The sequence below is a fragment of the Lolium perenne genome, chromosome 1, assembly GCF_019359855.2.
Source record: "Lolium perenne isolate Kyuss_39 chromosome 1, Kyuss_2.0, whole genome shotgun sequence".
Taxonomy (NCBI): domain Eukaryota; kingdom Viridiplantae; phylum Streptophyta; class Magnoliopsida; order Poales; family Poaceae; genus Lolium; species Lolium perenne.
This window is the reverse complement of record NC_067244.2, coordinates 50,783,756-50,855,068: the sequence shown is the minus strand read 5'-3', so window position 1 is coordinate 50,855,068 and position 71,313 is coordinate 50,783,756. Positions and strand designations below refer to the sequence as shown.

At 45.9% G+C, this 71,313-nt stretch overlaps 2 protein-coding genes and 3 long non-coding RNA genes across 33 annotated transcripts; 3 read left to right on the top strand and 2 right to left on the bottom strand.

Moving 5' to 3' along the window:
• Positions 1-17,622: 17,622 nt before the first annotated feature.
• Positions 17,623-18,606, bottom strand: LOC139832144 (uncharacterized). The gene has a single exon (XM_071821708.1). It carries the CDS (start codon positions 18,604-18,606, stop codon positions 17,623-17,625), a length of 984 nt encoding a protein of 327 aa, XP_071677809.1.
• A 14,948-nt stretch (positions 18,607-33,554) lies between these two features.
• LOC139838454 (uncharacterized) lies at positions 33,555-36,315 on the top strand. Of its 3 annotated transcripts, none has more exons than XR_011755163.1 (6): positions 33,584-33,726; positions 34,192-34,251; positions 34,360-34,421; positions 35,098-35,212; positions 35,552-35,799; positions 36,260-36,315. It is a non-coding gene; the product is annotated as an uncharacterized lncRNA (long non-coding RNA). The 3 variants fall into 3 exon arrangements; XR_011755151.1 differs by having other exon boundaries at positions 36,241-36,311; XR_011755173.1 differs by lacking the exon at positions 36,260-36,315 and having other exon boundaries at positions 33,555-33,726; positions 35,552-36,162.
• A 464-nt stretch (positions 36,316-36,779) lies between these two features.
• LOC127291735 (uncharacterized) lies at positions 36,780-43,672 on the top strand. 8 transcript variants are annotated; one of them, XR_011754303.1, is made up of 12 exons: positions 36,780-37,143; positions 37,608-37,667; positions 37,776-37,837; positions 38,513-38,627; positions 38,966-39,213; positions 39,672-39,817; positions 39,994-40,142; positions 40,431-40,535; positions 40,701-40,750; positions 41,363-41,437; positions 41,541-41,624; positions 43,456-43,672. It is a non-coding gene; the product is annotated as an uncharacterized lncRNA (long non-coding RNA). The 8 variants fall into 8 exon arrangements; XR_011754322.1 differs by adding an exon at positions 43,130-43,204 and having other exon boundaries at positions 39,672-40,142; XR_011754315.1 differs by having other exon boundaries at positions 36,780-37,123; positions 39,672-40,142.
• Positions 43,673-43,848: 176 nt separating this feature from the next.
• LOC127349418 (uncharacterized) lies at positions 43,849-51,772 on the top strand. Of its 19 annotated transcripts, XR_011754286.1 has the most exons (8): positions 43,856-44,612; positions 44,695-44,939; positions 45,029-46,037; positions 46,593-46,655; positions 47,133-47,217; positions 47,520-48,885; positions 49,144-49,223; positions 49,313-51,772. It is a non-coding gene; the product is annotated as an uncharacterized lncRNA (long non-coding RNA). The 19 variants fall into 19 exon arrangements; XR_011754281.1 differs by having other exon boundaries at positions 43,849-44,612; positions 44,704-44,794; positions 44,872-44,939; positions 47,520-51,772; XR_011754282.1 differs by having other exon boundaries at positions 43,850-44,607; positions 44,704-44,794; positions 44,872-44,939; positions 47,520-51,772.
• Positions 51,773-57,784: 6,012 nt separating this feature from the next.
• Positions 57,785-62,714, bottom strand: LOC127349397 (uncharacterized). Of its 2 annotated transcripts, none has more exons than XM_051375140.2 (15): positions 62,341-62,714; positions 62,171-62,238; positions 61,228-61,668; positions 61,015-61,081; positions 60,857-60,916; positions 60,638-60,698; positions 60,449-60,542; positions 60,273-60,356; positions 60,087-60,176; positions 59,900-59,927; positions 58,824-59,294; positions 58,678-58,739; positions 58,490-58,599; positions 58,315-58,402; positions 57,785-58,226 (listed from the first exon to the last, which is right to left on the bottom strand). In XM_051375140.2, the coding sequence occupies exons 1-15, from the start codon at positions 62,639-62,641 to the stop codon at positions 57,975-57,977; spliced, it is 2,277 nt and encodes a 758-aa protein (XP_051231100.1). In that variant the 5' UTR covers positions 62,642-62,714; the 3' UTR covers positions 57,785-57,974. The 2 variants fall into 2 exon arrangements, with proteins under 2 accessions (XP_051231100.1, XP_051231118.1); XM_051375158.2 differs by having other exon boundaries at positions 61,228-61,476.
• Positions 62,715-71,313: the final 8,599 nt, after the last annotated feature.

Sequence of the window (71,313 nt, the reverse complement as noted above, 5' to 3'; positions counted from 1 at the left end):
GGCAAGAGAAATCTACCCGTTATACACAAAACTCGTCAAAACCGGAACTTCCGGTCATTTGGGGCGGAACTTCCGCCCCCCGGAAGTTCCGGCCAACTTCCGGGTGAAGTAGGGCGCCCGCGGAATGCTCCCGGTATGTTTTCTGCGTGCAGATTCGTCATTTCCGGAAGTTCACCGGAAGTAGGGCGGAAGTTCCGGCCACCGGAACTTCCGGCCAACTTCCGGCCAAAAAACGGCTTCACGGAAACTTGAATAACTTTTGCATCCGGATTTCGATTTTGATGATCTTGGGCTCGTTTCGAAGCTAGTAACAAGCTCTACAAGATCATGCAGGGAACCATCATAGTCCAGTAAGGTAGGATAGAAATAAATGATGAAAGGTTTGACCTATCTAAAAAAGACATGTCGGTAAAACCTCCAACCTCGAAAATGCAACAACTTGAGTTAGGAAACTCGGATTTGGGTGAAACCAATTTTGTTGTAAAGAAGATGACAAGAGCTACCCCAAAAAGAGTGAAAAGCTTAAGAACAAGTGGGGTAGGTTTTTCTATGTATTTTAGAGTGAAACCTCTCAATGCGAGAAACCGAGAAAAACTCCAATATCAAAAACGCAACAAGTGATTCATGCGGAATCCGTTTTCGATGAACTAGAGCTTGTCATGAGAATAAGCACAAGCTCTAAAACACCATATGGATAAGATACAAATAACAACCAAGAAAGATGATGCAAGGATGCAAAGGTTTGAGCTCTCCGAAGGATACGATCGAGTTACTCACTCGAGAGCCCTCTTGATAGTACGGCAACTAAACTATAAACCGGTCTCCAACTACACTATGAGACCGGTGAGAAAGAAACCCTATCAAGAGCAAACCTTATACTTGCGCATTCCACTTGAACTCGATGATGACGATCTTGACCGCAACAAGATGGAACGCCTTTCTTGCTTGTGCTTGCTTGACGAAGTCTTTTAGATTGCTCCCCCATAAACCACCAAGGGAGAGCTTCTTCTTCGGCGCAACTTCACATATCCATGATCACCATATGGATGGCAAGAGTCAATCAAAGGATCTCTTCAAGATGGCTCATCTCGAACTTGCACTTCATTTCTTCATACTTCATCATGTTGATGTATTGAAGTAACTTGAGGGCTCACTTCATCTTCATCTTCAAGACATACTTGACACTTGATATCCTTCATCAAATTCTTCTTATTGCAACCTTGAAGCCAACATATGGTTCAAGAATTGCCTATGGACAACTCTTACAAATATAACTCAATGCAAACATTAGTCCATAGGGATTGTCATTAATTACCAAAACCACACATGGGGGCTCCATGCACTTTCAATCTCCCCCATTTTGGTAATTGATGACAATCTCTTTGAGAGGGTTTATATAAGGAATTGAAGTAGCAAGCAATTTGAATATATAGAGCAAAGTCCCCCATAATATATGCGTGTGTGAATGATCTTGACTTTCATTGCATATATTGGCATTCAAAGCCCAGTGGAGTTTCCTCTAACTACTCAACTATGCAAAGCAACAAGATGCAATGCAATAAAGGCACATGCTTAAGCATAAAGCAAAGACATAACCAAATTCCCTTAAACCCTCCAAACTTCTCCCCCATTGGCACCAATTGCCGAAATGGGTGAAAAATTTAGAAGGTCAATATAGTGAGAGTTCCTCCATAGCGTGTGCATTTCTCATAATTTGAGTGGAATCAAATGCACGTATCCAGTGACGAATATTCGGAAGGAATCACACTATAGATAGGATCAAAGATTGCAAAAAGATAACAAAGTCTAAAAGCAACAACAAATGAAGCAAGAAACCAAATGAACCACAAAGAAGATACCAAAAGAAAGATATATATTATGATAAGATCAAGAAGATTACTCTAAATAATATGAGGAAGCTCCCCAAGGTTTGTGCACAAAACTAGACAATTTGCATTGGAGTATTAAGTGCACAAACAATGGAATCATCACTCCCATAATATCATTCAAAAAAAAAGACAAAAGATACCAAGTGAATCAAACTCTAATGATCACCAAAAGATAGTGCTCTAAATCAAATGAGGAAGCTCCCCAAGGTATATGAATAAATTAAAATGTTGTATTTGAATACAATATGCATAACATGGAATCCTCACTCCCTCGTTACCATTTAAAACACAAACATTTACAAAAGATCATAGATAGAAAAATAAGTTTAACACTTGCAACAAACAAATAGTTTAGCAACAAGTAAGAGGCACCATAATAAAAAGGCTCAACCAAGAGGATATGTGAAATGCATGATAAAGCATATTATAAGACTATACAAGGATGAGAAAAAAGCATCATCATAGTCTTTAATGAATTATATGCTTAGCATGACCAATCAACATGCAATAAATAAATAAGATATCAAAAGGAGATGTATCATATCTTATGTGTATAAGTTTCTCTAAGTGGGCAATATCACAAAGATATTTATCCACAAAGAAACATGCACACACAAAATAGATACGCAAGAAATATAGTATGATATCCAAGATGAAGTCATGCAATATACCAATAAGAATTTTTTCTTAATAGCATGGCCAAAGGCTCAATTTTATCTTATTGTACATTCATGAACTTCAACCACAAACAACTAAAATACATCACAAATATCAACAAGGGATAGAAGGTAGTTGGGATGCATTTGAGAAAGGCAACAAGTATCACAAACGAGGATACCAAAAGAAGTAACTAAATTTGCACTTTCATCTATATTGAACATGTGAGAGCCTTGAGGAATTGATATGCAATAAAATTGCTAGATAGGCATAGTTGGGATGGATGAATCATGAGCATGATTTAAAATACTTCCCAACAAATGCACTCATCTCAAATTACTCACATTCACAATAAAGAGGTTTCATTAAGACTTTTGCAAGAAGCACAACATTTGCAAATCAAGAGATTCATGCCAAGATGCAACCACATGGTTGGATGCTAGAAAAATATGCATGAGAAGATACTTGTTACCGAGATAACATTGGTGTGGATGTAGTAGATATGTGTCCGTTGACCATCCTAGCTTGCCTCAAGTTACCATTGAGTCACCACTTATTCCCAAGAGTGAGACAAGCATACAATGTATATCCATTGTACCTAACACAAAGGTAAGTACAAAAAGGTCCCCAAACTAATTGGGTCCGAAGTAGTTAGACACACTACAACATATAGGACAAACTCCACAATTCTATGTGCACATAGATATGAAATTGAATTTCATGCACATCTTAGCCAAATTAGGATTTGATGGAGTTTACCCTATATATTGGATCAAAGAAAGTGACACATGTCATAAGATATACATATATTAAATATGCATGCACAATACTTTCAAGAGCCAAATGGAGATACAATTTGGACAAAATACCAAATAAATCAAGAGACAATGGTTGCCCAAATTGTATCAAAGAATCAAATCAACACAAGATTGACTCCAAAGACTTATCTCATTATAAGAAGCTAATTAAGCCTAAACACAAAGGAATGAGATAACCAACTCCCAAGAGAGCAAGGTTCCAACAAATAAACCAAACCCTCGACACTTTTTATGATGGCACAAAGTACCAAAAAAAATTATGTCTCCCAAAACCAAATTTTGATAATGCTCAAGAGATATCAAGCATTCTAACAAATATAGGAGAGCTCCCCCAAGATTAGTGCATTATCTAGGATTTTGCATATGAATACAAAATGCACAAAACTAGGATCATCACGCTACCTATATCTACAAAAATGCTAAGAAAGTTTGAATAGACAAATTAGATTCATAAGATGCAAGGAAGACACATGGGAGTCAAAGCACAACAAATTTATGGCAATAAATAAGGCAATTTAAACACAAGAGCCAATGTAGATATGATCAATAAATATCTACCTCATAATTGATTACCAATTGTCCTAGGACAAGAGGTATTGGGAAATATTTCCCGGTGGTAGTTTGTAAGTAAACATAAGATCATATTTACAACGAACAAAGCATATGGTAAAAGATAAGAGTTAACCATCATGCAAAGAAAGTTTCTTGATAGCTTCATTTAGTCATACCAACATGCAAGGCAATTAATAGTATTCATACCAACATGCAAAGCAATTAATAGTATTCATACCAACATGCAAAGCAATTAATAGTATGACTTGCAGCACATGGTTTTCCAAAAATGTATTGAGGGACACGTTGTGAAAAACCATGCCAAGAAAAACTTTCACAAAAAAGATCCACAAAGATTAGCAATGAAGCCATTTAAGCAAATTGGAGCTTGTTTGAGCAAACATGCCACATAGGAGAGAGATAATTTACGGTATCAATTCTATGTGACACAACCTCAAATGTTCACATTTTCTAGGCTTGTAATATGCACAAAGCTTATTACTCCCCCATAATGTGATAAGGAATTTATTTTCACAAGAGGCAAATAAGATCCAACTAGAGATATTAATGGACATTAGAATTTGAATTTCTCATGAATATGACATACCACATAGAGACTAGATAATCTTGCAATATCAATTCTAAGTGATATTCCTCATGTACACACATTGTTAGGATCATGAAATTCCCAAAGGAATATCACTCCCCCAAAATGGGATAGTCCATTAATCGCTCATAAGAGCCATATAAGATACAACAAGATGCAAAGTGGCTCCAACACAAACACAAATACATGGTGTGCAACCCAACATGCATAGACTTGATTTCTCAAGAAAAGCAAGTAGGAAGCACAACATATACAAACACATGTTAGGAACAAGAACTAACACATGCAAAGGGGCGAGTAACTTTCAATATAAATGAGTTGAGAACATGTTACCGCAAGGAGGAACACTGGATATATGATTGTAGCAAGATAATCAAAAGACTTGGCTTGATATAATATAAATGATGAAGATCCCTTAATTCTTCATGATGTAGCCAAGTCTCCAATGCCCTCCAATAAGCACCTATTGATCAAGTTTTGGATTGTTGGTCCCCAACTAAGTTGGGTCCTAAGAGGTTAGTCACAATAGGCTTGGCAACCCAAATGGTTCTTTTCTTGACACCACTTTGAGCACCAACATATTTGGCAAACACATTGCCACCCTCATCCTTACGAAGAGAATAAACATCATCAATGGTGATAGAGTTGGATGAGGTACCAATAGTGCAAAAGGAGGAGATGTGGCCCTTCTCACGGCATATGTAGCAAGTTCTTTTCTTCTCCTTCTTCTCACTATATTTCTCCACAATGGGAGCATTGGCTTGATTCTTCTTGGGAAGTGGCATTTCTTCAACTTGAGGTTGAATATGAGTTTGAGCTTGAGGCCGCTTCCCTTTTTGCTTCTTCTTCAAAGGGCAAGATCTAACATGATGCCCTTCAACTTTGCACTTGAAGCAAACAATCTTGGCCGGGTCTTTGACTTGTACTTGGCCCTTCTTCTTATTGTTGTTCTTGGACTTGTTCTTGTTGTGGGAGTTGAATCCAAGTCCACTCTTGTCATTGGGGGATTGTTGCACACTCAACATCTTGTCAAGTTTGCATTTCCCTTCATGACTCTTTACCAAGTCGTTCTTCAAAGAAGAGACTTGGGCCTTGAGCTCTTTTATTTCCTCTACATGGTTAGTAACAACACAAGTACTAGAGGAAGTAGAACCTTCATTGTTAGAGCAACAAGGCAAGGAAGATAATTCATCACAAGATTTAGCAATATTATGAGTGGATGAATTACTAGGACTAGCACATGGCAATATAACATTTTGAGTAGTAGTGCTAGTACCCACATGAGGCTCATAAGGTGTTGACTTAGATATTATAGCCTCATGAGATAACTTTAGCCTATCATGAGAGGCTAGAAGATCCTCATAGGAGCTAGAAAGCTTTCCATGATTTTCTTCCAATTTCCCATAATTGCTAGTTAGCAATTTAAGTTGAGCCCTTAGCTCAACATTCTCCTTCAAGATAGATGCTTCACAAGAAGTAGAGTTAGTAGCACAAGCATCATTATTAATAGAAATGGGAGAAGGCAAGTTGTCATGCTCTTTTAGATAAGAAGCTTTAAGTTGCTCATGCGACTCGGTGAGTTTGGTGAGCGCACTCTCAATAGCCCATGAGCCCTTTTTGAGTTGCTCAAAATCCTCAAGGAGTTTAGCATTAACAAACACAAGCTTATCATTTTTTAGCTTTAGTTCATTTGCCACCTCAAGAGCTCTATCATGGTTTTCCTTTTCTCTAGACAATTCTAGAGCAAAGGTTTCCTCAAGAGCTTCCTTGGTGGTTTGTTCTTCTTCAAGTTCATCCTTTAGAGATGCCACATCATCGGCATACTCTCGTTCAAGAGCACCCATTTTATCAATGGTGTTCTCATGCATCCAAATAAGTTTTTGGCTCTCAATAGCGGTAGTCAAGGTTTCAAAGAAGTGAGAGATAGCAATTTTATCTTTGCAAAGAACCTTGAATACACTCTTACCCTTATCGCGTAGAGAGACAACCCAATCATCTTCTTCATATTCATCCTCATCCTTATCCCCACGAGAAATATTAGGTTCCATGGTAGGAGGTACCGTGGAACCCTTGGCCATAAGGCATATATGAGAACCGTGAGATAAAGATGAGGAGTTACTTGAGGCTCCTTTCAAGATCTTGTCTTGACCAATAGAATCTTTGGTTTCCTCTACATTGTTAGCCACACAACAACTAAAGGAAATAGAAGCATTTTTATCATGGCCACAAGACAAATCTAGCATATCATCATGAGATTTATTCAAGCAACTTACACATGATATGCAAGGACTATCAACACAAGCATGTAAATCATTTCTAGAGATAGATGTGTTTAAGTCCGAAGATGAAGCATTGCAATGAGATAGAGATGAGGAATCATCAATAGTAAGCTCAATATCAACATTGCAATTTTCATCACCACTCACCATATCATTACCTTGTGTCTTGACACACTTTGGTGAAGTGGGTGAAGATGAGAACTCATCACGGCCGGAAGTGGAAGCAATACAATCATCCTTAATAATATTGGACACATCATATTTGTCTTGAAGCTTTGTCCATAATTCATGAGAGTTCCCAAAAGGCATGATTGATGAAGTAACTACATTGCTCACAACAATGGAAAACACATAAGAAGCAAGAGCATCGAGGCAAGAGTTTTTCTCCTCCTCAAGAGATAAATTTTGAGGATCCTTAGGAGAAGAAAAACCCATGCCAAGAAATCGCTCCATGTCCGGGGACATACCCCGTAAGATTTTAAGCACATAAATTTTCCATAGATCATAATTTGTGCCATCAAATATAAACAAGTTATTGTGCGCTACTCCCCTAACCGACATCTTTACTCTCAAGGCGGTGAAGCCTAAGAATGAGAGACCTTGCTCTGATACCAATTGAAAGGACACGGATGTCGCCTAGAGGGGGGGTGAATAGGCGGTTTAAAACTTTTACGAGATGGGCTTAACAAATGCGGAATAAAACTAGCGTTTACTTTGTCAAGCCCAAAGCCTATATACTATGGTTCACCTATGCGCACCAACAACTTATGCTAAGCAATACAAGCAACTTATGTGATAGCAAGATATATAACTTCAAGCACGATGGCTATCACAAAGTAAAGTGCAAGTAAGGAGCTCGGGTATAGAGATAACCGAGGCACGCGGGAGACGACGATGTAGCCCGAAGTTCACACTCTTGCGAGTGCTACTCTCCGTTGGAGCGGTGTGGAGGACAAGTCACTCCAAAAGCACGAGGGCCACCGTATTCTCCTCGAGAATTCCCACCAAGAGGGATGTCCTCGAACCACTATGTAACCTTAGGGAGGTTACCGAACCCGCACAAAGCTTGGGGCTATCTCCACAACTTAATTGGAGGCTCCCAACAAATTGCCACAAAGGCCTTGCCCTTGAAGAATCTCCACAACTTAATTGGAGTCCCCAAGAACACCACTAAGATGCCACAAAGGCCTTGCCCTTGAAGATTCTCCACAACTTAATTGGAGTCCCCAAGAACACCACAAAGATGCCACAAAGGCCTAGATCGAATCCGTCTAGGGTTCCAAGAACCCAAGAGTAACAACTTTCTTGCTTTCACCTCCACGAATCACCGTGGAGAACTCAAACCGATGCACCAAATGCAATGGCAAGAACACCACAAAGATGCTCAAGTCCTTCTCTCTCAAATTCCAACAAAGCTACAAAAGCTATTGGGGGAATAAGAGAGGAAGAACAAATAGGAGGAGGAACACCAAATTTCTCCAAGATCTAGATCTAGTGGATTCCCCTCACAAAGAGAGGGATTTGATTGGTGAAGATGTAGATCTAGATCTCCTCTATCTTTCTCTCAAATAGATGCAAGATTCATGGGAGGGAGAGGGAGATAGCAAGCTCAAAGAAGGTCAACAATGGAGGCAAAAACGAGCTCAAAACGGTTGGGAAACTTTGGGGAAGAAGAACCCTTAAATAGGGCAAGAGAAATCTGCCCGTTATGCACAAAACTCGTCAAAACCGGAACTTCCGGTCATTTGGGGCGGAACTTCCGCCCCCCGGAAGTTCCGGCCAACTTCCGGGTGAAGTAGGGCGCCCGCGGAATGCTCCCGGTATGTTTTCTGCGTGCAGATTCGTCATTTCCGGAAGTTCACTGGAAGTAGGGCGGAAGTTCCGGCCACCGGAACTTCCGGCCAACTTCCGGCCAAAAAACGGCTTCACGGAAACTTGAATAACTTTTGCATCCGGATTCCGATTTTGATGATCTTGGGCTCATTTCGAAGCTAGTAACAAGCTCTACAAGATCATGCAGGGAACCATCATAGTCCAGTAAGGTAGGATAGAAATAAATGATGAAAGGTTTGACCTATCTAAAAAAGACATGTCGGTAAAACCTCCAACCTCGAAAATGCAACAACTTGAGTTAGGAAACTCGGATTTGGGTGAAACCAATTTTGTTGTAAAGAAGATGACAAGAGCTACCCCAAAAAGAGTGAAAAGCTTAAGAACAAGTGGGGTAGGTTTTTCTATGTATTTTAGAGTGAAACCTCTCAATGCGAGAAACCGAGAAAAACTCCAATATCAAAAACGCAACAAGTGATTCATGCGGAATCCGTTTTCGATGAACTAGAGCTTGTCATGAGAATAAGCACAAGCTCTAAAACACCATATGGATAAGATACAAATAACAACCAAGAAAGATCATGCAATGATGCAAAGGTTTGAGCTCTCCGAAGGATACGATCCAGTTACTCACTCGAGAGCCCTCTTGATAGTACGGCAACTAAACTATAAACCGGTCTCCAACTACACTATGAGACCGGTGAGAAAGAAACCCTATCAAGAGCAAACCTTATACTTGCGCATTCCACTTGAACTCGATGATGACGATCTTGACCGCAACAAGATGGAACGCCTTTCTTGCTTGTGCTTGCTTGACGAAGTCTTTTAGATTGCTCCCCCATAAACCACCAAGGGAGAGCTTCTTCTTCGGCGCAACTTCACATATCCATGATCACCATATGGATGGCAAGAGTCAATCAAAGGATCTCTTCAAGATGGCTCATCTTGAACTTGCACTTCATTTCTTCATACTTCATCATGTTGATGTCTTGAAGTAACTTGAGGGCTCACTTCATCTTCATCTTCAAGACATACTTGACACTTGATATCCTTCATCAAATTCTTCTTATTGCAACCTTGAAGCCAACATATGGTTCAAGAATTGCCTATAGACAACTCTTACAAATATAACTCAATGCAAACATTAGTCCATAGGGATTGTCATTAATTACCAAAACCACACATGGGGGCTCCATGCACTTTCAGGGGGCGTACTATTTATAGAGGGCGTTTAGGCGGGAAATCTCCGCGCTGCGCGTCGTGGCGGGAAAATATCCCGCACGGCGTCGTGGCGCAGAAAATGTCCCGCGCGGCGTCGTGGCGGGAAAATGTCCAGCGCGGTGTCGTGGCGGGAACATATCCCGCGCGGCGTCGTGGCGGAAACCCGCGCAACGTCATGGTGGGAACTCGATCCCGCGCGAAACAGAGAAAAAAGGCGGGAAGAAAGCAAAAATTTCAGCCGAAATTCGACCCTTTTGCACCGGTTCCAGCCACGAACCGGTGCAAAAGGGTCGCAGTATTAGGGTTAAATAAACATGAACCCAATCTATGTATGCATGTAACTGCACTATCTGCTTTCAGCACTATATTATCGATCCTTAGTTAAGAACTATATATGTATTGATCATGTATTGAGCATTATTCTTAATTACTTGTAAGTCTTTGCAGAAACTTGTAAGTCTTTGCAGAAACTTGCTTCGTTGTGTTTATAGCATTAGAATAACTTGTAAGTATTTGCAGAAACTATGGAAAGAGACCTAGAACAAGAATACCTCGTCGAGGAGATTATCCGTGATGATGACGATATCACCTCTATTTACCTAAACCAATCCGGCGAGGGAGACGAGCGAACCCGAGGAGACGGCTCCGATGAGGAAGATGAGCAAGACCACCATGGAGACGGCTCCGGTGAGGGAGAAGGTGACGACTGCGAGGGAGAAGCTCACGGCGCCGAGGTGTATATATATTAATTAACCAAGCCTACAGATTTGTGCATATACATATATTAACGTTGTTTCTTCTTTTAGACCTCCCGATCAACACACTCTACTGGCAGAACTAAACGAGGCGCGGCCAGAAAGATGGAAGAGCATGAAAGGTGCACCATCACGGAAATAGCTATAGACGGCGAACCAATTTCTCCCAAGCATCACGCAAAAAAGTTTGTAAGTCAATGCGGAGTTATTGTTAGGGACACCATCCCGATCACCACTCAAGAATGGAAGAAACCTGCAAAGGCGGACGAAGGAGTTACCTACGTCGATACGAGATCCAAAAATCTGATGTTTAGGAAACTCCTGGTAAATTTCACATTTCCGGAGCCAGCTAGCTCTAATAGTGAGAATGACAGGCCAGACCCTGAGGATCCCGAGCTGAATAGCATACAACGAAGAGTCAAGAAGTGGGCTCTTAAGAAGATGGCAATGCAGTCCAACGACTACAAGAAGAAATTGGACAACTTCTTTGTCAAGAAAAAGAAGACTCCATATTTCAACGGCCCCTATGAGAAGATAAAAGACCACTGGGAGGCATTTGTGAAGTACAAGACATCGGAAAGGGCAAAGACAAGGTCAGACACCAATAAGAAAAATGCTGCTAATAAGATGTACTTCCATACCATGGGGCGAGGAGGCTACAAGGCTGGCAGACCTAAGTGGGAGAAATGGGAGAATGACCTAATTGCAAAGGGGATCGAGCCAGAGGTACGGAAATGGAACCAGCGGTCAAGGGATTGGTTTTACGCGCATGGGGGCACGTTGGATGCACAAGGGAACTGTATATATACACGAAGACATCAGGAAAACCCACTTCCTATCGAAGCCTTTAGAACTGTTGCAAAGGAAGTTGAAGAGGGGAAGTTCCGTCCCGAAAGAGAGAAGGACCAGCTCACACGCGCCCTTGGGAATCCTGAGCACCCAGGACGAACACGAACCATACTAGGTGGCAAGCCGTGGTGTATTGGGTTTCCTGCAGAAACGAAGAAATATCCCGATAGAAGCCATCAGAGGAAAAAAGATGTGGTTCAAGATCGCGTTGCTAAGCTAGGGGAGCAAGTGAGGATGATAATGTCAGGTGAAGTAACCCAACCTCAAGCTAATCGGCAGATAGAAGTTGCATTCGATGCTACCGGCCAGGGATCTCAGCGGAAAAGCAGCGTGGCTTCCACGGAGCTGCCAGGTGATGATGCAGATGTGGATCCACAGATGGCTCCTCCCTCCCATGTGGATCCGCAGATGGCTCCTCCCTCCCCGCCTGTGGATCCGCAGATGGCTCCTCTCTACCCTGGGGATTATATCACAGAGTCGACACCTTGTGAGCTACATTTCAAAACGATGGGTTACTTAACGCTCAAGGCGGCGATCGGCTATGTCTTACCGCCAGTACCTGATCAAAGATACCACTTCAAACCGGTTCCACCTGGCTACGCTGTTGCCAGGGTGGATCAAGTTATGGATGGGTATGGGCCGCTGAGGCTTGACCACCCTGCCGGTGAAGGGGATTTGCTAGAGCTGGGAGAAGCCAAGAACACTACAGTTCTATGGCGAAAGGAATTCATTGTGATTCCGGGTTGGAAGGCGCCGCGTGAGCCTTCTCCGCCGCCGCGTGAGCCTTCTCCGCCTACCACTCAGTCTAAGAGCAAAAGGCGGACCGCTACGGCATTGAGTCATAACCGATCACCGAAACGCAAACAAGAGCCCCTCCCAAGAGTGCCTAAGGTTCCTCCCAAGAGACCTTATGACTATACAGATAAGGAAACTGAGAAGATCGCAAAGGAACAACACATGAAATCCATGTTTGGCAAGAAAAAGCCCCAGCCTGAGCCCGAGCCAGCTATATCCAAGGAAAAGAAGTTGAAACTGTTGAAGAGCCTTCATCAACCTGAGCCAAGTCTTTCATCGAACTATGACCGGTCTATTCGCAAGTCAAATGTGGTAGCAAGAGAGCGGTGGCAAAAAAGTAAGGAAGAAGGGAAACCAGTTCCCCAGCTTGGAGCCCAGAAAAACTCGTGCCCCCCGCTCCAAGTGTATCCCGATGTCCTGCAGTGCCTTGATCCGCAGATGGTAAAACTATACAAAGATGAGGCAGATGCGGTCGGTATGAGTATTCCTGAGTACTTAAGCCGCATTGAAATCATGTTCACGGACCCTGTCCAATTAGCAACCTCTTGTCAGAGCTACGGAGTTGCCTCATCTATCAACACAAATACGAAGACTACATAATTGGTACTTGGATGCATGTAAGAACGGTCAGAACTGGATCATGGTGGCAATCAAAGATGAGCACTACGGGCGAACTGACGTGATGAACATCGAATTTTGTGAATTATTTCAGTTATTCAATCAAGACGCCCTCCACAAATCTCTGCTGAGTGTCTACTGTCTGTAAGTATTATTTATGTAATTAAGTCTCTACCTCGGCTCGTCCATTGCATGCATATAACTATCTATATTATATTATGCAGAATGAAGATCCACGAATGCCGCAAAGGGCAAATTTATGATCTAGGGTTCGTTGACCCATATACCGTGAATGGGTATACTGTCGACAGATCTCCCAAGGACACAAAGAATAACTTGGTATATGCCTTAAGGAAAAACTCATACAAAAGGGCAATACTATTTCCTTACAACTTCGCGTGAGTTTTACTGTCTTCACACATTAAATCTTTTTCGCTTAATCCATGTGTTAAGTGTAATTGATGAGTTATGCATATGTGTCCGCAGGTTTCACTATATCCTGCTAGTCATTGAACCCGACACCGGGGTAGTAGAAGTCATGGACTCGAAGGGTAAACCCCTTGAGGCGTGGGGAGACATGGCTGATATCCTCCACAAGGCTTGGAAACGGTTCGCCAACAAGTCTCCGGGTTTACAGAATAAAGAGCTTCGAATAAAACATGTACCGGTTAGTACTTCTGTGGCTAGGCCGCGCATCTGTTTAATTCTAGTTTCAATACCATTATTATCATTCTTGATTATATATTATTTTGATTGAACTTTGTTCTCGTAAAGTGCTTGACGCAAGAGGACGGGAATAATTTATACGGGTTCTACTTTTGCGAGTTCATCCGCCAGAATACCCACCATGTGACCAAAATTTTGGAACAACTTGATGTACGTAAACAACATTCATGACTTTATTTTATCAACTTGTGTTTCTTTCACATACACACATATATATATACTGATCACCGTACCTTCTTCAAATTATTAGATCCAACGGTTGCGGGACGGTCTTCTAGCAACCGAGCGTGTACGAGCAATTCAAGAAGAACTGGCGGGGTTCTTACTTGAGCAAGTCATAGCTCCAGACGGAGAACACTATGTGCCCGCCATCCAATATAACTTGAAATTATTTTCAAAGTTGATGTAGACATATATATATATATATGCATGAACGTGTGTCACTTTGATCGATATATGTAATATAATAGTTTCCTATATATATGTGTGTGCATTATAACGTGTTTGGAATGGAGGCAGAATCTGCCGCGGCAGCGTTTTAGTGCAAAAGGTCACCCACAGGACGCTCCACAGACGGCCACGTGGTGCCCCCTTTAGCACCGCTTCGTAACTGAACCGGTGCAAAAGGGGAGGGCCTTTTGCACCGGATGGTTTGCACCGGTTGGCCATCCGGTGCATATGGCACTTTTGAACCGGTGCAAAAGATCAGTTTTCTACTAGTGGAGCGGTGTGATTAGTTCCGTGTGCGAATCTGAATTGACTCCGACTTGGACACACCCTCTACGAGACGCATATCCAATCAATCAGCTTTTGTTAGGACACAATCTCAAAAACAAAACAAAAAAGTTTTTGTTAGGACACGGCTAGATGTGGCGACTGATATAACCGGAGAACCATGATCTAGCAAGACCATGCGCCTCCGTGTTCGAAGTTCTTTGCTCGAGGATAAATGGAAATTCCAGCAAAGCCCGTTGTTGTGGATTTTAATCTCATTTAGCACACTGCTGAACTTCCCCTTTCCCAGACTCCAGACTGCTGAACTTCCCGACGCTCCCACGAAAACATCGTTCGACGAACTGTCTGTACTGCAGTGCTGGTTTTCTTCACTTTTTTTTTAAACTGAAGGCCTTAGCCCTGCTTTAAATTAATAAAGCGTCAACACACCATACAAAGTCAGGATACATAACGAGCAACCGCTCCCACACCGTACACCACGACACACAGGTCCCCAGACCTAACAAGAGCTACAGTTCAAAGGATGTAGAATAGCACCAAATAAGATACAGTTCATCACAACATGAAGCACCATCCCCCTGGTACAAAGTAGATAAAGGGAGCTCGGCGACATCAGGAGCCCGCCTGCACCACCAGATCCGCATGCATCCGCCTAAGAGAGTCCATCGCCGCATCCACGAGGCCTCTATCCTTCCACTTCACCAGCATCCTCCATTGCTGCATGTAGATGATCATTTTGAACAAGGCGTCAGCTGGTTTGCTAATGATAACGCCTTCCATAGTTAGCTTATTACGAATATTCCATAAGGTCCAAGCTAACGCCGCAAAGGAGAACCAAACTACTCGTCTATACGCCCCGGTCAAGCCGTGAGAGATAGCAAGGAAATCGCCTGCCCCTGCAGGGTTCCAGGAGCAATGCAGGAGCTCCCTAACTCCCGCCCATAAGAAGCGAGCCAATGGACACTTGAAGAAGATATGATCGCAGTCCTCAGGCTCACCACAAAGGGAACAAAGTCCATTAGACGGACCTCTCCGTTTGGCCACCTGCATAGAGCAAGGCAGTTTACCCCAAAGGAGTTGCCACAAGAATACCCTTATCCTCGGAGGCACCCTCGTCCGCCAGACTTCTCTAAAGTGCGTGACCGCCGCTCCCTGCGACAGCCGGCAGTATAGGGACTTAGCAGAGAAGTCACCAGAAGCCTCCAAGCGCCAGGAGACCACGTCGTCATCGGCGCTGGCCTGGGTAGCGTCTAGCTCCCTAGTGAGATTGTCCCATTCAACCGTCTCGGCAAGGGAAAAAGGGCGCCTAAACCGCAAGCGCCAACCCGGGCCGTCCCTGGCCCCCAGCACCGTAATGAACGGTGAGTCACAGCAGCTGAACAGCACCGGATACCTATCTCTGAGAGGAGCGGTGCCCAGCCACCAATCCAGCCAGAAGAACGTCCGTTTCCCATTGCGGACGCAATGTTTGGCGCCAAGCTTAAAATACCACTTGACTCTCTGGATGGAGTTCCAGAATTGCGAGCCCTTGGTAGGTACCAACGGCGAGAAGAGGTCATGCTCCCCGAGGTACTTGGCTCTGATGAGATCCGCCCAAATCCCATCCGCATTGTGGTAGAGCTTCCAAACCCATTTGAGCATAAGCGCAATGTTCATATGCTTAGTGTTGAGGATACCCAAACCCCCAGCCGCCTTAGGTCGGCACACCGTTGCCCAATCAACCATGTGATACTTGCGCTTATCCCCCACCCCTTCCCAAAAGAAGCGGGAGCGAACCTTGTCAAAAGCCGCATGCGTCGAGTCAAAGAGCATGAACAAGCTCATTGCAAACAACGGGAGGCTAGACAAGCAAGAATTCGTCAGCTCCAGGCGCCCTGCCGAAGCCAAGAAAATTCCCTGCCAAGGGTCAACCCGTTTGGCTACTTTCGACGTCAGGAAATCCCAGTCCGAGGCACGAAGCGTTTTGTTACTCAAAGGCAGACCCAGGTATTTGATGGGGAATTTCCCCAAGCGGCAGTTAAGGAGCCGAGCCACCCGCTCATGCTCCTGGGGTGTGGTCCCAACCACAACAACCTCACTTTTAGCAAGATTGATCTTAAGTCCAGACATCAGCTCAAAACTAAGCAAAACAAGCTTAAGATTGGCAATACCCTCATCTGACGGCTCAATCATCACCATAGTGTCATCCGCATACTGCAGGTGAGTGACTCCCCCAGGAATCAAGTGCCGCACCAGGCCCACAATGTGACCAGCCTCCTTAGCCCGCGACAGCATGGCTGCCAAGGCATCAACCATGAAGTCAAAGAGGATGGGCGACAGCGGGTCTCCCTGCCTGACCCCACGCGCGTTCCGGAAGAAAGGTCCGATTTCCCCATTGACGTTCACCGCCGTTTGGCCACCCGAGATCAGCTGCATCAAGCGGTGAACCATAGTGGCAGAGAACCCTTTCCGACCAAGAACTTCGCGCAGAAAATCCCAATCGACGCGGTCATAAGCCTTCTCAAAATCAAGCTTGAGGAAGAGGCCCCCTAGCCTTTTAACCCGCAGTTCGTGAGCAATCTCATGCAGGGCCAACACTCCCTCTTGAAGGGCCCTGCCCCTGATAAAAGCAGTCTATGAGCGGTCAATCGTCCTATGTGCTAACGGCGCGAGGCGAGACGCATAAGCCTTAGAGACAAACTTAAAAATAACATTGATAAGGGCGATCGGTCGGAATTGCTTAACGGAGTCAGCCCCTTTAACTTTGGGAATCAAGGAAAGGATCCCAAAATTCAGCCGAGAGATATCCACCCTCCCTAGGGCAAAATCATTCAGAATCTGGAAAACCAGTGGTCGCAGGGTTCCCCAAAACCGCAAAAAGAAGGCCACAGGCAAGCCATCCGGTCCAGAAGCCGAATCCACCTTCATATCATGAAGGACAGCATCCAGCTCCTCAATGGTAAATGATCTCTCCAACTCCCAGTTTTCAGCAACGGAGATACGTTTGGAGGCAGGCCAGAGGTCTTGAGCAAGGGTGAAAGCCCTAGCCTCGCCGGCTGTGCCCATCAACTGGCGGTAGTAGTCGTACACGTGTCCCATGATAGCCTTCTGATCCGAAAGCTCGCCCTGTTCCGAGATCAGGCGAGGAATTCCGCACCTTCGACGCCGCCCATTGGCTATGGCATGGAAATACGCCGTACACGCGTCCCCTTTGAGCAGCCATTGAATGCGGCTCCGCTGGCGCCAATATTCCTCCTCTAAGGAGTCAAGCATAACCACTTGGTCCTCCAGGTGATAGCGGAAGGCCCATCCTTACTCGTCCAGCCCGGAAGAGTCAGCCAGCACATCCAGTGCCGCAACCTGAGCCAAAAGCCCAGCCTTACGGTCCCGCTTCTCCTTCCCGAGGTTGGCCCCCCAACCCTTGAGGAACTGACGCGACAACCTGGCCACACACATCCAAAGTTCAATCGAACCCCTATGAGGACCAAAGTCAGACAAAAAGGATTCCAGTTTACCCTTAACTAGATCCAGGAAACCCGGGACCCCAAACCACCAAGTCTGGAACATGAACCTAGCTGGCCCACAACGCTCATCCTCTCCACTATTAAGAAGAAGAGGGGTGTGGTCCGAGCCAATGCGGGTGATCTCCGTCAAGGAGCAGAGTGGGAACCAAGCCTCCCAGGCCGGGGACACAAAAACTCTGTCCAGCACACATCTCACCAGCGACAACTGCTTGTTCGTCCAGGTGTACCGCGCCCCAACCCTTGCCACCTCCCTAAGTGACAAGTTTGCAATGACGTCATTAAACCTATGGACCCTGGGCCAGTTAATATTGGTGTTATTCTTATCCCCAGCCCGGCGAATAAGATTAAAGTCCCCGCCCAAAACCACCGGGTCCTGGTAAGAGCTAACTTCCCTTGTCAGCTCTTCCAAGAACTCGTCGGTACGCCGGTGGTCTGCTGGACCGTAAACCAGCACAAACCACCACTTCCTGTTAGACCTCCGCTGAAGGACATGAGCGCTGAGGTAGAAGGTACCCTTCCTCCACACCCCAACTTCAAAGGTCTCGTCCCTGAAACCTAGCATCAGGCCTCCCGAGTGCCCTGTCGCAGGCAGCCAATTCCAGTTAAATTGGCCACCGACCTCTAACCTGCGTAACTCGGAGGCCGAGAACTCCTGCCTAATCGTCTCTTGGAGACCCACAATATCAACTTTCTCCGACCGCAGATAATCAAGCATTTGGGTGCGTCTCCCAGTCGCCCCAAAGCCCCGGATATTATAAATGAGACCACGCATCGCTACCCGGCGCGCGTACCCCGTCCCTTACGGGTTGACAGCATTGGCCGCTTTGCGTACGCACGCTTGGGCTTGCTTCGGGTCGAAGGACCAACCCCCTCCGGGTCCGCCGTCGCCATAGGTCCCTCCTCCGGCGATAAAGCTTGCACCTCGGCCTCCCTAGCCGCGGCAAGTTGCTCGTCCCTCTCCTTCTTGAGGGCCGCAGCCGCAATGGAAGCCTGGGCGAGCTCCCTTGCTCGCACCAAGTCCAAAATCTCACACGGTGAGCCCCTGCTCGGGTTGAAGAGGATGCAGCTATCCACAAGCACATTCGAAAGCCTAGAATCAGGGAGAGAATCAAGGGAAGTGGAGCGAGGCGTACCTGAGTCGAGGTTCTTGTCTGCAGCCAGCCTCTTGGCCTTCTCCAGCACCGAGAGGTTGGCCGACGCCTTGTTGTGCCTGGAGCTCTTCCTCACGGACATCATGTTGTCCTTCCCCTTCTTCTTGTGCGCCCTCGAATACGTTGCCGCCGGCATCGTCTTCTCCCCCACCGCAGACACCGCCGACACCACCGACACCACCTCACCATCCTCAGGGAGCACCACCCCCGGCAGCGGCGGGGACAGCTGCCCCCCAGCTCCACCATGGGACCGCTCCGGCGTGGCGATGACGGGACCCCCAGCACCCGGAAGCTCTCCCTGAGCCTCCGCCATGGGAACTACCATTCCCTGGACTGTCCCCGTGTCCGCACCCCCCTCCAAGGCGGGGTCGCAGACCTGCGACTCAGTTGACCCCTCTGCCGCCTTAGGAGGGGAGGCCGCCGGCACCATGAGAGAGCGAGGCTGGCGAAAGGAGGCCAACATACCGCCAACCGCCAGGTTTGACCCATACTCGAAGATGGAGCGCAGCCTCGACTCCGCGACGCCAAGCTGAGGGGCGCTGTGGTGCCCCCCAGCACCCGTCCCCCCTCCAGGCGCCTCCGCCGCCCGCTCCTTACCCTTGGCCGCCTCCGGCGACTTCACGGCCGCCGCGTGCTTCGTCTTGTCCTTGTCCTTCTTCCCCAGGTCGTTCCATTCCTCCTCAGATGGGGACAGGTCATCATAGTCCTCATCATCCTGATCATCGTCCCTTGGAGGCGACGGAGCCGGCCCCGACCCAGAGGTGCCGCCGCCCCTCCCACCAAGCTCAGCCTTCACTATGATGTCGTACCCTTCCCCATTCACCACCAGCTGGACAGTCCCTTTGATCCGATCCGGGTAGCGGCACTGGAAACGCATACGAATCGGCTCCGTATGGCATTTGCGCAGCGACAGCTCATCCACCTCCAAAGGACGGCCAATCAGCACCATCGCGGCCATCAAGCGATCCACCTCCAAGAGGTCATCCGGGACGCCAGATAGCTGAACCCACACCGACGGCAGGCACAAGGCAGGTTTGGGGCTAAGGACCGCCTCCCGAATCTCCACCTCCACCTTGTTGAGTGGGAGGAACAGCTTGCCATGCCTCGTTCCCATACGAAGCGTGGCCTGAGAAGGGAAACACACCGAGAACTCCGTCTCCGATAAGCGACACACCTGCCAATCCCACTGCTCGTCCACCAAATCTTTGAATTCATCCGAAATCTGCAGGGGCGACAGCGGAGTGCTCATGAACTTGATCACCGCGGTGAAGGACTCCCCGGTGCCCTTGCCCTTGATCGGATCCACCTCAATCGCGAAGAACCCAGCCCCCGCAATGGCGTGTCCCATGGTCTGCAAGCGCAGAAACTTGCCGCGAGACGTACAGTTTGCAGACGCATGCCCCTCACCTCCACATATCACACAAATCGGCTCAAAGGTGCACGATGTTTGAAAGTGTCCAGGGCGCCCACACCTGAAACATTCAGCATCTGCCGCGGCCCCAACCGGACCAGCAGCCCCAGCTTTGCCCTTGTGCTTGCCGGCACCACCCTTCCCTGCTGCCGGCCCCTGCCGCCCAGCGTTGGGGATCCTGGTGCGGTTCTCGCCAGCCGGGCGTCGCTGCGCCTCCCGCCGCTGCTGAGCATGCGACGCCGGTGGCTGAACCCAGCCCTCCTGTTGCTGGTAGCCCCCGCCACCTCCACTGCCTTGGCCCTCGGAGCGGAAGCCGTTCTGGCCACTTCCTCCCTGGAAGTGCCTGGCCTCGCCTTCCGGCCGGAATTGACCCGAGCCACCACCGCCAGCCGCCTGGCGAAAGGAGCTGCCTCCCTCCTGGCGGTGAGAGCCGCCCCCGCCATGGCCATGACTGTCACCCTCCTGGCGGTAGGCACCACCTCCACCGTAGGCGCTCCCGCCCTCCTGGCGGAAGGGGCCACCGCCACCACCACTCTCCTGGCGGAAGAAGCCGCCCCCGCCTCCGCCGCCGAAGCCGCCGCCCTCCTGGCGGAAGGAGCCGCCACCCTCTTGGCGACGCCCCCCTTCCGACCCGCCATAGCCGGGCCCCTGCCAGTTGTTGGCGCCGTAGCCGTAGCGACCGCCTCCCTGCTCCTGCCTGTGGCCGCCGCCACCCCCACTGCTACCTCCCTCCTGCCAGTAGCCCGCACCACCGCCGCCGCCCCCCTCCAGGCGCCGCCCGTCACCGCCGTCCCCATCGAGCCGACGCTTGTTGCGGCCATCACCACCCATCGCCGTCACCTCCGCAAAAGACCGAAGGAGCGCCGGTGGATTTGGGGGGCGGATAGTGTACTTGGACTGTCTGGAGAAGCGCCGCCGCACCTCCTCTCCTCTTGCAAGAAACCCTAGACGTGGATCAGAGACCCCTTTTGGCATCCAGAGCCATCTCTTAACCCCAATGGAGGCCCCTTCCAGGCCCGTTGGAAAAGAAAGTAAAAGAGGCCCCGACCCCGCACACGGCCCAGAGCCCAAAAGCAAACCTGGCAGCTGAGGAAACTCCTCCGGGCCCGGAACCGCGGCGCTGGCAGGCTGGCCCAAATCCAGCCCACCAGAGTGGCTCGAAGCGCTCGGCTGCGAGACGCTCCGCTCCCCAGCCGACCCGGCCTCCGGCGGCGCCGTAGCCGCCGCCGCGTCCCGCCGAGTGCTCAGCCGCCGATCTCCCGAGACCAGGCCGCGCACCGCAGAAGACGCCGCCGCCGAGGAACCACGGCCACCCCGCCGCCCTCCGGCGTCCCCAAGCCTGGCAAACCTGGGAGCCACGCCCGCCGAGAAACGCGAGCCCTTGCCTCCCGGAGCAAAGGCCCGCCTACGCCGGTGGCGGAGAGAGCCCCCAAGCTCCTCCGCCCGAAGGATGAAATCCTCCAGCGTCACCGAGGTCACCGGCCTCCGCCGGCCCTCCGCGGAAGGCGAATCCCCAGATCCCGCCTCCGCGACCACCTCCACTGCGAGGCACGGGTCCTCTCCCTCGACCTCGTCGTCGGACACCGCGAGCGCCCAGAAGCGGCCGAAGCTCTGCCCCATGCCCTCGCCGGGGGACGGAACAGAGCAGAGAGCCCCTGTCCTGGCCACCGTCGGGGACAAGCAGGCCGCCATCGCCCCGCCATCGCCATTCAAATAGCCTATCCCTGTCCGAACCGTCATCCTTCCTCACTGCCGCATCAGTATTTATGTTAACTAAACCTTGACGGTCGAGCCATCCGTCTTTTCACAACCGATACTAGTTCTGGTGACCTTTGCCATCCTTTTGCTCGCCGAGGCATGCCCCTATGTCACGCGGAAAGCTAGGCCTCCACAAATGCATTGGTGGAACACACCTTCATCTTCAGCCTATCAAAGCATATTGCCCAGAGCGTAACAAGTCAGCTCATCAAGTTTCAGGGAGTTGATCACCGAAAAAAACTCCACTATTCCGCATCTGCTCATCATACACTAGAGGAGTGAGTGGCACCATGAATCTTCCGCTCCACACAAAATACTTGTACGATCAACCGCCATGTTACGGTCGTGGCGGACATCACCCGTAGGGATGGACTGCTTTACCAGTCGCCACAGAAATAGAAAGACACAAAGTTTTGATGGGACTTGTACTTCATTGATCGTTGTCCGATTCCGTTCTTCGTGTTTGTGATCCGAGCCTTCTATCCTTGCTTTGCGCTGACGCTTGAAATTCACAATCACGCGGTAAGCTAAGGTACCTATCAAGATTACATTTTGTCTGGAGTCTGGACACCTCTCAGATTGGAAATGTCACTTGCTTATCTAGCCTGGGAGTCCGATAGTACTAACGACAAAAGGTGCTAGACGTGTAGCGAGGACCTGCTAACCAAAAAGTAGTCCAATGTGCACACAAAGCTTCTGCAGTTGACCACCATTTCCGTGGAGTGGAGGCCTTGCACAACAAATCTGACGAAAACAATGCTCGAGTTTGATCACCCGTTCATTAGCGAATCCCGATGTCTCATATACCCATCCTAATTAAGTTGTTATTTCTTCTACATTGAACACCTGAGCATTGTCTGATGGAGGTCTTGGTTGGAGGATAGGAGGTGGTTCCAACCGGTGGCGAACTTACAAGGAAGGAACTATATGGGCATATCACATTATCACGCCAAGTGCATGTGGTTGATATACTAGTAGCTCAAACAAGAAGTAGGGTAAATATGAGCAGATCTGCGTTAATGCACATGCGTTAGCTAGCCTGAAACAACACGTAAATGTACCGCTTTTATTCTGAAAAAATGGTTGGAAAGCAATATATAGCCTTAAAAGATTTAGATTTTAGAGCATCTTCCATCCATAGCATTTACATCTTGGCGTTAAAGTAAAATAAAATCTTGGCGTTAGAAATTTAATTCTTGCCTGAGCCTTACCGTCGTCCGATGACGATCGTTCGCCTCGTTCGCGGGACAGCAGGGACCAAACCAACGACACTGTCACGTCCTTCCAAAATCCTCGTTCCCCTTCATCTCTCACGCGCGAGCTCTCACACGCACACGAGAGATGAGACATAGGAGCCGCAGATCTCGCCGGGCATCGAGGATGGTTTGCTGCTGATGGCCCCGGCCCGATCCATCGTGCTCTGGACAAGCCATGCGGCTTCTCCCCAGCCCCGACACCGAAGCCGCAGCCATGATCCAGTGGGTGCTCCTCCCTCGCCCACCGCCACCGCGGTCATCGCTGTCGGCTCTGTTGGGGCTGAAACTCCCAGCCCCTTTCTTCTACCTCGAGCTACTTCTAAACTCACATAGAAATAGCAATGGAGAGACAAGTGTTTGGGCGTTGACTGCCTCTCACAGCCAAGCTTTTCTCAACTCCTTAATCTCTCCCTTAAACATGATGAGTACATGGCTATAAATAGCCTCACACAGGCCACACACGCACCCACTAACTCCACTCACGCACTAACACTTGACTTGATCTAATTATCCTAGAATCACTCTAGACAACAGACCCGGCCAGCATGCATGCACACACAGCTAGCGGGACCTCCAAGCACTAACAAACTCATGCATGTACACGGCCAATTTCACGCAGCGATCTAGTTTCAGCTCTTCATGCAGCACCGCATCACACGGTCTTCGGCATCTCACCATCAGTCGCATCACACGACTGTCTCCGGCATCTCGCCGTACATCCTATGCTGAAACTGTACATCATGTACGTATCTCACGTACGAGCTGCTTGGCAAGTTACCCGATCACGTAACTACATGTAGAATAAGAAACACAAATGCAGATACAAAATCAAGATTAAAGCTAACAAACTCCCCCTAATCTTGATTCTCCAATTCTCATGGAGCTTCAACGAAGAACCAGCCCGTCACGACCATCGTCTCCCCATGATGGCATCGCGCCGTCCCCATCTCCTCCTAGCGGTATCGCACCGCCGTCTCCTTGTAAGGCCTCTCGCCGTCGCCGTCGGCACCCAGCGGTATCACACTGCCGGCGCCGCTTCGTGACAGCATCGCACTGTCGCCTCCTCGCGGCATCACACCGCGCCCAGCTGCAAGCGGCATCACACCGCCGGCAGCCTTCACCTCACGCGGTCGTCTTCCATCTCGCATGGAGTTCGCCGCCACCACCATGGTCGGCTTCAGCGGCATCTCACCGCCGTCACCGCAGGCCTCCGGGATCTTCTCGCTCTGATACCAAATGTTGGGGCTGAAACTCCCAGCCCCTTTCTTCTACCTCGAGCTACTTCTAAACTCACATAGAAATAGCAATGGAGAGACAAGTGTTTGGGCGTTGGCTGCCTCTCACAGCCAAGCTTTTCTCAACTCCTTAATCTCTCCCTTAAACATGATGAGTACATGGCTATAAATAGCCTCACACAGGCCACACACGCACCCACTAACTCCACTCACGCACTAACACTTGACTTGATCTAATTCTCCTAGAATCACTCTAGACAACAGACCCGGCCAGCATGCATGCACACACAGCTAGCGGGACCTCCATGCACTAACAAACTCATGCATGTACACGGCCAATTTCACGCAGCGATCTAGTTTCAGCTCTTCATGCAGCACCGCATCACACGGTCTTCGGCATCTCACCATCAGTCGCATCACACGACTGTCTCCGGCATCTCGCCGTACATCCTATGCTGAAACTGTACATCATGTACGTATCTCACGTACGAGCTGCTTGGCAAGTTACCCGATCACGTAACTACATGCAGAATAAGAAACACAAATGCAGATACAAAATCAAGATTAAAGCTAACAGGCTCACGCTCGTAGCAGGCGCCTCGTTGCAGCGCTCTTCGTCGCTGCCTCCACCTCTATGGGCCATTCTGAATACCTTCCCATGTCCCCACTCGCGCTCCCCTGGCATCTCATCCTCATCGCCTTCTTGCTCGCCAACCAGGCCGCTTTTATTTTTTTTAGATGGAAGGCTTAAGATGAGCTCGGCTTTAATTTAATGAAGCCTCAACTGGCAGAGTACACGACATAACCATAACAAGATCAACAGAGTATGATTACAACACACAAGCACATGCTCCGACACGAGCAGTACGACAACAGCACATAAACGAAAGGTGTCGTCCCAACGAGACCTTCCGACGTGCACAATGAACTAGTTCTGCATAAGAGAAAAGCATAAGATAAGATAGCTCGACACGGTCCGCCGACGGAGGTCCTCACGCCGAGCGGTCCCGGATGTTGGCGTGGAGCGAGCGAAGTCTCCCGATCGCCAACTCCAACGCCTCGCGGTCCTGCCGCCTAGCCACTGGCTTCCACACCTGTAAGTACATCAACATTTTATATAAGGCGTCAGCATGTTGCGAAGGGAAAAGCCCATCAATGGTAAACTTGTTTCTAATGTTCCAAAGTCCCCAGCATAGGGCCGCGCAGCAAATTCATAGTACCCTCTTAGTTTGGCCTGAGAGATCATCGAGGAGCCTATAAAGCTCCGCAAAAAAGGTAGGGTTCCAGGAGTACCCAAGCAGTTCCCGAACTGCACTCCATATGAATCTCGCCAGAGGACGGAGAAAGAAAATATGGGAGGTGTCTTCCAAGTCTGAGCAAAGGGCACATCGCCCCGATGATGGGCCCCTTCTACGGTGGATATTGTCAAAGATCTTAGGTTTCACCCTGAAGATAGTCTGCGCATTCAAAACAATCTCTTCAACAAGGTCATTGCCAGGCGCGACGGTTCTGGTGGGGGCGAGGAAGCGGGTGAGGGGGCAGAGGGCGCCGCCGCCGAGATGGGAGGCGAGGATGAGAGGGGAGGTGGAGAAGGGGGCGGGTGAGGGGAGGCATCGATGCGGGGCGGGGATTTCCGTTGCCTTTTGTGGCGGTGTGACCCAGAAGCTCCACTCCTCTCCCGGTTGCTTGCTTTTGCTGGTTGGTTGTTGCTCGTTTTTTTTTCTCTTTCTTCACATCCTCCTTTGCCTCGTTGGTTGAGAATCTTGAGATCATACCTGTGCATGTGTCGGGCCTGGCCGGGGAAAGCCCGACGCTAGAAAAAACAGGCCCAAGCCCGACCTGGCCCGACCCAACCAAATACCCACCAAGCCCATCGGGTCGGGCCGGGCCATAGTGCAAAATCGTGTTTTCGCCTTTTCGGGCTACCTAGGCCCGGCCCGGCTGTCGGGCCAACAATTTCAGGCTTAGGCCTGAGTTTTTCGCGGGGGGGGGGGAGGGGGGGGGCTTCAGGTCGGGCCTCGGGCTGGACTGCCCATGGCCAGGTATGCTTGAGATTGGTACGGCTCTTCTCGAGCTTAGAGGAGAAAGTCGGTTCAGCCTTCTAGGATCCTCTAAATTTATTTAACTGAATCCTTTGATTATCGGTAGAAGTAGAACTGAAAGTCTCTGGAATTCAAGTCTCTGGAATTCTAATTGAGATTACTCACGGAAAATAATGCAAATAAAAATTGATCAAAAATTCACATTGACAACTATTTCAATTTGGACTGTTGTTAGCATATACTTTTTTCGAGAACCTGCAGGAGAGCTGCGCATCATTGTATTAAGCTTAAAAGGAGAACAACATGGTCCACTTTATGAGGAAAACCGGACCGAAAACCCATACACATGATGCCTTCCAGCCGACAACGCACGCCCAAACAAGCACACAACAGCACCCGACCTTGCCCAACCGCTACGCCAACAATGGGACGAGGGAAGGGCACAGAGTCTCAAAAACCGCGTCACAACCAAAGCAGGACAACCTAGAACGACCCTAACTCTAGGAAGGTACACGTCGAAGTACAACTCACCCAGAAGAAGGCGAGAGGGTGGCAGGACTTGACCAAACCTAGAGGAAGCAATGTCGAGCAGGCGCCGGCAAAGGGTACATAGCGCTCAAAAGACCGAAGCTCTAGGTAGCGGCCACCTCTGACTCTAGTCGCCGTGCTGGAAATTTTGTCAAAAAGGACCACCTGCCCCAGTTTAATGTCAAAAAGGACCACCTGTGAACGGAAATGCCAAAAATGCCGTGGCGGCAGCACGGCCAGGCGACGCGTGGCGCCTGCCGCCGGAGCCGGTGGCGGCAGGGCCTGCCGCCGTCAGCCGTGGCGGCATGTCCGCCTCCGTGAGCCGGCCGTGAACGTCGCGCAGCCTGCCGCCCTTGCCGGTGGCGGCACGCCGACGTGGCATGCCTGCCGCCACCACCGGTGGAGGCTGCTGCCCCGACATGCCTGCACAGCGCGCTGACGGTGCTGATTTCCATGTACTTTTTCGAATTATTGTACTGCTTTTTGGCTGATTGCACTGATTGAGGCATGTTCTGCTAAATTTTCCCGCCTAATTCTCTCGCTCAGTTCGCTATAAAAGCCAGCGTCGAGTGTGCCTAATTCTCTCGCTCAGTTCGCTGATATTATTTGGTACACAAGTGCTTATACCTTAGCCAGCATGAGTGTGCCTTGCTCAGACCAGGATTTAAGACCGATGAAGGGAAAGAATGCAACTTTGCCGCTGGGGGTTAGAGCAGAGAGGTGTTGGTGCGGCCGCCTTGCGAAGGTGAAGGAAGTGGTGGATTTTTCGGATAAGTTCGGCATGAAATATTTCATGTGCGCATACTACGATCATGATCCACCCGCACATACAAGTTCATCGTCCTCGAGACCTGCGGTATGTTGTAACAGCATGATTAAAAATCATATTTGTATGTCATTAATTTTCATTTATTAATCGTCTTGTTTTTGTTGCAGTCTCCGCCGCCCCTTTGCAACTGGTTTCACTGGATAGACCAGGAGCAGCCGGATTGGGCTCGCCGTGAGGTGGAGGAAAAACAGAGGCGTGCGTGGGCAAGGTTCCATGAGGAGGAGCGTTTCAAAAAGGCTATTGCTAATGATAAAGCAGAAAGAGAGAGACAGATACAAAAATTAAGGGCAGAGCAAGCTCGAAATCGCGAGGTAAATCAGAAGCGGATGGATGATGAGGCTGCACGTAGGTATGCAGAGGAAGAGGTGCGCAGGGAGGCCCGTGAAGCGGAAAGAAAGAGATTAAGAGAAAGGGTTGCTGAGGCGCAGGCAGCAGAAGAACGCGGTGACAAGACTGGAAAATGGCCACGCTGGACGCAGGGCAAATAGAGTGATCTGTTGTAGTAACTATGTATTTTAAATTCTGTTTTACTTTCGCGTTGTATCTTAAATTTCGTTGTAGTGATTAGCCGTATTTTAATTTAAGTTATATTTCCAACTTTATTTCGGCAGATGTATTAATAATAAATGTTGGTTTCCCGGAAAAAGTTCGCGCGTAAATTTTCCCGCCTAAAGTTCCCGCCTTATTTTTTCCCGCCAAAATTTCGCGCCATGAATTCCCGCCAAGATTTCCCGCCTTTTCTCTGAGCCGCGTGCTATAAAACCCCTCCCCGGGCATTTATTTGTTGTACACAATCAAAGTCGCCAGAAGATGGCTCCTCGGGGAGATCGTAGTTTTACTGCACGTATGGCTGCTCCTCTTATCTCCTCTGCTACTTCAGTTATGAGTGCCAATAACATAGAAAATGTCGAAGATCTGGTCACGAATGTGAATCTTCTCGTTGAGGTAGGCAAGCTTTTTTCTAAGCACGCAGGTATGCCTGGCCGAACTCCGGTGGAATTACGACAAGAGATTCTTAGGTTGCAAGCAAGGTTTGAGAAGAAGAAACCGAAGGATGAGAAGGAACAAGAAGAATTTCTAAGGTATCCATATACATGGGCTTCCTCGACGGAGGATGACGAAGAAGTCTTCACGCCGAGGAGTCTGGCTAAGAGCAATGAATATTTCAAGGGAAAAAGCGCTGCATCCGCTTGCGTTGACTCGGACGATGATTTTATGCCACCGAGTAAGAAGGGAAAGGCTAGTTCATCATCGAAGAGCAAGAAGAAGGGAAAAAAGTGAAGCTTATAATGTTACTCGTAGCGTTTATTTTAAGTTGTGGTGTTGGCATTGCCGATGTATCTTCATTTTATGTTGTATTTTTGCATGTTCATGTATCTTATTTTGAAAAACTGGTTGAATAATTATTCGAAATTATAGAAATATGTCTCATACATAGGTCATACATAGATAGAAATAATAGTAATATGACAGAGTCGTCAACATATCACCCTTGTCGACGACGGCGTGGTGGTCTCTGCTTAGCACCAGAAGGCGACCAAGGATCTGGTATACAATGTTGGCGTAAACCTCGACCGTACTGTTCGTGCTCCTCATCTGTGTGGGCCTCATAGTTCTGTGGTGGAGTTTGTAATACATGTTGAGATTGTGTCGCCGGAGGAATTAAACTGCCTTGTGTGCTTATAATGTCAGCTCCAAAGAATTCATTAAATATCCCTTGATTCTCAGGTTGACTAGAAGTTCCGGGATAGTATTCTTCCTGCATATGCTCAGTACCCTGTGGCGGGGCCATATTGTGGCCGAAACCAGCTATCATGTTGGGCCAAGCAGGATCAAAAGATTGCTGCGTAAAAAAATTAGTTGTAAGTAATAGACATGAATATTTTTATGGGAGAAATTATATATTAAAATTGAAGGAACCTGTGGAGGAGGCATATTGTAGCCGAGTCCAGCTTCCGTCTCTGACCAGTCAGGTTCAAAAGATTGCTGCGGATGGAAAATATTCGTAAATAATAGGCGTAATTTTATGTTGTATGAGTGATTATTTATAAAATATGAACATACGCGAGTGGTGTTGTCGATGTTTGAAGGCTCCCCTTGGGTGTATGAAAATCGTTCCCCGAACGGATTAGTAGAGAATATATTCTCCTCCTATTTGTAATGCGCAGAAGATAATATTTTTTTGTAAAATCTTGTAGAAGAACGTACGCGCATTTATAATTTTAGATGTATCTGATAATACCTGTGTGGCGGCATGGGGCGGAGACATGCGAGCTGATTGTGAGCGGTCAAGTAGAGATGAATCGACGCGTGCATATGATGGATTCCGCGTAGGAGGTTGGCTCGTACGCGCCATACTGCTCGTACGCACCATACTGCTCGTACGCGCCATACTGCTCGTACGCGCCATACTGGGTCTAGACGATGGTGCATCTGGCATGTCGTACTCTCGCGTAACAACATCGTCATCTCGAGCACAACCAAATCTTTTAAGCCCGTTCATGGCCGTATTAAAAATACGCCTAATCAGGGACTTTCCTTCAGGAGTATTCACGTTTCGTAGCCGCAAAGCATCCGACGCAGACCGAGCGATCTCCCTATATTCTTGTATCTGAAAATAGAAAATTCAAAGTATGAGAAAATGGTGTGGATATTTATTTCAATTGCAATAAACTCATATTTTTAAAGAATTGCAAGTACCGAGGTATCGCGATGGTATGCTGCTGTTCGTTCAGTCCTTACAACCAATGAATCTGTCGTCCTCTCTGGTGGAGGACCGGTGAGCAAAATCCTTGTGCTATTGCGATACCAATGATTGTAGTGGTCGTATGTGGCGTCACTATATGGTCTACCAATGTAAGAAATAATTGTCGTTAGCACATGTATAAAAATAATCGAAATAATTTAATACAAAACGTACCTATGCTCTTGCACTACATCGGATGCCCGCATTATTAATCCACAACTCTATCCACTGTCTATTACGACTGCTCCAGTCGACACAATTCAAACCTTTATTATCTTGCCTGAAATCAAATGATATATTTAATTAGGAAGATGTAAGTCATAAATAAAATGCAATACATTTTATATTGAAATGAGCGCACTTACGTGTGAACTAGATCGTCAAGTCGCCTCGGTAATGGTGGTGGAACAACCTGATAGAGCCCAAACTGCCGCATAACACGCTCTGGGTTATATGTCTCAACCATCCAAAGAAAGAGGAGGTGGCAGCGTGTTAACCACAAGTCGGAGCCTGTATACATATCAGTTGTAGGTGGCTGAGCACCCCACACAGCGACATCATCCGTCCATGGGTTCCATCTGATCATGTGATCCTCTAGCCCCTCAAACTCCTGGTGGTATTCCGGGTAACAACCGTGCACCACATTTGTTGACCAATTTTTTTAGCATGTACCCAACGAGATCCAAATGTCAGAGGGCCATGTATAGCCTGCCCAAAATCATATGGGTGGATTATGTTGGATAGGTGGGGACGTCCAACAGGTAGGTACTCCCATGACCATAGCTGAAGAAACTCATAGCTGACGGCAAGTATGTGGCCTTTAGATTTTTTCTGGGTGGCATGACATAACCCCCTGTATGTATGAGCAAGCATGGCTGAACCAAAGCTGCATATGGGCCTAGGAGGTAAGGGGCCATCTACTATCTCTTCGGCAATTTTAATCAAACTGGGGAGAACAACGTCACCGTGTGACGAAGGGAACATTATACCTAAGAGATACAGCACATATGCAAATAGATGTCGTGCCAGCGTGACATTATCTGCATTGGCAGGTAAGTTAGCAAAATGTGTGACTATCCAGCTTAGAGGCACACCTCTAGGACGGTTCCCACTGCGGGTGTTAACAGGAAATGGAACACCAAGCCGTGCTTCAACCTGTAGTGGCCAATTACTAGAATATGCTTGGGGGACCACTGGATTACCAATGATAGGAAGAGCAGTAATCATGGACACATCTTTTAGGGTCGGTGTCAACTCTCCACAACGTAACTGAAAAGTGTGGGTCTCAGGTCTCCAACGATCAACAAGGGCTGACATAAGAGATGGGTCCAACAGAAACCTCTCGTTGCTTGATGTAAGCTTGGAATATGAAAGAAGTCCGTGAGCCCGCAAGTGATCCATATAACGATCGTGAACATGGAGCCTATTTTTGATGCCGCGTAGCCTGAAGGGCTGAGGGGGGTCGAAGTGGGCGTTCAGGTCCAACCATTGGTGACAACGGTGATCGGCATCAAACGACGCCTCTAAAAGGTCTGGTAAGTGCGACGTCATCACCTGTACACATAATAATTATAAATATGTTAGAAATATGAATAGAAATTATTATAAATATATTACAACACATTATGAATAGAAATAATTATAAATTTATTACAGCAAATCATGCGCACAAATTATTATAAATATATTACATCACACTATGAATAGAAATAATCATAAATTTATTACAACAAATCATGCGCACAAATTATTGTAAATATATTACATCACATTATGAATAGAAATAATCATAAATTTATTACAACAAATCATGACTACAACTTATTATAATTAACATCAAGCTGGGTTGTTGTTGCTACGGTACGGGCATTCCCTTCGCGCATGACCGGGACATCTGCAAAGACGACAACGGCGTGGTTCTCCCGACTGACTATGGTCCATGTCATTTCTATGACGGCGAGATTGACGTTGACCCTTCGCGGTCCTCTTCAACGTCGGGTCCGGAACCCATATGGTGGATTTATCCGGCCATACATCCCTATAGTACTGCCCAATGCCCCATGTCCAGAACTCACCATTCCATGTGTGCAGTAGATTGTATTGGAAGGTATAATAGCTGCCCCCCCATGGGGGATTCACAGCGATCTGAGCTTCTCAGCCGTCGGATCAACCCATCTGGGAAATCGCAGCCGTTTATTCTGGGCACTCCTCTCACTAGCTAACTCCATACAATGGCCAATTGTTACCCGCCTCTGGCTGCATGTGGGCCCCACCTTTACGGGCCCCGCACGTCAGCCGCTGCAACTGGGATATCTGTTGGTGCGCATTGGCGTCTGGCACTGGATCTCAACCCGCAGGGTATTTTCGACATTTCAGTGCGGCCTGGTATAAAAACGAGCTCCCAGGGTAAAGAAAACCCTAGCCGCACCGCGCCCCCGCCCCGCGCCCAGCCCCTGCCGCGCTCCCGCCGCCGCCGCCGCCGCCTCGCGCCCCCACCCCCGCTCCTGCCCCTTTCTCGTCCCCGCCGCCACGCCTCGAGCCGCCGCCTCGCGCCCCGCCGCCTCGCCGTCCTCCTCTCCGTCCCTCTCCCTCACGTGTGTGTCAGCCCGGCGACGCTCCATCTCCTTCCCCACTCTTCCTTGCCGGTAGGAGGAAGATGACGCGGGAGCAGCACCTTCTCCGCCGGCGACGCTCCATCTCCGCCGCCGCGGGAGGAGCAGTGTGTGTGCGCCGCGGGTGGAGGCGGCGCTGCCGGTGGTTTCGCGGGCGCGCAGGGTGGCGCCGCCGGTGGAAGCGCGAGCACGCGGGAGCAGCGCCGCCACGGCTACCGACGGAGGATCACCGCGTGTCGCGGGCGCGCGGGAGCGGCGCCGCCGGTAGAGGCGCGAGCACGAGGGAGCAGAACCGGCACTGCAGGTCGTCGACGGTTCATTTTGGCAAGCTACATAATCTCACACCCTCTCTTTTCAAGTGTTCCTCGTCTCTATTTTCGTGGTCACGGCAATCGGGCAGCATGGCGCGTGCGGCGGCAGAGCGCATGGTGCCTGCGGCCGATCCACAGCTCCCTGCGTTGCTTGTCCGGTTTTTTGCTAGATTGATTAGCTAGCTAGCTCCATATCTAGATCTGTGGCTTGTAGTGTGATTTTTTTGCTAGATGGATTTGCTAGCTACCTTCATTACCTAGATCCATGGCTATGTGATTCTTTTGGTAGCACATGCTCAAGCTCTTGGCTAGATTAGCTTGCCGTGTGATTTTTTTCATAGCACATGGTCAGATTCTTGGCTACATCGATTAGCTAGCTAGATCCATTATCTAGGTCCATGGCTCTATGATTGTTTTGGTTAGCACATGCTCAAGTTGTTGGCTTGCTTGGTCTAATTTGACTCTATATTATGGGCAGGTAGCAGAGAAGATACGTGACTTGAAGTTGATATTTGGCATGATGGCATCGACACTTGAGGTGATTTATCTTTCTTTTCTAGATTTCCTCTTAGATGACCGCTGCAATGCCGCTTGTTTATTTGGTATGCAATTCCTAATATCGCCGAATTATTGTCTTCTTTTTCAGTGCCGAGCTTTCTAATTATCTTTGAGCATGGAGGAAGACGAACTGACAAATACAAGTGTGAGGTGAACATTATTCCTAACTGAGCATTTTTTTACTTATTTTATCCCTCTTTTGATTTTCTTCTTAAATGTTATTTATTTCTCTGTAATGAAGCACTTTTATTATCGAATGAAAAGTTAGTTGTTGATGTAAAGGATCTTATTTTCCCCTTTGGGGGTCGACGGTGTACTACAAAATTGCTCTAGAATATTGCTAGAATAGTTTTTATTGTTATATAAGAAGTGCAGATTCAGCGACATGCATATGTGGTGCTTCTGTGGTCTAACATGTTTTGGAATCTAATTGTTTCTTCTTTGTGGTGTTCTTTAGGTGAGCAACAGTGTTTTAGCAGTCAATTATGTAGTAGCCTATACAAGTTCTATAGATCAACAGAAGGTTATGAATTTAATGCTTTGGAATATTCTTGCTAATAGGAAATGCGAGATTTACTTTTCCCAACTTCCTTTGCATCTTCGCATATAACTGAATATGCAGTATTTCTTCTTTCAACGTGCATCAATTAAATTTGCAAGTTAATCAAGTTTTCAAATTTATTCGCAAAAGAAGGTTTTCAGATTGTGGCCAAACATAGGATAGGCTTGGGTACCTTTCATTTCACTGGTGGACATGATGCACATTCCAGTAGAGCATATCCACAAATAATTTTAGGCTAATGTTTGTGTTTCCCGTTAATTTCAGGCGCACACGTGATTGTGCTCACTTATGCAGTATTGCAATGGTCAGCGGCAACATTCCATGCCGCGTGCAGATAAAAAATCTCCAGCACCTATCAGTTGGTTCCCTCGAGCCCCAGGTATTGTTTATACTACACAACAGGAATAAATTTTATCATGGATATGTAGTATATCACATTGTTATTTTGGCAACTCAACCCCATCTCCCCGCTAGGTAATAATCTGTTGCCTATAATCTGTTTATCATGGAACAAGTAAGCCCTATGTGTTTCCTCAATCGCCGCTTATCCATAATAGATTTTCATGAAACGTCAGTATAACAGTTTTCAAATAGTTTATCAGTGCGATATTCATACTCCTTTTTTTGCAATGTGCCACAGTCAGCAGTAAGTTCAGTTGTACTTGTGATTAACTAATGGTTTGCTCATGTTTTCATTTGGGGTATACTTGTGCTGCAGGTGTTGAGATGCATAGGTCGGCAAGTCTGTTGGCGTTAAAGGGGTAGGAGGTGTTGTTCAAGTATGATGTTGAACATCAGCATGCTCTGAGGCTGATTGGTTCATACCATCAGCGCATAAACCCGATGGCTGGACTCTCCAGCAATCCCATGAGATGGACATGTGAGCTGCATTTGACCGTTGATTGTTGATCTTTGTCAAAAACCCAAAACTGATAACCCTATAATAGTTAATTCATATGGTCAGAGGTAACTTTTCGAAACTCATGTAATTACTTTAGTTTTGAAAGTGTGCATGACAAGCATGGCACTGTATTATATGTACAGGTAGAATGCTAAGAATTATGTTAGAAAATTAGATTTTAGTAGTTAAGTAAATTTCATTGAAGTATGCTAACAAGGCGGGCAGAAAATTGTCTCCTGTTGCAGCACAATCGTGCAACTTATGTGGATGTTTTTTTTCCATTTCTTCTTTGCTTCCATTATGAACGGTCATGTGTGTTTTTCACTTGCTTAGTCGTAACACATTGAGTCCCAGATCCAGGAGATCCAAAAAAAAAAAAAATCCAGCATATAAGAATAAAATATATTGGTTCCTTATCCTTTTTTACATGACTGAACTACTGCTTTAAATCTATTTTGAAGTAGTTCCTTATCCTTTTTTACATGACTGAACTACTGCTTTAACAGGTGTTTTACTTGAACACAGATTGATATAGGAGGTGAAGCATTTGAACATTGAAGTCTTCAGAGCATAAACGCGTATAATAGCTGCCCCCCCATGGGGGATTCACAGCGATCTGAGCTTCTCAGCCGTCGGATCAACCCATCTGGGAAATCGCAGCCGTTTATTCTGGGCACTCCTCTCACTAGCTAACTCCATACAATGGCCAATTGTTACCCGCCTCTGGCTGCATGTGGGCCCCACCTTTACGGGCCCCGCACGTCGGCCCGCTAAGCTGGGATATCTGTTGGTGCGCATTGGCGTCTGGCACTGGATCTCAACCCGCAGGGTATTTTCGACATTTCAGCGCGGCCTGGTATAAAAACGAGCTCCCAGGGTAAAGAAAACCCTAGCCGCACCGCGCCCCCGCCCCGCGCCCAGCCCCTGCCGCGCTCCCGCCGCCGCCGCCGCCGCCGCCTCGCGCCCCACCCCCGCTCCTGCCCCTTTCTCGTCCCCCGCCGCCACGCCTCGAGCCGCCGCCTCGCGCCCCGCCGCCTCGCCGTCCTCCTCTCCGTCCCTCTCCCTCACGTGTGTGTCAGCCGGCGACGCTCCATCTCCTTCCCCACTCTTCCTTGCCGGTAGGAGGAAGATGACGCGGGAGCAGCACCTTCTCCGCCGGCGACGCTCCATCTCCGCCGCCGCGGGAGGAGCAGGTGTGTGCGCCGCGGGTGGAGGCGGCGCTGCCGGTGGTTTCGCGGGCGCGCAGGGTGGCGCCGCCGGTGGAAGCGCGAGCACGCGGGAGCAGCGCCGCCACGGCTACCGACGGAGGATCACCGCCGTGTCGCGGGCGCGCGGGAGCGGCGCCGCCGGTAGAGGCGCGAGCACGAGGGAGCAGAACCGGCACTGCAGGTCGTCGACGGTTCATTTTGGCAAGCTACATAATCTCACACCCTCTCTTTTCAAGTGTTCCTCGTCTCTATTTTCGTGGTCACGGCAATCGGGCAGCATGGCGCGTGCGGCGGCAGAGCGCATGGTGCCTGCGGCCAGTCACAGCTCCCTGCGTTGCTTGTCCGGTTTTTTGCTAGATTGATTAGCTAGCTAGCTCCATATCTAGATCTGTGGCTTGTAGTGTGATTTTTTTGCTAGATGGATTTGCTAGCTACCTTCATTACCTAGATCCATGGCTATGTGATTCTTTTGGTAGCACATGCTCAAGCTCTTGGCTAGATTAGCTTGCCGTGTGATTTTTTTCATAGCACATGGTCAGATTCTTGGCTACATCGATTAGCTAGCTAGATCCATTATCTAGGTCCATGGCTCTATGATTGTTTTGGTTAGCACATGCTCAAGTTGTTGGCTTGCTTGGTCTAATTTGACTCTATATTATGGGCAGGTAGCAGAGAAGATACGTGACTTGAAGTTGATATTTGGCATGATGGCATCGACACTTGAGGTGATTTATCTTTCTTTTCTAGATTTCCTCTTAGATGACCGCTGCAATGCCGCTTGTTTATTTGGTATGCAATTCCTAATATCGCCGAATTATTGTCTTCTTTTTCAGTGCCGAGCTTTCTAATTATCTTTGAGCATGGAGGAAGACGAACTGACAAATACAAGTGTGAGGTGAACATTATTCCTAACTGAGCATTTTTTTACTTATTTTATCCCTCTTTTGATTTTCTTCTTAAATGTTATTTATTTCTCTGTAATGAAGCACTTTTATTATCGAATGAAAAGTTAGTTGTTGATGTAAAGGATCTTATTTTCCCCTTTGGGGGTCGACGGTGTACTACAAAATTGCTCTAGAATATTGCTAGAATAGTTTTTATTGTTATATAAGAAGTGCAGATTCAGCGACATGCATATGTGGTGCTTCTGTGGTCTAACATGTTTTGGAATCTAATTGTTTCTTCTTTGTGGTGTTCTTTAGGTGAGCAACAGTGTTTTAGCAGTCAATTATGTAGTAGCCTATACAAGTTCTATAGATCAACAGAAGGTTATGAATTTAATGCTTTGGAATGTTACTGCTAATAGGAAATGCGAGATTTACTTTTCCCAACTTCCTTTGCATCTTCGCATATAACTGAATATGGAGTATTTCTTCTTTCAACGTGCATCAATTAAATTTGCAAGTTAATCAAGTTTTCAAATTTATTCGCAAAGAAGGTTTTCAGATTGTGGCCAAACATAGGATAGGCTTGGGTACCTTTCATTTCACTGGTGGACATGATGCACATTCCAGTAGAGCATATCCACAAATAATTTTAGGCTAATGTTTGTGTTTCCCGTTAATTTCAGGCGCACACGTGATTGTGCTCACTTGTGCAGTATTGCAATGGTCAGCGGCAACATTCCATGCCGCGTGCAGATAAAAAATCTCCAGCACCTATCAGTTGGTTCCCTCGAGCCCCAGGTATTGTTTATACTACACAACAGGAATAAATTTTATCATGGATATGTAGTATATCACATTGTTATTTTGGCAACTCAACCCCATCTCCCGCTAGGTAATAATCTGTTGCCTATAATCTGTTTATCATGGAACAAGTAAGCCCTATGTGTTTCCTCAATCGCCGCTTATCCATAATAGATTTTCATGAAACGTCAGTATAACAGTTTTCAAATAGTTTATCAGTGCGATATTCATACTCCTTTTTTTGCAATGTGCCACAGTCAGCAGTAAGTTCAGTTGTACTTGTGATTAACTAATGGTTTGCTCATGTTTTCATTTGGGGTATACTTGTGCTGCAGGTGTTGAGATGCATAGGTCGGCAAGTCTGTTGGCGTTAAAGGGGTAGGAGGTGTTGTTCAAGTATGATGTTGAACATCAGCATGCTCTGAGGCTGATTGGTTCATACCATCAGCGCATAAACCCGATGGCTGGACTCTCCAGCAATCCCATGAGATGGACATGTGAGCTGCATTTGACCGTTGATTGTTGATCTTTGTCAAAAACCCAAAACTGATAACCCTATAATAGTTAATTCATATGGTCAGAGGTAACTTTTCGAAACTCATGTAATTACTTTAGTTTTGAAAGTGTGCATGACAAGCATGGCACTGTATTATATGTACAGGTAGAATGCTAAGAATTATGTTAGAAAATTAGATTTTAGTAGTTAAGTAAATTTCATTGAAGTATGCTAACAAGGCGGGCAGAAAATTGTCTCCTGTTGCAGCACAATCGTGCAACTTATGTGGATGTTTTTTTTCCATTTCTTCTTTGCTTCCATTATGAACGGTCATGTGTGTTTTTCACTTGCTTAGTCGTAACACATTGAGTCCCAGATCCAGGAGATCCAAAAAAAAAAAAAATCCAGCATATAAGAATAAAATATATTGGTTCCTTATCCTTTTTTACATGACTGAACTACTGCTTTAAATCTATTTTGAAGTAGTTCCTTATCCTTTTACATGACTGAACTACTGCTTTAACAGGTGTTTTACTTGAACACAGATTGATATAGGAGGTGAAGCATTTGAACATTGAAGTCTTCAGAGCATAAACGCCTGAAATTATTGCTGAAGTAAATCAGGAAGGTTATCTTGCAGCTTCATGTGCTATTTTTTTATCCTCTGAAAGTATATGCAGTATTATCAGTGGTGAGCGCACATTGCACTACTTCAGTGTAGAGATAAGACAGGATTGGTTTTCTGAATGTATATCATGTAATATCTAAATTGGTAGCTACTCCAGCTGTTTTATGATTCTGTCTTGCATTGAATTACTCTATTAGTTTTTCTGTGAATTTAGCTCCTAACACCCATTGTCTTTTGAGGTGGTTGAGGATTTGTCTATACAAGCAAATGTACCTGTCAGCAATTGAAGAGGTACCACAGTCGGGTTTTTTTTGCGGCAAGGAAGGTTATGTTGCAGCTTCATGTGCTATGTTTTTATCCTCTGAAAGTATGTGCAGTATTATCTGAGGTGAGCGCACTTTGCACTGCTTCAGTGTAGAGATAAAATAGGAGTGGTTTTTTGAATGAATATCATATAATATCTAAATCGGTAGCTAATCCAGCTGTTTTGTGATTCTGTCTTGCATTAAATTACTATGTATATTAGTTTTTCTCTGAATTTAGCTCCAAATGAACGTTTGAGATGTGATAGATTGGAAGCTGAATCAATGTGTATATTTGATTTTTTCTACCTGGTAGTTCCCGATAGTATTTTTTCCCTTCACTATATGAGCGTGAGACCTTCTGGTTGATGCAGATGCTAATTTGCATGGAGCGTGCCTCAGTTCTGCTGGCCTCCTCCGCTTATTCTCTCCTAGCCAATGGAGCATAGCACGTAGCAGCGCAGATCGTAATGACGCAGGCGAGCTAGCTTCTTTAAATTTCTTTGCTTCTCCTTTTATATTTATTATCCTCTCTTTCTATCATTGCTTTGCATATGGGGTCAGCAACATTTCGTTTTTGTTGAAATTGCCTGGGGCTATTTGGGCTACGGCTACTGACTAAACCGTTGATGCACTCTTGACAGGAGTTCACAATGATTCACGACAATACCGGTACTTCAGCATCCCCAAACAAGTAAGCAGATGTTGCTGTTAGTTATGATTAAATATGTGAGCAGAGTAATTTGGAGGGCATCATATTTGTCCCCAAGGCACATCATTGTGGTGGAGCGGTGAAATCTCCCCATAGGTTGCACATAGCAAGAATTGTTGCAAAGGTTGTTAGAGCTGCTGAATCGTCGCGGATCCTTATTTTTGGGGGTTTAGCTTTGAGTCTTTCTCTGGCTCTAAGCTAGAGCGTTTTGCTTATTGTCGCACTTAAAAAGTAAGAAGCCTATAAAAAATGGGTCTCGCAATTGAATTTACACTGCAACTGAATTGGGCTCTTCTGTTTTTGCGATTTCTATTGATACTTTGGGCCTTTTTTTATTTTGGACGTTGTCCTCATCGGTGCAAGTTTTGGAATTTTGGCGATGTCTTGATTAACACACAGCCGTACTAACTTGGGTTACACTGTTGTGCTGGACCTTTATTCTGGTGTTCATTCTGTTAAGGCACATTAGTAAATAGTGGTTGCTCGCAAGGGTGCTGTGACTGTTTGTTATCTCATCTTTAAAAGATTCAAGGCCATCGGGCGATATGTCATTGATTTTATATTCTCATGAATGAAACTAGAAACCTTTTACAGGACGACAACAATGTGTCCTTCACTTCGGTACCAAAGATTCTTCGAGCATAATGGAACTTCTGCGGTTCATGCAAGGTAAGCATGGTTTAAGCAAACAATTCTTTAGCATTCAGATATTGCGTTGACCTATCTTTGGATCATAATATTTGTCAATTAACTTGTGCGGGCTGCCGTGCAGGTCCGCCGATCTCTTACCATTGCTGCCGCGGGAAAGGGAGAGCGCGAGAACTGGCAACGGCCACTGAAAAATTAAAGAGCACCGGTAGGTCCATCCACCCCCGCTCTGACAGACTCCACTCTGCTCTGATGCCATCGTCTGCTCCAGCGGCAGCATGGCCGGAGATTGTCGTCCTCTAGCAATGCCAACTAGCTCCAGGCCTCTCTCTCTGTGTAGTCAGACACGGTACCATGCTTGTGTATAGTTACTACTTAGGTGGAGGAATTAATCAACTGAGAGAGATAATAGTTACTTGGCTGCAGTGTTAGAGCTAGAACCTATGCTTCCTGACTTTAGAACCGCAATGAAAATAAAAGCAATGTCATTGCGTTTTCTCGAAAAAAGAACCTATGCTTCCTGACTTTAGTTTGCTGTAGGACATTACTGAAAATTCAGTGGAGGTGTATTAACAGTATACCATTACTAAATATTCTTGTCTGACACGATTAATATTGTTGCTACTTTACTTTGACATGTGCAGAATATTGTCGTCAGCTTGTTCCAACTTTTGAGTAGGATAATAACCGGGGAAAGTTGCGGTTTTGTAGCACTGTTGGCTATAACCATTTGTTTCTTATGCATGTGTTTATAGTAATAAATCAGTAGCTAAGTCATTTACTATTTAGATCAGTAAAATGGCCAAATATTTTTACTTGAATGATTATGTGAGAATAGATTGATGTTGCAGAATTTGAGTGCGAAATGCTACAATTTCAATGTTTTCCTCCTGCTTTCATGTTGATTATTCCCAACATCTACATGTTGTTCTATATCATATAGATCTCCTATATCATGTAGACCTACCTAGACAGTACCTAATGGCACGATTCGATTATCCATTAGACACTTTTAGTTATGTTTGCTAAATGATGTGTCGACAAGCCTTCAAATGCTGCTTTTGCGCCCTATATTTTGTCAGGGGAATTGCACTTATCACCCTTAGATACATCCTACTACAATGAAAACAGCCTAAGTGAATTTTGGTTGATTCATGTTTATGAATTGCCACACACTATGTGTACTCTATTTTCGTGTTTCTGCCATATCTACTTAGCACTTTTGTTTACTCAGCTTTGATTGCTTCTATTTAAAATCATGCAATGCTACTCCTTTCATAGTCACACTAACCAGCTTATCAAGAATAATAGGAGGATTCTGAAATAGCGTTTTATCATTGATTTATATAAATTCTAACATAGCGTTTTTCACATCTTATTAATGATCATTAGTGCGAAAGACCAGTACTGCACGCCAAGCCACGTACCTTGCCTCTTGAATATCCTTCTCCTTTTGTACTTAGTCCTTCATGCTCCTAACTTGAGAAAATTCGTTCCAAACCATCCATGTCTTGAACATTTATATATATATATTGTTGTGCACTCTTGCATTGTATACAATATTGTATATTATCTTTTCGTTTCGACATTTTTGTCGATTGTTCTACACTATATATTAGTTATGGTATTTTACAAAATGATTATCAAGATGAAACTTGAGGAACACGGGGCACACCTCAAAATCCATAACCTGCTGATTTTTGCGTTCTATAGACTGTACTGCCGGTGGCGCTGCTCATGTTTGTTCAGACTGGTTTCTGGTGAGATCATGAGAACACAAGATGGCATGTATGTGTAAGGACACACATCGTAAATATCGTAGCTGCAAACAAACATATGCTTAATCTGAACCTTTTGAGGCTTTTCACTAGCATATTTCATATAATAATTGAAATCGTTTCAATATGTTCCTTCTCTATCCCATCGGATTTCAAAATTGAAGATTTCAGTGTTCAAATATCATGTCTCTTTATGTATCAGCTATTCGTATGATTGCATCACATGGCACAGTAGTAAACTCTGACTCGATTTTGTTTCAGCTATTTGCAGTTTCTATTTCTTGGTTAGGCTGCTTGGGTCCTGGATGGAAGGCCCAGAGGTGTAAAGGCGAAAAATTCGATGGAAAACACAAAGAACGAGGATGAGCTTCAGAATTTATGCAGCTTCTTATGTTAATTACACCGAGTATAATATAAGAAATGTGTTATCATATTGGCAGCTATTTTTACCATCGTTATAAAACAAATATTGGCATGAGCTCTACGGGGTCGTGCGCCAAGGCGCACATCTAAATCTAGTCTAAAGGTATAAACGATGCTACCCATAGGGGGACTCGCAGCGCATCCACGACAGCTGCGCGTCGCGGAAGGGCTGGTCGTGCGTCTCATTTCGTCTCCACCGATTGGGACACATGGCATCTTGTTATTGGCTCAGCTAGGGAGAAATATCGGGAGCAAACCCTATTCTTGTCTCTCACAGCCGCCTCTGGCATTTTCCTCTTCTCCCCCGCCGCCGGGCGTCCTCCCGCCACTAATCCCCTTGGCTTTGCCGCCTCTCCCTCCTCTGGTCCATCTCCCATCGTTGCCATGTCCGGTTCGGCTGGGAGCAGCGATGGATTTGAGCGCGAACGCCGCCTCTCGTGATCCCGACGCCATGGCAGAGCGGAAGCAGAGCCGGCCTTGGGGCATCCCACAGCGAGGCAAACCCTAGCCGCTCTCCCAATCCTCTGTCCCCCAATCAGCCCGCAGAATCCTCCTCCCAATCCGCTCGCGAGCGCCCTTCCCCGTCCCCTTTCCTGCACACCACCACCATCTCAAGCTCCTCTGTTCCGTCCGCTGCTCCCGCGACGACGGAGATGGCGCCGGTCGCATATGATTCACCGCGGAGCGGCAGGCTTGTTCGCCGGTGCACGCGTGCGCGCACATCGCGTGCGGCTCCGTCAATCTTGCATACCTGCGTCGCGCGTGTGGCCGAGGTCAGTTGCCGCTGCACTCCGGCAAGCCGGCCCCAGGATGCATCGGCGGTGATGCAGGCCATGGGGGGCTATGGCTGCTATCGCCATCCATCCAGGGGAACCCTCCTTCCCGGCGTCGTCCACGAGGCTGGTCCGCTGCGACAGTACTTCGACGCTCTCCGTCCTGGCGGGCTCCTCCGACGACCTCGCTGAGAACACGTCTGGCCCTGCCCGTCCGGTGAGGTTTGCCTCTCCTCTCCGTAAAATGAATCAATCTGATCGTGTTTACTTGTTTCGATTTAACTGTAGCTAGGTGTCTGATTAGGATTTGCAGTCCGTGCGTGCTAGGAAGTCCAGATCAGTAAAGTAGCTGAGTGTTAGCTGAGAATCTGGGAGCGTTTGGGTGTCCAAGTGCTTGAAGCGAGGTAAATTGGCTAAAACTGTTACGCCTCTTGCCCCCGTCACATTCAGCCTCCATTACTAAGAGGAAATCTGGGAGCAGCTGTACGTGTACATACATATTGAGGAATTGAATGGTGCTGATTGATTTGAAATGGAAAAAAATTCAAGGTGAAACTCAGTAATTAGATAGCTAATTTCGCCTTCATGATTTTATAGTTGGTCTCTGGTCTATATTTGTTCATGATGGCCAATTGCAGGTGTCTGTCTACGGTTCTTACGGTTTGTGCAGTTGTGATCTGAAGTTGGTAAATATTGTGGTTGCTTCCGAGGAAACATCTTCCAGCAATTGAAGGTGCTCTTTGGCTCATCAATGACAAGCACCAAAGATCATACATTGCATGTCAGCTCTTTTGATCCCCACTTTTTTTTTCAATGCATCATGAGTACGGTTACTGGAAGTAACACCTTCGTGACTCAACATGCTACTGCCTTAATGTCCAATCTTTTTCTCTCTGCATTTTCAGTAGTCTCTTTAGAACCTTCAGTAGAATGTATGTTGATGTTCAGTACAGTAGCATGCTCACTATTTACATTTTTATTGGGTGCATTCACCATTTGTGTCGATCACAGTTTGGTAGTCGATACCATGATCTTATTTCTAATGGGCCATTATCTATGTATGTAACACATAAGACCTTCAGTAAGCTGCTGATGTGAATAATATTGGAAGATTGTCAGATCATGCTATCTGCTATATGATTTTGAATTCATATTCTATTTTGCATGTATGCATATCGTTTGGCGTTATACGTTTGCTCGAGATGATTGTCTACTATCATGGTAAAGGGAAGGATGTATGAATATGTAGGAAAAATAATGTATTTTAGATCAGGGTATATTTCTAAGGATCCCTACCTGGTATTCTCTTTTTATAAATAGCTTAGTTATGTTTACTTCATCTTCTCCCATGTGATAGTTCCTAATAGATAATTGATCTTCTTAAATCATATTTATTAGCGAATTTTTGCTAAAGAAGAAATAAATTCATGAATGTTCTTTTTACCATTTAATTTACATTGTGTTATGTGATTATGTCTATCATTTTACTTTCATAGCTGTTAGCATTCTGAGTTACTACTTGGTGGACCTCTGTATTTTATTTCAGTTTGCATTGTTGCAGGTCTTCTCCTTGTTGCTTGTTAGTTTGTAGGTCAAAAGAAAAGATCTGCCATTTAAGATAAATCCAGCCAACAGCCGATTAAAGCGGTATTCACTTGTGCCATTCTTTTCTTTCAAGTTTGGGGACTTTGATTATGTTAGATTTATCCATTTTTTTTATTTTAGATAACACATTACCATTCATGGTTGTATTCTCTTTCCAGAACCATTCATTTGCATACCTTTTTTTCTTAGTCAGGAAGCAAGTAAGCTTGACGTCTTGACCCCAAAGAGAGGAAATGGCTTAGTCGTCTTTCCAAATGCCCCTGCATCCAAAATATTCTCTCAAATCTAACTGCCCTGAGTATTGTTTAAACAATACATAAAATTGAGTAGGAATATACATGTAGAATTGAGCATATCAATGTCAGTATTATTCTGAAAATGTTGACACTAGAATTCTTTGAACAAGACAGCTAATCCCCTCATGTTCGTCTTTGGAGACGTTGCTGTTACGGTGGATGCTGTTTTGGTGGATATGTATCTTACTATTTATTTTTTCCTTCTTATAATGTATTGTGTTCCCATTTGCCTCTCTTTCGGATCTCTTCTTCTGTCTTGCTGTGTACGTGCTTATTTTCTTGTCATGTATCTTTTTTGTAGGTCATCATCGTGTTGGCGACTGCAGCCTTGGGTGGCAGCTACTCCGGTCCGACTGCTTTAGTGGTAGGATTCAACCCTTTTCCCTTTATCGATGTTTAATTCTGTATTCTGTTTAGTATCGAGGTAATTAGGTACATGTATTTGCCTAGAAATCGATTAGTTAGTCTCCAAGCAGATTTCTGTTTACGAATCTTGTGGTATGCACATGTTGCCCTTTGTATTGAAGTTTATAAATTTTTTTCGTTGTTTAAGTGAGTCACCCATTGACTATTGGGTTTCTGCATTAGCTATGAAAGTTAACTTGGATATATTAAACATGTAAGGTATCGGTATTACTTATTTATAGATAAAGAGAGCATTTCTTATTTGATACCGTGAGGTATTTACCTGCTTCATATAATTATTTACAGTATTTGATTAGGAAATTAAGGTAATTACTATAAAGCTACCGTACAAGTTAAGCCTTGGTTCTATTCCTTTTTAGGTTCTGGCTCGGCTTACCGCTTACATAGTTGCTTTGTTCTTCCATTTTTTTGGCAGGTGTTCTTCTTTCTGGAGTTTTTATCCATGGCCTCGGGAAAAACATCTTCCACTATCCAGAGATATGATGCTACAAACGGACTCGGTAATTTGTGTGGTGTTTTGCAACTTTGAAGTTTCATTTGTAGCCTATATTTGCTGGTTTATTTACATCAAAACCCGTGAAAATCAAGCCACATGGCTCCATGTTTAGGTTTTGGCATGCTATATTTCAGGATGTAGATAGTGCATATAAACTTGCTGCAATAAATAATGGCTTAAAATTGTAGTGTCGATGTAAAACCTACTAATTTTCTTATGATATTTGGTATGGATATCTTCCCTTGATTATGCAGGTCACTTAGTACTATTTTAAATTTTCTACTAATTTTCTTCATTCTCATGGAGGACGCCAGCCAGCAGCGCAACAACCTCTGCTGCACCGATGAACCACATATCAGGGTGCAGCCGGGGCCTTTCCTCTTACTCCCAGGACGCACGACATGCGGTGCAACGGTGTTTGCCTTAGCCTATGATGCGATATGCTCATCCCCAGTTCGTGGGTGAGGGCAAGTGCAGAGGATGCAGACCAACAGTATAGCTGCCTGCTCTCCTTGGTCTCTTCGTTGAGGTCCTGAAGGTTCCTCCCTCTCTCACTTTGTCTCTTATAAGTACAAACACATTATTTTAGGTCCCATGTGCTTTTGATACTTTTTTGAGAGAAAGAGAGCCTCATATTATGGAGGTAACACCCGAGAAAAGTCGAGAAAAGTCTTGTGTTACAAGGTCTTCTATTACATCAGGCAGGAGATTTAACCAGTTGCCAGCTGATCTTGCTAATTTAGCAAGGCAATCTGCTCGGTATATTGCTCACTTTTTCAGCATAAACAATAGAAATCAGTAAAAGATTTCAGCAAGGATTTGGCCTCTTCATACGTAGCCCACTGAACCAATCTGTCCAACAACCGTGATCGCAGTGCCGTGATCGTAGTGCCGCTGCAACCTTGGCGCAGTCCAGTTCAACGATGTGCCTTTGATACTTGGTTGGCCTCTTCATACGTAGCCCACTGAACCGATCTGTCCAACAACCGTGATCGCAGTGCCGTGATCGTAGTGCCGCTGCAACCTTGGCGCAGTCCAGTTCAGCGATGTGCTTTTGATACTTGGTTTCTATAATATATGTTCGATTTTCATGCCATTTTTTAAAACCCAGGGTTAACATAGACATCAGAAAGCAAACATATCGCATTTTAGCGCTTATGAACAAGACCATCACCCTTGGTTAATGCATATTATTTGTCATTCATGCTCTAAAGCGATCAATATGTTACATTTTAAAAATATTGGGAACAATACTGATAAAATATTCTGGGTTTTAGCTTCTTTTTGTATATAAATGGTTCCTGGGGTATTTTCTTGGTTTTGAGTCTGTTAGCATGCTTAGACTTCAATTTTAGATTTGGAGCTTTTCCCAGATGCACACAAATATAGTCTATGAAGCTTGAAAAGGGGTCATCTTTTACGATGTTGCATAGAGTTAATGTTTTGATTCTGAATTTTCTCAAATATATAAGTGATGTGACAGTGCAGGTAGATTAATTAAATTCTTTCAAATGGAGTTTTGGAGATGAAAAGATAACATGGGGTGTATTATTTTCTGTTTTTGTTGGATACCATTGGAGAATTTCTAACCATATTTTTGCTGCTCTGGGAAGGAGCATGTATTTATCTCTTTTTTACTGGAAAGGAGCGTGCATTTCTCTCCGTTTTACTGGTAAGGTGCATCTTCCAGGTTTGGCATATTAGTTCAATTTTTACATTTGTGCCTGCAAAATATATAGTGTAAATCACCAAACCGAGTTTGGCAAGGGTAGGCTTGTCATGTTGTTTTAGATATAACATTCAGAAATGGTGCCACATGAACCGCAAAAAATTCAGAATATAAATTTCTATATTGTATTTATGACTACCTCTGCTGCAGACATTGATGGTTTTGATGGGTTGCATTGCCTGATGCTTTTTCATTCTTTAGCATACAAATAAGGATTGTTATTACCTACTGTTTGTATGGCACCTCAAATCGTCTGATCTGCCTTGGTGTTCTCCTGCCTGGTACTGCTCTGCTCTATTCATGGACCTATAGGTTAACTCATTTTGATGTTTTGGTTAGCCTTCATGGTCTATGACAATCCATGGTGTAGGCCCCTACAGTTCAAGAAGGTAACCACGTGTGACGCCGCCATCGCCCGCCAAGACCGGAGTCGGAGCACGGTTTTCACCGGCAGCCGCGCATCCCCAACTCGCCGAGTGTAGTGACGTGGAAAGCAAAGATGATGCCTTCGACAAGGTAACGACGCCAATCAACGCCGCCATCATCCGCCAAGACCGAGATCGAAGCACGGTTTTCACCGGCTGCCCCGTCACGCAAAGCTCGCCGTCGACTGGATCTTCACCGTCGAAGATCTGAGTGGGATCCCAAAATCCCCCACCCCAGATCCCAACGATGTTGTCCCCCTTCGGAGAGGAGGTCGCCGCCGCCATGACCGGGGCCGCCGCCCCGGCTCCCATGTGATGCGGGCGGAGCAGCCCGTCGCGCGGAGGAGAAGGCGTAGCAGCACGACCGCCTCCAAGCCCCAAGCCAAGATCCGGCCACGCCACCACCGCCGCCGCCTCGCCTTCCGGCCGCCGACGCCGCGCACCACCACCACCACAAGGGATCTGGAGCGCCGCCCCCACCCCCCATGATCGCGACCATATGAAGCCCCTGCCACCGCCATGCCACACGGGCTTTGCCCGGCGACACCTCCGGCGGCGAGGGGAGGGAGGGGCTGGAGGGGGCGTGAGGGCCGGTGAGGAGGGCTCCCCGGAGTGGCGGGGCGCCGCCACCCGGGGGAGGGTTAGATCGGGGGAGGGGCACAGCTCTGATGGAGTCTCTTGGCAGACTGCACCGCATCACTACAGTAGCACCTATTCAGGAAGTTTGAACTTTCAATGCTCAGTATGCGCCTATCTTGCCGTGTGCTTGTTGAAATAAGAAAATAGCTGACTAATACTATACATGTTGCTAGGCCGAGAGCTTAATTATTTTCCTGATTTCTTCTCATTATTGCCTCTCACTTAAAATTTTGCGGTACATCCATTGCTTTTATTTATACATATGTTGTCTTTCTTTCTGTTTATGCTACTTGTTTCGTGCAGCTTACCATTCTCCTGTTGTACTACCTCTGTCTATAAAATGATGTCAAAAGTTGTCCAAATTCGGATGTATCTAGGCACACTTCAGTATATAGATACATCTGATTTTGGAAAAACCTCTGACATCATTTTATAGACGGAGGCAGTAGATTATTTTTCCTGGGGCTGTAACAATGTTAAACTGAGGTTATTTGTTTTCTTTGAGAATAAAAGGCCACATTGATAAAGAACTTTGGAAAGCGCGAGAAGGGAGAGTGAGGGAGGAAGAAAATGAGACCCCGGATACCTGTAGACGACTTTTGGTGGCTCAAAGTAGACGACAATTCATGAAATTATGGTTCTGCCAATAGAAACATCATTATTAATAAATGCAATTACAATATCTCCTTCTAATTACACTCTCTCATCAGGTAAGATTACACTCCCTTTTTGCCACACATGCTCAACTAAATGTTGCACTCAGGAACCTTTTTTTGGTTTCCTGCTTTTCATCAACCAAGGCTTGTAGTAATCACTGTAGTAGATGTACCTCAGTACCACAACCCAGTTTACACCTGATTTTCAAAGGAGTCCTATAACATATATATTCAGTTTTGACTATTAAACTTGGTTCCATGAAACCTTCAGGCTACTCAGGTTCATAGTAGTTTTGTAGCAGCGGTCAAGTCTTTAGTGTGGCATCTGAACTAACAAGTCATGTACTGTACTCGTACTTGTAGCTCCAGGTTACCAATTCATACCAATTCACATTATTATTGAAATGTGTAGTTTGGAACAGCAACGTAATACTTCACTTTCAGTAGTATAATATGTATGACTGGTTTAGCCACATGGGTTAACTAGCAGGTTATTTCTTTAGGAATAGCATTTAGCTGAACCAATACATTAACTCAAGTTTTGTTTGTACTTTTTTTTAAACAAGCTAACGCAAACCGTGAAACCCAAGTTACCAAATATTCTGCTGAACCGTGTGAAATAAAATCTGTTATTAAACTAAAATAAGATTTGAGTGAGCATCTTTTAATAGCTACAGCTGACTTGAACTAAATCAGAATGCATAAAAATGATTTACTTTCTCATAAGTACTACAAAAAAGAAAGCACAAATGTTCTTTATGTACAAGGCAAGGCTGGTACCTTTTACCCTTAGCTAATATGATCTCCTGTCCTTACCAGGTTTAAGCCATGGACGTTGTTGAGATTTCATCTAGAGTCATGATCAAGGCAGCTTCCAAAACCATTGTGCAACAGTATACCCAACAAGAGCAAAATGACGATAATATTCTATCCGTCATATACATCATTCTGTTGGAGATAAGTCCTAGACCAGGTCTTTCGAGCAAGCAGTTAGCAGTGTATAGGTTGTTGACTATACAGTTAGTTTGTTGTAAGACATTTGTATTAAATGAAGATTTACAAAGTGTTTCACCTATCGGATAATTTTTTCATTTGATTTCTACAGATGCTTGATATAGTGTTTTACAAACTGTTTATGGTGGTCGGAGTCAAGTTAAGCCACAAAATATTCCTCTATTTTCATGAATGTATATAAGCGTGCGCTACTCCGTTTGTGATTTTGTTTGTTTTATCCTAATTTTATTTTATCCACTTCATTTTGTAAAACCTAAAAGAAAGTATTAATATTTTTCACTTAATTTTCATCGTTGTTATACAAACTTTAAACTGATGCGAATTCCACGGGATCGTGCGCCAAGGCGCACATCAAAATCTAGTGTGTTGAAGTACGGAGATATGTAGGACTGCACGCTGATGTTCTGTGCTGAAGCAGCCTTGAGGACATGACTACAAGGGTATCCCAAAAGTTTTGGCTTGTTACAACTGCACTCACACGAGCTAGTTCCGAGGGTGACAGCATGCTTTCTTGAGCCTCTGTGGTGGCCTCTCACAAACTTGGCGCGTACATGTATTTCCCACTTATTCCTAAGTGCGTCAATTTGACGGAAACCATGGCTTTGTGATTTTTTTGCTTTCTCGTCGAGATGTCGCTGTATCTTTTCAGACCATGGCTTGTTCAGTGCGTCCCGAGCGTTGGCAACCTGGACTCTGTCTGCAAAGTACGACAAAGTCCGGTTCCAAGTTTCAGTAATCAACGCCGTGATAGGGAGGGCGCGCACACCTTTCAGCACACCATTGTACACCTCTGACATGTTGGTGGTCATTATGTCGTACCGTGCCCCAGAGTCGTGAGAAAGCGCCCACTTGCTTAAATCGGGGCAACTCTCGGCAATCCACGTAGACAAATTAACTGTCCTGGTATTGCCCCTCCGATCTCTTCTCTGTGGCAACGCAGCTTTCTCAATTTCGGCATTGATTCCACTCCAAATTGCATTCATCTTATCTTCTGTCTTCTGCATGCACATTCTCTTGAACAGCTTGAACCAATCCTTGTTCTTGAACTTTGAGTAAAAATTTGCTGCCAAATGCCGCATGCACCACCTTGTCTCTAGATCGGGCCACCCCCATTCTGGATCTTGTGCCACCTTCATAAATTCGAGCACACTCAATAGCCCCGTGTTGCGATCAGAGATGATGCAAACATTGGGGCGATTTCCGACAACTGAAATCTTCAAGCAGCGTAAGAACCAGAACCAGCTATCTTTGTTCTCGCTCTCCACCAATGCATATGCAATAGGAAGGAGCTGATTGTTTGCATCTGCTGCGATCGCCAACAGGAGTGTGCCCTTGTACTTTCTAGTGAGGAAGGTACCATCTATTGACAACACCGGACGACAGTGTTGAAATGCCTGTATAGCCTGCGGGAATGCCCAGAATAAACGGTCTAGTATTTCTTCATTTTGCTCCCTGGGGTGTGGACGTTCTCTCCTGAATACATGAGTCCCCGGGTTACTTGATGATATCTGATGGAGCAGTCTGGGGGCTAGGTCATATGCTTGCTCATATGTGCCATATAGCCTCTGGAAAATGTCTTCCTTGGCACGCCTTGCCTTTCCGGAGCTGACAGAGAAGCCAATCTGATCTTCTGCAGTCTCTTGCAGCGTCTTCACACTAACATTGATGTCTTTTTCCACCGCCACTTGCAAGATATGTGACAAATATTTTGCGGTGCTTAGCCATAGCCCCCACCTGCTCGCAACTATGTGGTTCTATTTTTGAGATATGCCAGGGCTGACATACCCCAGAGCTCTTTCGAGCGATCACTCTCCCCATGCACCCCTCATTCAATTTGACACATATCACTTTTAGCTGACTTCGATCAGACTGCTTCACTCTGTGCTCCCGAGATATGCTCAATGCATACCTCTTTATTGCCTGGTCAGCGGAGTCCTTGTCAGGGAAACTTTGCCCAACTAGCAGACTATCCTCTCCTAGGCCTGAAACAGACCGAAATTCATTGCTTATGGTCATGGTCTGCAGGAAGTCAGCGTCCATTGGACCTGGGACCGCCCTCTGGGGAGGACTTACTCCTTCTTCATCCGACGAGGATTCGGACGAAGATGAACGAGCATCATCATCCAACGCCTCAGGCAATCCCTCCACATGTTCGCTGATGTCGACGACCGCGGACCAATATCCTGGGTCAACATTATGGTGGCTAGGCATCTGCTCCGATGGGTCGATGCTACGAGCAGCGGTGATGGCAAGCTGATCCGACAGGCCGGTGCTAGGACCTGCGGTGATGGACAACTGCTCTTCTGCAGCGCTCCTACTGCTTCCAGCATCATCAGTAGCTGAAATAAACTTCACATACACCATCGGCCGTCCGTACATAGCAGCACCAGGTGTGCTTGCAAACCTCATGTACGTACGCCAATTTGTATCATTTTTTACCTCCCGCAAACCCCAACGGGGAGGTCCATTCCCTTCTACGATGATAAGAGCCTCAACCGTCATCCTCTGTCCACGCATCCCCTGACCAAATGGGGCTCGGATGATTTTTCTTACATCCGCAAATGCTCTATTGACCATATCTATCACTGCAACTTCCATCGAGTCGCAGTTCGAGAAATCCACCCCACCGAATTCGTCACGTACAACGTCCCCATAGTACACTACCAAATTTTACATCGTACCTACCGCACAACCAGATTTTTAAATAATATTAGTAACATCCTACCTTAAATCATATTACTGTTTTAATAATTTCATTACAACACTTATTCTAACATGGCGGTAAGACTTTACGGAAATAATTAATCCTTCCTTTTCTAAATAATACGGCAAAAAAATACACAAGACAAAATATTAAAAGACATCATATATATACCTTAATTTGCAGATAGATATTCTTCCAAATAATAATTTACGCGCCACAATAATCCAAGTAATAACAGTGAAAGAGCATGTGCATATTTCAATCCACCTAAAATACACATTAAAATTTGCGAGTTAAAGCATGTTCCTAACATACGGTTATTAGTTCAACAAATTATCCATCTCTTTAATTTTCAGTCATACATGCAATAATAGTACGCTGCACTACGTGTTGTTCTATTTCAAATTAAATTACATCCTTCATAAAATCTCACTCGCTGTACATAATATGCTAATACAAGGTATATAGTTATAACATGTGCATGTTTCTTTTGTTTTCCAATAATCCAAGAAGAATACACAGGGTCATCAACGAATAAAATCAACCTAACATACGCACACATTACTTCGAAAAATTAGACCATTTTCTCATATACGTCGTGTAGTTACGTCCAATAATACTACACTACAATAATACTACACTACATATAGTCATGCTGCATTTCAATTTCACTCATACATATACAATAATACTACATTACACACCATCATGTTGCATTTCTAACTTTAATTACGTGCTTCTAAAAATATTACAGTGCCTTACATGCATGCTATGCTAATATAATGATGTGTGTCTACTTACTAGAAATGGAAACATAAAAATTATGCATGTACGAATAAAATCAAATATCCAAATGAACTAACCTTGTTGTTTTCCCTTCTATTGCATCACGCACTTAATCAGTGCACTTAATCAGCAAGAGAGGAGGCTGAGAGGAGACCAACTAAGTGTGTTCTTTCAGCTCATACGGGAAGACAGAGAAGAGCAGCTGCGCGTGTTCGCAACGATGCACTAAGCAGCGGCTGGTTATAAAGCATGCGGCGCTGCACACTTTCGGTGGTCACGTTTCTGTATCATACAATCAATTTTCTGTACAACTACAGTCTCTAACATAGCTGAAAGTGCAAAAACTAGTGCCAAATAGACTCAAACCGGACCAAATAGACTCAGAAGACGGACAAGGCGAATCTGACACAGTCTGCCTGGAAATCAGCGCCGTTAGCGTGGAAAGCAGCGCCGTCAGCGCGGAAATCAGAGCCGGTCAAATTCGGTCGGCCACAGCACATGCCGCCACCGGTCCTGGCGGCAGGAGCGCCAGCTCAGCGTGCCGCCACCAGTGTAGGCGGCAGGTCGACGCGACGCTGTCGGCGTTAACGGCGGGCGGAGGGAGGGAGCCGTGCCGCCACGGCTGACGGCGGCAGGCCCTGCCGCCACCGGCTCCGGCGGTAGGCGCCACGCGTCGGCTGGCCGTCGTGCCGCCATGGCAGTTTTGCCATTTCCGTTGAGAGGTGGTCCTTTTTGACATTTCAGTCGGGCAGGTGGTCCTTTTTGACAAAATTTCGCCGTGCTGGGACTCCTGGGACAACCTCAGCAGTGCCCCCAACGAGGAAATGACACCGAAGCGCCACCGATGCCTGATCCAACAACTGGATCAAGGGTTTCCCCTAGTGCCCGGGATGGGTTGGGTGAAAAGGGACTCGACGACGCCTTCAAGAAGGTGACGACGCCCGCGGGCGTCGCCGTCGTCCGCAGCTGCGCAGGATTTCTCCCAGCCCTATCTCCGACCCCGCAGTCCATCGAAACGGAATAGACGTGAACCATCATCGGCAAGGGACGCCGCCCAAGAGGGATGAACGCTTGACATGGCGAGTGAGGGGTTCGGGGTCACCCTCCAGCATCACCCAACAGCCCGACGCGCTGCTGGGCCGACCAACCACTTCCCCATGCGGCCAACAAGGACAAGGGTGACGACCATCTGCCGGCATCCGCAATGAAGGGCGACGGCGGCGGCCCAGATCGGGCCTGCCAACACCCGGTGCGAGCTCTCGGAGCTCCAGCACGCAGACACCTCCGCCGCACCACGCTGCAAACGCCGCCGCCACCTTGCAGGGCGCAAATGGCTGCGGCCCTCCCGGCCCAGATCGGGCCCAGACGGACCCAAGCTCCGCCAGTGGCGAAAGCACGCCGCACCTTGCAGGTCGCAGCCCGGCACGACATGGCCAACAGCCGCCCAACGCCCCGCCGCTCGGCCGCCCGCCACCCCAACTCTCGGCCGCCCGCTGCCAACCGCTGCGGCCCTCCGCACCGTCGACCCTCCGCACCGTTAGCATATACTAGTATACACCGTTAGACAAAGTTGTCCCGTGTAGGTTTGGTAATTCTTGGATAAGAGGATGAGAGGATTATGTGACGCGGATTTGCGAATGCGTTGCTGAACACGTAGGCAGGAAGCTGACCGCTCACTCATTGTTTTTAGGTACACGGCCGTGCAATTGGGCATACATAAACCGAGTAGGCGATGTTGGCCGGCAAGGTCTATCTCTTCCTCATCTAACCGGAGAAGTTCTTATGGTCAGATGATAGACCACGTACGCACCATGTATTGCCACACAAAATGTACGCCACAATAAGCGGCTACCAGCTGAGAAGTTACTAAGAACGTCTTCTAATAATTTAACTGGTATCAGTTCCTTTTAAAGAAGAACAAAAAATTAATTACACCGATGCATACAGGTTCTCATGAACATAGATATGTGACCTTTGCAGAACAACCGAACATAATAAGCACAACTGCATTATACTTCTAAGAGCATCTTTAGCAGAGCCCGTAAAAACGCGAACTGAAAAACTAGAGTTCAATTCACTGAACTCGTGTTTACAGATCGAAAAATTGCTGGCACAGAACAGAACATTTAATCCAAAACCGTAAAACAGCTAAAGATCCACTTTAGTTTTTTCTTCTTTTCTTTCTTTTTCCTCTTTTTCCTTTTTTCCCTTCTTCTTCCCTGAGCTCTCACATCGGCCGGCCACCCACCAACCGCTCGCACCAGCCCCGCCACGAACTCGTCTCGCACCGCCACGAGCTCGCCTGGCCCCGTCCCAGGCAGCCCCGCGCCACCACGAGCTCGCCCCGCCCCTCGCCGCCCCACGCCGTTGCAAGCTCGCCTCCCACAAGCTCACGCCGCCCCACACCGGCCACGAATTCGGCTAGATTCCAACGACTGTACCAGCAGAAACAATTGGTCTCATCTGAAATTTCAACGCACCACGAATAGAGTTTGGTGTTCAGTTTGCTCTTTCAGCCCCTACAAATAGAGGTCGAGTTAGGTTTTCGGTTTCGTCCTGAAAAACTTTTTTTCAGTTTTGGTTCGTTTACGATGACTGATCTACGACATTTTCTAAACTGAACCCGTAAATCGGCTGTTATTATTCGATTTTGCTCAGTTTACGAGCTCTGCTAGAGATGCTCTAAGTACATCATTTACAAGAGGGGGTAAATAGGCAGGCTATTGGCACGCACTCGGTTGTCAGCATCAGCTTAGATAGGCTATAACAAGTCAAAATGTCAAAGGCGAGCGCTACGACTTGCTCGCCTTAGCCAGCTAACCCTCTAATCTTAAGAGCCTTACTCTTCTGCCTCTTAAGGCTTTCATGGCATGGAGTGAAGAACTCGTGCAACAGAGCATCCTCCGAAGTGATCCTGCACCTCGGGTTAACTGCGAGGCACTTGTCCACGAGATCGAACAGCGAGTCAGGTAACTGCTTGAGGAACTCTGGCCTGCGGGCGTTGGCAACGCACCATGTCCTGAGATCCACCGACTGTAGAAATTTGGCCTCGAATAACTCCTGGAAAACAAAAGGGTGACAATTTAAGGATGAGACTCGGGTATCTGTTTAAAGGGTGATGTCATGTGTCAGCGGTGAGCCTGCTTACCGATGGGTATGAAGATTCACAGTTGTGCAATTTCGCTACTTCCCATAATTCTTGGCTGCCTCTGAGCTTCACTATTTCCTTCATGTTCCTGTTTGCTCAACATATGCACAAGTTTAGAGTGTTCTCTCTCTAATCAGGGAAGCAAAAAACTTTGTAAATGCAGTAGTTAACTCACTGTTCCGGGTCTCCGCCAAAAGGTGTTTTGCCAGTTATCAAATACAGGAGTGTCACACCAGCAGACCAGACATCGACTTTACAACCCTGATGAGAAGATCTTAGAAGAACCTGAAGGAAAGACATTAATTCAATATATGGCACATTAAAACCAAATGAAATACTTCCACAGATAAAAAAGCATCAAACCTCTGGAGCTCGGAATCCTTTAGTTCCGACACATGGACCTTCTCTTCGCTGTTTGCCATGTCCTGCAAGTACCAATTAGTTAGAACACTTTGAGGTCGCCAGATTCAATACATAAGGTCTGATGCAGTTTACTGGAAAAAACATACCTTTGCTGTTAAACACGCCAGAACCGGCAACAGCACTACCACCAGAACGCAGGGGCATTGGTGTGAGTAGAAATAGCTTCTGATCCACACTACCAACAGGAGCAGCCACCCTCTTCCTTTGGGAAACTGGAGCTGCTGGTGTATTTTCGTTTGGACTTTGCACCTCATTCAAGTTCATTAGCTCTTTCTGCCCTTTGTATAGGGGCTGCTTTAACCTGTCCAATGATGCTTTCGTGCTTGTAGCATCTTTGGCAGAGGTTACACCAGATCCATCAGCAGCTTGGCTACCATACATACTCTTATTATCAACCCTAGGGTCGCTGCACACAGGGATTTTATTTGATCTTTTCCTCTTGGACCCAAGAGGTTGTTTTGAGCCAGCTGCTGCTTCATTGTCATGAATCACTAGAGCAGACTTCAATGAAGATTGAGATGTGATATCCTTCCCGCGTGAAATTACCTCCAACTTACCTGATCAACCAAACTGAAATCTCAATTTGCAGTGATGCATGACATAGAAGAACAGAAATAAAGTAATTTGAAGGGTTCCAAATTCATTGAACAAGCATCCATGTAATCCTACCAAAGGAACAGAAACCTCTAAAGAATCATGGACTGGAGACTACATACTACAGGGCTTTACCGACGGTTCAATCTTTTATTGACACTGGTTCAGTCATTTCTGTCAAGGATTAGCAAAGGTGGCATGGAGCAAAACTTTTCATCACACCTTTCATTCGGATACTAAGGAACGGTTTTCCACAAATAAATCTTGCACATATAATTTGGGTGTTCAAGCTAATGAAAATGAAGGATCAATGCCAGGAGAGTGCTTTTTGAACAAAAAAAATACAGCGACACAATATACAATAGTTAAAATTTTGGACTAGCTACTAGATATATTATGTTTCGCCCAATTCTTTTTTACACAATCAAGATTAAAATGTTCCAGGGTGCACAAATTGCAAGGTACAGTAGCAGAAAGGAAAATATTGTAAAATACATTCATTGTTTTGAAGCATAAACCAGGGAAGCACCAAATCATCAACGAATTAAAAATTAGAAGATGAACTTACTGTTTCTCAATAACTGTTGGTGAAGATCCTGCATAGAAATCCAGGGGGGGAAGACCACAATGGCAAAAAAAATAGACAGTTAGCATCTAATACTACAGGAAAACATCTTCAATTTAAATAAAAGCAAGCATCAAGTTGGGAGATAGCACTTTCGCAAAAAAAAAGGGAGACCAGTACAGGCACTAACATTTGCCAAGTTGAAGTCAATAAGATATCCCTTTGTCTGGTCACGAGAGAAGAGGAAGTTTCCAGGTTTGACATCTCTATGCACTATTCCCTGGGAGCAGAAATATCAGATACTCAGGATTAGCTGGGTTAATCTTGGTGATAAGAACTCAATAGTTAATTAAGTTAACATGGAATCAAACTGAACCTGTTTATGTAAGCTTGAAAGAGCTTTTAACAGACAATACCCATACCACTGCAACTCAAACAAATCTATTTCTTTTTTCAGATTCTGCAGAGATAAGAGAAATTCTTAACAAAAAATAAACACATGTCTATAGTTGATAGCAAAAGTAACATTCAGAGCAAGCAGAAATGGTTAACCTCCGGTCTGTCATGATTTATGTGTTGTAGAACAAAGCAATCCAGGTCACCACTCCTAAAACAGCCTTCAAATTTAATCACAAAGTTCTTGCCTCTGCAGAAGGAAAACAATGTTACTGTCTTATATTTACTGTGGGAAAAAAGGTCATATTGTTTAAGGATTTAGGAGGACTGGCAGTTTTTTAGTACCCAAATCGTTCCAACATCTTTCGTTCATTGTCAACATGTGAATGAGCTTTTCCACGAGGGCCTGGCATTAGAATAAAATACACATTATATCCTTTCTCATAAAAAAACATTACAGAAAATTAGAATAATGAACAGATTATCGGAAAAACAGAATACATTGATGGAACTTCATTTACAAATGTCTAAAAAATAACTAAACAAGTGGAATGATGTCCATACATTTTATGGCGAATACACGTCCATCTTCTTTCCTTCGAGCCCTATAAACAATACCATAACCTACCGAGCAAATAATCAAATATGGCACATTAGTTACCAACTAACCATTCAGCAAAACTAAGAGCGTAGTTCCAAGAGAAATGTATAGTGACTCTCACCTGACCCTACTTCCTCTTCTACAACAAAATGTTTGAAGCTAGGCAGTGGGTTTGGCTCTGAATGACCCTGCAACACAGTAGATCAACAGAACTTTTATTAATTTGTTCTTCAAAACAAGGCTACCGATATTGATAGCTATCAGACAACGCCTGTGCATTTAACTATACCTAAATAGAAAGGGGCTAAAAATTAGTAACTTGGAGAAAAATCACCTTTTGAGCAGTTTCTGCAACTTGATTCTTATCTTCTTTGGGTAGTGCTTCATTTTTCTTGTGCTTCTCCTTATTCTTTACATTCTTTTTATCTAATGGCAATGCTGCCAGGTCAACTTTTTTGGCCACCTTTTGAGCAGTTTCTGCAACTTGATCTTTATCTTCGTTGGGTACTGCATCCTTTTTCTTGCGCTTCACAATCTTTTTATCCTGCTCCTTTGGAAAATCCGTACTCACTTCATTATGTGGCTGCTCATTGCCATTCTGATCAGTGATTTCCACATTTTCAGCAATAATGTTCAAGTTGCTATTGTTAACACCATCGTAGCTCGTCACTTCTAATGGCAATGCTGCCGGCTCAACTTTTTTGTCCAGAGATGGTTGACATGAAGTTTCTCTCATTTCATGTAATACAGGTTCTTCTTTGGTGTGAGTAGGAGACTGGGACAAAAGCGAATAGTAGTAAGAGAAAAACAATTTAAATACATAGCAAGTCAAATGTCGCATAAGAAACGCAAACAGAGCTTGGCTCTGGTGGTTAGGTCCCTTGTGGTGGAACCAGCCCACCCAAGTTCAAGTCCTAGACTTAACATGGTGTTTGTATTTACCTGGATTTATTCCAGGATTTAACCGGCGCTATGCTTTCGGTGGTAGGTGACGTGAGCGAGGCGCCAGTGGCTCAGTCCCTCGGAGGTGCTCATAGGGGTAGAGTGTGCGTGCGTTCATAGGAGTGTTTGTACATGCGTGTTTGTGAGCGTCTGCGTTGTACTGTGTTTTCAAAAAAAAAAAAATCGCATAAGAAACTATAGCAGTAGATTCACCTGTCATAAGCAACCCCAAATCACAGGCAATCGAAGTGAATGGGTTGGCCATTCATCCACGCACTGCCCCTTAATATTTCGGCAACTTGAGTAATTCTTCCAATCAGGAGGAAAAATCATACCTCTCCAGTAGCGACTGAAGAAGAGGTTTGCACAATCAGCTGCTGCTGCTGCTGCTGTTCTGCCGAATCTACACGAAATTGACATAAAACAGAGGTCAGCAACACTGACTAATAGCTCGACGGAACCCATCACCTGCCCAGTACATTACAGAGCCGCAAACAAGACCAACCTGCACCGGAGGCCCCCAATCCCGCCACAGGCCGCGCCGGCACATCGCATCCCATGAATCTCAGGAACGCCACGGCGGCCGTCTCCGAAACAGTCACCACGCCGTCGGAGGAGCGGAGCGGGGACCTTGGGGCGAGGCACAGCCGCTCGACGAGCTGCGGCGTCACGTAGCTCGCCGTCGACGCCACGGTGGCGGCGAGCTCGGTGGCGGCGGCGGGGCGGCCGATGCGGAGGAGCACGGTGAGGAGGTGCCACGCGAGCTCCGTGTCCCACGATCCGACGCCGGCGCCGACGGTATCCATCGGCGGGCGGGGCTAGGCGCTCGGATCTGCGGCAATAGGGTCCGAATGAGGAACCTCCGAACCTGGCTTCGAATGGCTGAAGAGGGCCGAGGGGTGGGTGATTTTTCGATTTGGTACTCGGATTTGCTGATTTGTTTGGGATGGGTCTACGCAGGAGGCGGGAAATTTTCGTTGGCGAGTGGAGTTCTCGGGAGCGACGTGAGATCTGTGCCATTTCCCGCTCATTTTTTCCCCGCCCGTGACCGCTACGGCCCACGCAGCAAGTGCACACCAGAAGCCCAACACGTTGAAACAAAGGGCTCACACTCTTCTTTAATTTTTTCCTAAAAGGATGATGACGTCCGGCGTCTGCACTTTGCGACATGATAGGTTTTGTTTTTTGAGAGCAACCACATACTTCATTAATAGAAAAACATGTTATATGAACACATAAATGTGGAAACTAAAAGACAAACCAAGAGAAAACAGATTTCCTGAAAACTTTGCAAGCACACATGATGGTTAGGTTGATGTGGACTCAACTACTCAAGAGGCACACTATATATGGCACGGTTCATGTATCTTATTAAGAGAAGACTAAAATAATACTCCATGACAAGAAATTTGCTACGTCTCAGCGGAGGGAGAATATTCAGGAGGTCAATGATTTAGACATCATCGGGACCTTATGGGTATATATGGGATGCATCGTGAAGTCACTCTTTGCGGTTGTTCTCGGAATGCATAGAGTCACCGACGAGGGCGGTTGGCTTACAATATAGAAGTGCAAGCTTTTTGTGAATTCCACTATGTTTACGCTTTGCTGAATTGTAATGGGAAATTATAGCGTTCCAAATTTTTATACCAAGACCAAGTTGAATTCTTCGTTCTTGTATCATCTCTTCCAAATTGATGTTCACATGTCTTCTTATCATTTGTCTGTGCTTTAATTAGTTTTTTTTTATCTTGCAGATGTTCCTTTTTTGCGGGTATTTCAATGTATGCTACTACTTTGGGTTGGCACGAGGACAGTTTTCTATATAGAAACCTCTCATTTCTTTTCTTACATGTATCCAATTGAATGTGGCATTTGCTCAAACTGTGAAGCAAGCTATAAAGTTTTCCGAGTGATTTCGTACATATTCTTAAGGTTTTTTTCCAACATTTTCCAACTTAAATGTGGAATTATACATGCTATTAGCAACGGCCTTTGGGAAGTGAGTAACTACAATAGTATTTGCTTGATAGTTTCTCTATCTCTATCTCTACTACTTAATCTATACCTCTATCTCTATGAATTATCCAGCACAAATATCCGGCGACACCAGGAGCTCGCATGAAATGTGCGCCTGGGAGGTCCCCAGTGGCCATATTTCGTTGAGAGGTGGTATTTAAGGCCCCCTTCTTCCTCCTTGGGCAGGTTGCTTCTTCTTCTACTCACTCTCTCTCTCTCTCTCTCTCTCTACTCCATTGTTGACCTTGAGAAGCTTCCTATCCCTCTAATCCCTCCATGATTCTTGCACCTATTTGAAGGAAAAAGAGGGGAGATCTAGATCTTCATCTTGACCAATCAAATTCCTCTCTTTGTGAGGAGAATCCACTAGATCTAGATCTTGGAGAAATTTGGTGTTCCTCTTCCTATTTATTCTTCCTGTCTTATTCCCCCAATAGATTTTGTAGCTTTGTTTGAATTTTAGAGAGAAGGACTTAAGCATCTTTGTGTTGTTTTTGCCATTGTATTTGGTGCATCAGTTTGAGTTATCCACGATGATTTGTGGAAGTGAAAGAAATAAAGTTGTTACTCTTGAATTCTTGGAACCCTAGACGGATTTGAGGCCTTCGTGGTGATTTCTTGAGAGCCTCCAATTAAGTTGTGGATGTGTGCCCCAAGCTTTATGTAAGGCCTGGTTTTCGCCTCGAAGGAAATTCCTTAGTGGAACCGTGACCTAGGACGTACTTTGTGGCGAGGGTCACCGGAGAATAAGGTGAGGCCTTTGTGGCGCTCGGTGTGTGGTGTGACTGCCGCATCTTGGGGTGAGGCCTTTGTGGCGTTGGTGTGCATCGAGCAACCACACCTCAAAGTGAGGCCTCTTATGGTTTTCAGGAGCACTAAGCCACCGCACCTCTCCAATGGAGATTAGCACTTGTAAGAGTGTGAACTCGGGATAAATCATCGTCTCCCGCGTGCCTCGGTTATCTCTATACCCAAGCTCTTTACTTATTGATAACTGCAAGAACACAGATCTGTTATAGCTAGTTTCGAAATAAGAGTATGAAACCACGAGGAGCTACTGGTTAGGGTCTTAATGCCCCTTGCAAGTGTGGCAAAGTTCAATGGCCTACTTTTAAGGACGAGAATCCATGGTCTAACCTTAACTAGTTGTGCATTGGCTTTGTTGAAGACATTATTTTGAAAGTGGGGTCTTTCTTCAGGGTGAAACCTTACGATCTTTGATCGGGCAACGATGATGCATGTGCACTGTTTCCTTCTTAGAGGCTTCGCTTTTGGAGAAGTTAGACTTCCGGTGTTGTTATTGTGGTGTTTGTGCCGTTGATGAAAGGATTCTATAGCTTCTTCTATTTTTTGTTGTGTGTATCTGTACTATTATTAGGACTTTGTAGCAGAGACTAGATGTAATTGATATCTTCACGATATTAATAAATTTCTTTTATCGAAAATTTTCATTCTCAACTAGCTAAGAATTAGCAATTTTGGTATTTTTCTAATACTAACGGAGGGGAGAATTGTTTTGTCCAAAACGCTGCCCTGACTAGCGCACTCAACCATCACACAAGTGACACACAACCACACCAACATAGGGCCTCCAGCCTCTTCTTTAGTGGTTGAAGAACGATCAGAGGACCCCTGCTCACATTGCGTAATCACATCCGCCACCGACATAGGCGGTTATGTGAGACCAGGGAAGACTGTCTGGGTGGCGGCCTTAGTATTTTTCACCGGCCCCTAGGCCGCACGGATCGAAAATGCTAGACTCTTACGGACTCATGTTTATGGAGCGAGCTTTTGTGCTCGTGTGGTAGCTATTATTAGTTGATGCATATAGTTCGCGCTAATTCAAGAAAGAACATTAAGTATGAAATTGTGAACTTATGATCTGTAATTTTAATCGGACAGTTGTTTAACGATAAAGTGAATGTAAGTTGGACCTTTTAGTAGGATCACGCGTTTTATACATTATACCAACTTTTTTACAACTAGTGCATTTTGATCACTGCTATCGAGTTAGCTGTGCAGCCACAGTGAAAGAATAAGGTTCTTTATGCCCCTCATGGTGTTCTCCAGTGCTAAACGTGCTGCTTACGGCTCCTAATGACAACGTCATGGCCTGCTTCTCAGACCAGGGACGGAGCCAGCAGGGGGCTGGCTGGGGCCATGGCCCCCTCATGATTGAAATTTTTCTGAAAATACCCTTTTTAATATGATGATTTGACCTGCAATTTTACCTAAATTTAGCTATATAGGCCTCTCCAAGAATTTTTACATGTAGTTGGCCCCTCTTATATCAATTTTCTGGCTCCGTCCCTGTCTCAGACATAGCGGTGTGGGAAAAATATTGATCCCTTCTTGCCTTGATTCACCTCACAGTAATCGGAACCTCTTGTGTCTGATGCTTCAGCTCAGCAACTAGTGCATTTCTGATGCCTCACATACCCAGGGTGAACTGCTCTGACTTGCATCACAAAAATCGGAACCCCTTGTGCGTTATGCTGTAGTAATTCTCTCACGAGTTCTAGCAAAGGAAGCAAAAAGTTTCTCTTGAAAGTCCTTGCCTAATGGAGATCTTTACCGGTGAGAAAGCGGATTTCATCTACCTATCTATATAGAAGGAAGAAACAGACTACATGCAAACAAATACAGGGTGCCAGCAGAAAGTTCTCTAGGTAATTAATGTGAAAAAGTTAGATGACAAAATGCCTAGAGATGGTCGAAGCCCTGGCAAAGTGGCAATAATAATCCCATCATGGACGGACAACCCTGAGCGGACTACACCGAACGGACACGCATATACGTCCTCACGAAACCACCCTTATAATCAAGGAAAAAGATACTAAGCGCGTGTTTGGTAGGCTGCATGCTCCTTGACTCGCATGGGGCCAGCAATTTTCGGCTCGTTTGGATGCCTGGGCCGAGCCGCGTTGTTGCAACGCACGATTCTCAAAGCATCCCTGGGACAGACTCTGGAGGAACGCCCGGAATGGCAGTTTTCCGGGGCCAGGCCCGTTGCGGCCAGAAGGCTGCACGTGTGGGGAAGGGAGGCGGAAACGCACGTCCCTTCTGGGACACGCGCCATAATTAGCCTCACCGCTCCTCTCTCCTTCCTCTCACTCGCGACCGCACTCTCACCTCCCCCAAACTATCACATCACCCGACGGTTCCCCTCCCGCCGACCAATCCGCTGGACCGCCGCACCGAGGAGCACTGGTACTGGAGGAGGAGACTTCGGCGAGCAGCACCGCGACATCGGCCGCAATCTGCTCCGCAGTCTTCATCGGCATCTCGACTTCGCCCGCGACCTCGAGCTCGTCCTCGGCCGGAACAATGGCGGTAAGGACCTCTCCTTCTCACCTTCGTACCCGTTCTGGCAGAACATGTCATTCTCGGGCATTTGCGATGACTTGCACATTAGATCTGCTAGGGTTTTCGTTAGGATAGCATTCGGATTGATGCTTGCCCGGTCGTCCCCATTTCTTGTTGTTCTTGTCCAGTTCTTGCTTTTCATGGTCTCGATTTGTTTAGATCTGTTACTCTAGTATCGGATTGCAGTAGATCCTTCCTAGACTGGGCTTTGGATTGGTGAAACTGGCAGATTATACTGTGCATGCATAGAGGGAAAAGTTTTTTTGTGTTCGGATTTAGCATGTTGTGATTGTTGTGCGAAAGATTAAGCTGAGTCGCACTAGTTTGTTCAGACGCAAGAGGAGTGAGAGGACTTGAAGAACGAAGTTGATATGCTCAAGAATATGCACATAACACAAGCACAAGTGATGAGGGCTAAGAAACATAAATGAGAGGCAAAAAAGGCTTTGGAGGCTGAGAAGAGAAAGCTAGAGTATGACATATACGATCTGCTTCAAGTGAACTTTGCAATCAAGGATAAGCTCAAGAGGATTAGGGCTACTTGTGACGAGTGATGAATGTGATGTAGATGTACTGTACGATAATTTGTAATGTGGCCTAAATAGAATTTGTAATGTACCCAAAGTACCACTCGTAACATACTCAATTTAAATTGCTACTTGTGTTGTTTCTTGATTAAACTAGACCAATGATTATAACCTGCGATCATAATATGATGAGATGATTGATCAAAACCCATGGCATGACTTAACATGACCATGCCATTGGTTCTGTTCAAACATCTCCTACACATGTTCTCATTGTATGAGGCTTATGATACCCTGCTTTGCATGTTTCTGCTTCTTCAGTTATTCATTGGCCAATGATTCAACTATGGCACAACGGCAGTCAGAGTGCTGCCCTCAAATGTAGTCATGTGTGCCATATTACTGGCACACTAGACTTAGTTTGGGGATAGTCCCTTTGCCTGCCGTGTGATCCTACATATGCGGCCTCATTTTGGTATGTTTAGTGCATTGGCCAATGATTCAACAAAGACACAATGGAAGGCTAGGTGGTGGCCTCAAACTTAGTCATGTGTGCCACTGTCGTAGCACACTACACTTAGTTTGTGGCCACTCCCTATGCATGCCGTGTGAGCAAATGTATGAGGCCTTACTAATGTTATCAATGTCCGTTTTCATCTAAACTACTTGTGAGCAGGCACACCTCTAATTGCTTGTGTTCTTATGGCAGACTGAGAATATCATGCTTGGGTCACCTGTTGAGGTTCCCGGCGAGGGACCGGCGAGGAAGCGTCGTGGAAGGCCGGCTAAGGTCGGCCACTTCCACGAGGAGGCAGGGCCGGACCACTCTCTCAAAATCATCTTCAAGCTCACCTTCAGCCGGCTCATGATCCCTAAAGTTTTCGTCAAGTGGTTCGGAGAAATTCCTTCCAACATCATCGTCACCACCAACACCGGATGCAACTGGAGGATGGCTACGAGGAGAGAAGGAAATGTCGCATTCATCGACCAGGGATGGACGGCCTTCGCCGTCGCCCATCAGCTCAAGGTAGGCCAGTTCGTCACCTTTAGGAAGGTGTCCCCCTTCATGTACAGTGTGATCATCTTCGACCACACCTGCACTGAGGTGGTGAGCAGGTGCACGTACCATGGCGATGACACCAGGTGTGTCATCTCCAAGCATCATGTCTGAAGCTAACCTGGTACCATGTCGTGTCTAGTTCCTGTTCATGTCTAATGTGTTGAACTATGATCGTGTCTGCCGTGTCCAGAACTATGATCGTGTCTGCAAAATATTGTGTCGTGAACTTGGGTGGTCTATGATCACTGCTAAGTTCTTTGTCGTCTATGATTGTGTTCTTACATGTGTTATTGATCGTTGGTAACCTCACCACTGAAGGAAAGAGGTTACCAGAACCAGATTATGGGTTGCAACCAAACAACAGGGGCGCCGTTCTGGGCTACTACAAGGCCTGAAAAGCGACCTACCAAACGGCCAGAGCCCAAATCTCCACGGGCCGAAAAATCTTCGTGCAGGCCACCAAACAAAGTCGCTTTTATAGCTCATGACCCGTCTTGGACGCGCATGGGGCTCCTTCCCACTGCGCCAGTGGTGCAGGAATCAGCTGCAGGCAACCAAACACGTCCTAAGAAACGCCGCACGGTCCGCTCGCGCATGCGGCGGTGCGTCACGATTCGCGAAAAGCATCGCCGCATGCTGGTTGGTTTGCGGTTTTGGTTGTGTGTTCTTGCCATCGTCATTGTTGTTGTAGTTTTGTGTTGTTGGTGTGGATCGTTTTGTGACGTGCTTCGGCGCATGCCGCTATCTTAACTCTGCTATATTTCGTATGGTTTCTGGTCTGGTTTTCCTAACTGAGTTAACAGTTCTTAATATCCATGAATTAATTGCAGTGTTAATTGTTTTTTTTGTCTTTTACCTCTTCAATATATTGTAAGCATTATGACGGTCGTTCCCTCCACGTGACGATGGAGACGGTCTTTCTTCTTGCACATTTTTGTGGTTCACCTCCTCTGGCACAACTGATCCACCAATTTGCCTTTGCCGAATCAGAAATGTGCACAAGTGCAAGCAGGGGTGCACCGAAGCAGTTATATTTTGTCGCATGGACAAAGTAATCTCTCACCCAACTCACGATTTATTTTATCCCTTCCTTAGAATATGGACAACACATGTATGAGGCCAGGGGACTCGCCTCGAGACAATAGCTGATGACCATAGGAGCTGGCGGAGGTGATCCACATGAAAATTCATGGTATTTTAAGCTATCCTCCTGACACCTCCCACGCCACAATAGAATTACTAAAAATTCATGGCACGAATTTGGCTTTGAAGCATCAGTAGCGAACTTGACCTTGTGAGAACTTGATTGGAAAGCATGAATTTTGAAGTGACCATTGGTAGAAAAAGATGGGGATTACGGAAAATATATGTTCGGCATATATATGCCGACATTCTACAAAACCAACATATTTGGTGCTGAGGCCAGCCTACATGTGTTTCGTCTAAACAGGCATATTTAATGTGAGGTGTTCTCGCCTACAACAATAATGAGCTGGTTAACTTATACATATACAGATATTTGTAAAAAACAATAAGAACATACAGCTCATAAAAAAACCAGGCAACAAGGAAAAGTCATGACAAAATGAGCTGAGACGCGCAAAGGAGCAAACATACATATCTAAGAAAGACTCGCCCAACTATTGTATAAACATATGTGTGTCTTACCTAATTATTTGTCCACAGCGTTAAATTAAAGTTTTTTTGTGGTTTATGTAGATTCTTCTTCAAATCACGAAGACTTTCACAACTTAGACTGAAATTAGCAGCTGTAAAATTGTCCCAACATACTTAATTATTACCTCACAACTACCAACCTAAATTATACTAGATGGCACCGTGCCGTCTACGGGGTGTTCGTGACAGCCATGGTGGACCAGGAGTCCAAGATGTGTATTTGGAGGTATTATAACACCTTTTGTTTTATTGCTTTAATTCTTCCTGCAAATTAAAGCACAAAACTATCTCCTTCTCCATCATTATCTAAACTATAAACGCTCTATAAAGAAAATCGAAAAATAGATCTACAGTAATTCGATTTTACATGAACAAATTGTTCCAAAAGGAAATCACTAAAGACCAAATATGTTGAGCCGACCTACCTTTTAAAAAAACTTAAGGCAAGGCCCATCGTTAAATTAATAACGCCACATTGGCGGAAGATAAAAGAGTGCTCATCCAGATTACAACGACACCCAACACTTTGATGCCGCGATCATGTAAAAGCATAAACTTTGAAGCTCAATACATGCGCGCGAAGAGCTGGCTGTAGCAATAAATGAGGAGAAGATGATACTTCAGATCGCCGCATGCGAATACGGTTTCACTTGCGTGGAAATATCCACGAAAAAATCGTGAGCGTTGTGATGGCTGTGAGCGTTTAGTGCTTCATACCAGTGGTTCCACGCTGCCACATGAGTCGCTGATCGCTTTAGCAGTTTCTTTTTTACTTTTCTTTCTTTCTTTATGGTTGTGTGTATCTTTAATGTCTCGACTTGTTCTTGAC

Coding starts and splice junctions, on each gene's coding strand:
- LOC139832144 (XM_071821708.1), bottom strand. CDS start 18,606: ATGCGTGGTCTCATTTATAATATCCGGGGCTTTGGGGCGACTGGGAGA.
- LOC127349397 (XM_051375140.2), bottom strand. CDS start 62,641: ATGGATACCGTCGGCGCCGGCGTCGGATCGTGGGACACGGAGCTCGCG. Junction 59,295..59,899: donor CCAACAGTTATTGAGAAACA/GTAAGTTCATCT, acceptor TTGGTTGATCAG/GTAAGTTGGAGGTAATTTCA. Junction 58,740..58,823: donor TGGCGTGTTTAACAGCAAAG/GTATGTTTTTTC, acceptor TGGTACTTGCAG/GACATGGCAAACAGCGAAGA.